The 72,089-nt window shown below is 39.9% G+C and overlaps 3 protein-coding genes across 3 annotated transcripts in view; 2 read left to right on the top strand and 1 right to left on the bottom strand.

Annotated features, from left to right (window-relative positions):
- LOC137930405 (UDP-glucosyltransferase 2-like) overlaps nt 1-2,403 on the top strand; it is a 5,574-nt gene extending 3,171 nt beyond the window's left edge. Inside the window, exons 6-8 of the mRNA XM_068773647.1 lie at nt 462-681; nt 1,204-1,423; nt 1,577-2,403. Coding sequence (XP_068629748.1) covers nt 462-681; nt 1,204-1,423; nt 1,577-1,853 — 717 coding nt within the window. The 3' untranslated portion in view covers nt 1,854-2,403. The remainder of the gene's footprint in view (nt 1-461; nt 682-1,203; nt 1,424-1,576) is intronic.
- Nucleotides 2,404-36,227: 33,824 nt separating this feature from the next.
- On the top strand, nt 36,228-44,834 carry LOC137930512 (protein rhomboid-like). Its single transcript, XM_068773788.1, has 7 exons — nt 36,228-36,339; nt 38,699-38,818; nt 40,021-40,416; nt 41,316-41,468; nt 42,222-42,397; nt 42,886-43,076; nt 43,674-44,834. Exons 2-7 carry the CDS (start codon nt 38,789-38,791, stop codon nt 43,796-43,798), a joined length of 1,071 nt encoding a protein of 356 aa, XP_068629889.1. The 5' UTR covers nt 36,228-36,339; nt 38,699-38,788; the 3' UTR covers nt 43,799-44,834.
- A 1,206-nt stretch (nt 44,835-46,040) lies between these two features.
- LOC137930404 (mucin-19) lies at nt 46,041-70,512 on the bottom strand. The gene is made up of 11 exons (XM_068773646.1): nt 70,439-70,512; nt 57,624-57,680; nt 54,534-54,740; nt 53,509-53,583; nt 52,228-52,458; nt 51,148-51,357; nt 49,537-50,647; nt 48,510-48,913; nt 48,313-48,432; nt 47,791-47,982; nt 46,041-47,713 (listed from the first exon to the last, which is right to left on the bottom strand). The coding sequence occupies exons 1-11, from the start codon at nt 70,488-70,490 to the stop codon at nt 46,737-46,739; spliced, it is 3,636 nt and encodes a 1,211-aa protein (XP_068629747.1). The 5' UTR covers nt 70,491-70,512; the 3' UTR covers nt 46,041-46,736.
- Between the last annotated feature and the right edge of the window lie 1,577 nt (nt 70,513-72,089).

Genomic DNA, 72,089 nt, shown 5'->3' with positions numbered 1-72,089 from the left:
ACAGCGTCAATGGAGCAGTTGTTGCAGATGCTGTGTGTCCGATAGCTTCCAGACGATTTAAAACGCAGAGCAGTAACTAACTAACTAAACTTATTTGCAATAACTTCGAGAGCTTTATCGAGAACATTTATTTGGGCCTTTGAATTTTTATACATCGCTTAAGGAGGCTGGTAAGATAGGCTCTTCAAAGAGAAGTTTATCACAAAACCACAAGAGACGATCTCCGCTCGCACTATCATTCGATTCGCTTTTAGCGTCTTGAAAGAAACGATTTCCGAGATCTACCTCATTATCGTAAAATCATTTTAAGTGTTATGTTTATACTACCTCGAACCTATGATAGCTAAAATAGTTTTAGTAAATCTTAATTTGTCTGCTGGCACGTTGAACCCTCTTGAAGTAATGACTAACAGATAAATCTATTGTGTATATAAATCCATCGCGGTGTCAAATTTCTACAGGAATTGCAAGAGCTACTGGACCGGTCAACGCATGGCGTGATATACTTTAGCTTGGGATCCAACCTGAAGAGCAGGGACCTACCCGAGAACATTAAACGAGGACTACTCCAGACCTTCGGGCGGTTGCAGCAAACTGTGATATGGAAGCTCGAAGAGGAGGTGCAAGACCTGCCCAGTAACGTGCACGTGTTGGAATGGGCGCCACAACAAAGTCTCCTGAGTATGAAGCTCTAAAATAATGTTTAACGCGCGCTGGACGCGGTGTGAATGGACGTGGTTACGCGAAGCAATAAACTTGTGTGCAGTACATAAATCTCTGCTGCGAAGAGTGACGTTAAGTGCTCTAGGCAGTAATAAAGTACTTCTATCTTGTCTATTTACGTAATAAACGTTAGGCACTTTTCACTGCTTAATAAAGTGCCCAGCGACATATTTGATATCCCCTGTTAAGAAAAGGAAACTTGAAATTCCTACTTCTACTCTAAACTATGACGTACGGAAAATCCATCGTTGGTAAGTGATGTTCCATACGCACGACACAGCTCCGTGCAGCACTATCTACACATTTATGAAAGCTAAGACGGTATTTCAGTATATTACGTGCTGGTGAATCGCTTGCAACTATACATTGATCAATATCTATCCATGTATATACATATATTTCTTGGCAATGGCTTATCTGACTGATGATGATATTTATGTGTATTTATTTTGAGAACTACATTGTGCCGTATCCTTACAGATCATCCGAAACTTCGCCTCTTCATCACTCAAGGCGGGCTCCTGTCGATCATGGAGGCAACACAGTACGGTGTGCCCATCGTCGGAGTTCCGATCCTCGGCGATCAGTTCTTCAACGTAGACCGCGCGGTGCAGCGGGGATGTGGAGTTAAGGTTAACTTCTCGCCTGAGCTACCCCTGAAGATTTTGGAAGCTGTTCACGATATACTGGCAAACACTAGGTTAGTTTCGGGGAATAAGAATAATGTCTATACTAATGTATTAGTGTCAGCTCCTGTTTGCACTAGATACGGTTATTCCTGAAAGAAAAAAATGTATTAAAACACTTCTGCCTTATCCCACAAGATCTAAAGTACAGATGTGATCGGTTTCAGCTACCGCACCAACGCCAAGCTTGCATCTTCTATATTCCGGCGGCGCCTGGCAGACCCGCAAACGGAACTGCTCCATTGGGTGGAGCTGGTGATGGAGACACGCGGCGCCGGCTTCCTCCGCTCGCCTGCCTTAGACGTGCCCGCCGTGCAGCGGCTAAACTTAGATGTTCTTCTCCTACTGGCACTCATTCTATGGTTTCTGTCAAAAGTGGTCAAAGTGATAAATGTGCATTTAAAAAACGACACCGAAGAGAATTCGTTAAAGAAGAATGACTAACATTATTGTATTCACTTTTTATTAGAAAATATTTCCTATGGAAAATAATAAAATAAGTTCTCGCGCCGAGTAATCCCGCCGCCTCTAATTGTGTTCCGAAAATAGATTATCTCGTATAACCGCATTATGAATGAAATGAGAGCGCGGAGTCGATTGCCATCTATTGGAGCGAATGCGCTCGGGAATTCTGTTCACACCTCCCTGCGATGACACTCACTAACGCCCGCGTCCGTGTGACGAACGTGACGCACTCGGCGTACCTGGCTCACTAGGAATGTGACGCACGCGGCGCACACGAACCCAGTGACAGATGCGATGCAATACGCCCAGCGTTGGTGTAATTAACGTAACGCACATGACGCATGAAGCTCACACTAGGAACGTTGCGCACGTGTCGCATACAAACCACGTGACGCACGTTACGCATACCAAGCACTTGGTGCACTTCGGTGCAAGTGGCGTACATGAACACCATTACAGACGGACATGGTGCACCAAGCTCACTTAGTGCATTTGACGCACACAAATGTCGTAATAGACGTGATGCATGTAAGTGTGTGACGCACATGACGCACGTGATCCTAGTGATGGACGCGACGCACGATGGCCATGCTTTAATACGTAATGCACGCGGTTCAATTAATGTGGCAGTGTGCACACAAATCCCGTGACGCACTTGCGCATGCGACGCAAGTCTTTCATAAAACTAACATTTGTTGGTCACGGATTTGACTTCTGACGGCAGGAGGACACCATGTGAATTACGTAATATTGCCAATCTTGCAATCGCTGAAGTTATGAAAGAAAATTTTTATTTTCTACATTTCGTTTGTTTGGTGCATTACATACTCTCTTGGCTTGTGTCCTTATAGTTAGAATATAACAAGCCTATCTTCTCTGTAGTATGCTTTTAACTTAACAGTAATGACCATGGAAGTCCTTGCACGGCTTTTCTCACAGTCCTTCGCCTTATCTCCTTCTCCGTGACATTTAACTTGGCCTTGCCATTGATAATTGATCATCGTGTTATATATTAAACTTGAATAACACACAAGCCTTACCGAGTCTTAAACATGTAAATAAACACTAACAAGAGCTATCTGGTTTTGGTTTAGATATCTGCGCGCATCACGCGACATGCTCGCACGTGCGTCGCGCTCGTTTCATTCAGTACAACTTGGCGCATCTAATGACAACGTGAATTAAAAACATTTTCACGTACACAGAGCAGATCCAACGAACACCGTTACACGTACTGCTAGACCGCGGTGAACGTTAACTGCACCAACAATCGTAACTTTAGTTGGTTCTGTTTTCTGCTCATTATTATAAAAATATTTTGAATATTTCCGCCTGTAGAGCATTCGCGTTAAGGAAATGGTGTCACATCGTGCTCTTCTTGACATCAAACGTCGGATACTCGTGTTTAAATTTGACTGGAGTTGCTTCCAAACATTCAGGGCTTTATTTATTCACACACTTATCTTACTAAGTATGAGCGTGAACTTAATGCCTAAGGCATTGTTTTAAAGTTAACATGTATAAAGTAGGAAAATTTACTATGGTTGCTGTATGTATGGCTATGCTAAGTGATAATAAATACATTTGAAAACTTTTAAGTTAAACGGTTTTTTATACCCATAGTATGGTGGTTGTGGAAAAATATGTACCTAGTCCGCCATATTGGAACGGCGTCCATCTTGAATTTTAAATTTTGACATAATCATCGTGTTTTACTAGTGTAGCCCTTTCATTTGATACCCATATTGAGGGGGTTAAGGAAAATTATGTAATCTGCCATTATGTATCGGCGGCCATCTTAAATTTATAATATTATTGATTTTATTGCATTTTATTGCCATCTAAATTAAATGTGTGTACCAATTTTCAGATCAATCTGACAACGAGAAGGTGCTTAAATTTCAATTTCTAATTTTGATCCAAATAAATTCCGTACGGGTCGAACTAAATAAAACCGATTAAAAATACGAGAATCGCGGCTCTCTGATAACACAAAATCCTCTAAACTTTTACATAATCTTGCACCCACTAGACAGGAATCTCATCTATCAGCACCCGGCAAACTATCCACTACTGTGCAGACATCACTTGACACACACACATAACTTCTCAGTCACTATTTTCTTAACACATATCTGCTATGGTTTCTAGATATTCGTAAGTAGTATATAAGACAGAAAGTGAATAGCTTACAAAACAATTCAAAAACAAGCCGTCGTAGGCGAAAAAAGTATAATGATCTACAAGGAAGATAATCCCTCTAATTATCCAGTCTTTCTGCAATGTACGTCTCCTCTCTCACCAGGTCGAGTTTCGGCCCTCTCGGGCAGCCTGGATTAGAAATGCTAAACGCGTATTGTGTGAAAGTTCATGCCGAGGTTTCTTCTCGGCGACCCTCTTGTCCGCTGAATCCACGAAGCGATCTAAGAGCTCGGCGGTTTTCCAATCTTGCAACAGTGCATGTCGTGTAACGAATTTTTAAATGCCAATAAGGCATAGTGTAAATCCAGACCGAAAAAAGTCCCAGATCTTGATGTTACTTGACATGCTGTTCCTCCGCCAGAACATTAAGATACTTCAATTACTGAAATAAAAACATTCGTTATTACCGGGACAGTTGCCTCTGGCGCGCGACGCAGAGCCCGGCGCGCGGTCGACGTTCACTGAAGCAATTACAAGTTCGCAGCGGCATAACAGAGGTAACGGCCTCCCCGGAGCAGCCGCTCGTGGAAACATAATGATATATTGCTGACGCAGCCACAAGATTGTTTCGATTATAAATATGTTTTTATTTATAAAACACAGTGGAATAAAAACAATGATCACGAAAAAATTCGCTCGAGTTTGTTGTGGGATGTTTTCAGTCAGATCAAGCCGGGTTTGGAACCTTCGGTGTTCGTTTTTAAATTGAAGAATATCATTATGTGGCGCTCAACTTAGCTCTTGTTTCTTTTTTATTGAGCTTCTGTAGCGATTTTCGCATAACTGAAATACATTCGACCATCACTGTCAATGATTTTAAGTGGTTGTCCTAATAATATGAACAAAGGAATAAAATCAATCTTCTCTTTCTTGAAGTGCTTATTTTTGTCTAAAAGTTGGGGGGCGTTGATGATGAAAATTGTCGTATATTTCGCGCCTTGAGCCGTCCTAATGGAGATGTTTATCGGATACAAGCCTATGTCTCCCAGCCGCATCTTTTCCTTCTTTTAGCGCTTTTTCTACCTTCTATGTAGTACTCTAATCAGCTGCGTTGGCAATGTTTGACATTCCAAATCTTTTAAGTCATTCGATGCAATAGATTATAGGTAGAGGGGATCTGCAGAAATTTGATACGATCGACTCAGGAAGAGGGACTTGAAGTTCTCTTTGAGTTTAGTACGTTAGTTTTATTTTCTTAATAGTTCTATTGCATTTGAAACAATTTGATATCTACTTGCAGGTTCTAAGGTTCCACAGGTGGTCGGCACCTGTGGAACCTTAGAGTTATGATTCACAACGAAAGTGAATGCATCATTCTACACGAGAAATTGAAAAACTAGTAATCGATTCAAACATAATTGTTCGCCAGACACAAAAATCTTTCTGGCTTCACGAGCGGTAAGATGCTTTATCTTAAAATAAGAATGTTTCATTTAAGCGACGTAACCCTCGTGTCTTGATCTATACCAGCACACCTTTCATGCATTTAAAAATGACAAAAATCACTTGTTTTTTTTATTGGCACATGAAAAATGACACTCACCATTACTTGCAAAAATTTTAAAACCGTTGACAATTCATCGTAGAGCTATTTCGACACAATTCAGCAAAATCGCCGATTTGAATGCTGAATATGCAATTTCACTAAAGTGTCAGTTACTACGTTTGCGTTTTATATGGCGAAGTATTTTATTTTAGTTAAATTCACGTTTTTATTTCTTCTATACTCCATTTGCCTAAGAATATAGAATAGTTTCTGAAAATTTGAACACGAGAAGCCTCGTAAGGAACTGTACTTTCCGGAAGCCGCATGGACGTGACGAAGTTGGTGAACAATTTAGCGCACCGTGTACACAGCCGCCTTTCAAGCCTCAAAAGGTTGCTAGTTCTACTATAAAATAGACGAAGGACTAAGAACGACGGTGCCCCGCCCACACTGGTTAATGTTCGCGAATTTGAAAGGCAAATTGTTGCGCACATCTGCGCCAGCGCCGGCACCGCCAGACTGACTCGGCATTGTGACTCATGCAATAACCCGCGCAACAGCTGTTTAAAGTTCGAATGTTTTGTTTACGTCTGAGTTGTAACATCGTTTCAACCCAATTAAGGTATTTACACAGGGCCAGTCGCTACCCATTAAGTCTTAATTAGAGTTAGTGATCTTTTAATGTTTTTATGGACAGCGCGGTTGTGTAACTCGATGTGCGGACACCCAGGCGGCGCGCGCGGCTCGTAAAGCGCCCGGCTCTCTATCGCGGGCAGTAAACTCGATCGCGCCAAAGGATTGGACGTAGTTTTACAGCTCTGGCGACGTAAAATGAAATTACAAACTTATGGCTTGCTTTACGAGCGCTGGAAATGTTCCGAACAATTACACGCGCTGCATTTTATTACGCAATACAGGATAACTTAATCGACTTTGCCCGGTCGTGAATAATAAACAAAATTTGATTCAAATCATATCAACTTTATGATTACGTAGTTATTATCGTAACAATAGATTTAAAATTATTTTATTTGTTGTCCTCTTTTAACTCTTATATGAAGAGTAATAATTTAAACTTGACTAAAGACCGACAGCGACATCTATCAATCAGTTAAATACATTAAAGTGAATATAAGTTTTAGTAACTTAAAATTCCGTGAGATGGCGCAAAACAAATCATTTAATGCCATCTTACGGATAACGTGGTAATTTATATACCGTACGATAATAAGACGATATAGGACGTTTCATCACCAATAGGTTGCGTTATTTTATATGTGCAAATATTTAAATAAATTTGGAACGCTAGTATAGCTCCTCTGCATTTGGTAATACTTTTTAGCTTCAAATTTTAAAAGCTGTTAAATTTGAAGAACAAATTTTTTAAACCGCGATCTCTGTATTATAAGCAAAATGAGTGTTTGACTTACTGTAACCTGATTTAGTAGGCAGGTCGCATCATCAGCCGGCTAAAGAATTTCTTAGATACTTCGTTAAGTCGGCTTTAAGTGCCTCTCCTTGCATCTTCGAAATTACATAAGAAAATTATTTTATTACGACAGCCCCAGCTCGAAGAACGGTAACGCGTTTGCATCACAGTTTGACGATGTGTTTAGCCCGGAAGAAACTTCAAGTGAGCGTAGACCGGCGAGATATAAGAGCCTATGGTTTTAAAATATAATAATCCTCAACTAGGAGGCGGAAGCGTGGTGGAGGAGGGGCTGAGAGGCGAGTGCTGCCGGCGTAATTAGCCGCAGGACCTCCTCACCGCGCACTCCCGGAGTAATTAGGTCCTCTTCAGTTCGACTTTTGGGAGAACATGAGTTGAAAAAAATTTTCAAAATGTTCCTCTCTTTGTCCCGACGAGCGCTGCGAAGTACGTTCTTTGAATTAAGCCTCGTGAAATGTGTACTAATTATACAAAATAAATGATAGGTGAACTACCGCAAAAGTTATTTTTATAGCACGAACACTAAACCAATGGGTCTGTCATCTTTATTTGAAGTCGAGGTATGTTAATATGGGGGAGCTCAATTTTATTCTCATTTATCTCAAATTGTGCTTTTCTGGCATTCTGTATTCGTGGACGTATATAAGTGGTCATTCGAAATGATCCAAAAATTATATGAATTAACGAATAAATAAATGTAGTGTTGGCCGAAATTAAACGGGTGGAGGTGGTCAGGCGTGTACAAGAGCGAAAAAGATATATCCAAATTCAAGACGGTGATATTTAATCAAAAAAGATTAGTGCGCTGCCGATAGAGGTGACGCGGTAAAAGAAAAAAGGCACTACCTTACTTTCCGTAAACACTTTTATTAAACAAAGTGATTTTGAAAATTTCGTTCGCGGCTTAGGTGTGGAAACAATTGAGTGCAATGGAGCGCAGCGATCAGCCCGGGGCTCGGAAACACTCGACGCAATTAATTCTAACGAGGGTGCGGTGCCGCAGCGCGTTGATGACTTGATGCGTCGCCTGATGACGCAAGTGATGCGTCGTCGATTAACTGCGAGCGGGCAAGTGACTGCTGTGTGCAGTCGGTAAAAGAAACAAGTAAATAAGCTGTTTTAGGGTCAAATATCAAGAAGAAACTAGGAGGGAAAAGGGAGAAAGGTGGTTCTGATTTCTCTGTCTATTGTCTCCGTCATCTAACAGGCAACACCAATCGGTAATCGTTCGCTCCGAAGTTTTGAAATACACCTATCCCCCGATTTACACGGTAAATACGTTCCTGAGTAAAACGTGTAAATCGAAAATTAAAAATTTTCAAGTCAAAACCGTGTAAATCGCTCGCTAAAAACTCGCAGAAAATGCATGATTTTGCTATTTAACAGTTGTGATTTTTTTCAATAATTTTAGGTGTACACAGAAATAAAAATAAAATGCATTGACAAGTTAAAATATTTAATATATTACGGAAAAAACTGTTTTTTTTTCTTTAATTACAATACATTAAACGGAAGAACAAAAAATAAATTACTCTCATTCTTTTTTTCGGAATCGAAGGATCGAATTCACTTTCATCACTCGAAGTTATTTGTGCCGATTCGATGCTTGAAGCAGAAATATTTACATTATGAGAGATGGTAATAAAATCGGTTATTAAAACAAAAAAACCTATTTGGAAAACCGTGTAAAAGCGAAAATGTGTAAAACAAGTACCGTGTAAATCGGGGGATAGGTGTACTTAGTTATGGTTACATGATGCGGGACTACGATACACGGACACTTGGTGTCCAATGGTTCAAGATCCTGAGATTGTCTTTCCAATAGACGGTTACAATACGGGTGCGAGATACGTGCGGAGTACCTCGTACTGAGAAAGGTGTGGAGAGATTGTAAGAGTGACCGTACAGCGATTCTCATAATTACGACTCTTCTTTCAAAAGCACACGTCTAATAAGTAAACAGAGTGGATGCAAGCTAGCGGACCCACGCTAGAACGCACGCAGACAGTACGGTGACAACAAACAGCGGGACGCACAGCCTGCGCTGCGACCGCCGCTTGTAATAGAATTAGGCGCGCTGACAGGGCAGCAGGGAAACTGTACGCGATTAATCACTTCACTGCGGACTGCGTTATTATTAGGTTCCCCGCGCGGCTAATTATAGTAGTGGCGGGGCCGCGGACTTATGTTTACTTCTGCAAGGCCGGCGCACCTGCTCAAGGATTTAAGCTCAGCTGGCAAAACCGGTGGCGCTCTTGAAAAAAAATGCAAATCCGTTGAGCGGCTGTCAGGCGGGGGGCGGCGCGGGAGCGCGGGCCGGGTATCGATCCCGGCGATGCATTGCGCTCTGTAGCCAGACGAGTATTGGATAAACCAGCGTAATTGCACTACATTTGCATAAATACTGAAAAAATTTAATACTTTTTATAAAACTTTCAATAATAAATCTTGTATTGAAATTGAAATCCTTGAGTATGGAATTGATTCCCTTTTTTTAATTAACCAGTAATAATACGAGCAGAAACGATATACCACGTGTCAGGAAAGCGCGTGCACCTAACGCGCGCGTTGCAGTTACATTGTAATGTAAAGTTCCATCAACTGTGTTGGCGTTATACGTTATTCAAATGTAACTAGACCTATATGTTTATAGTATATATGATATGACAATATCGGTCATTTAATACTTTTATTTAAGGACAACGTGGTGGTGCAAGGACTCTCCATCATTGATGTCCATGACCCAATTCAACCTCTTTGGAGTCCAGGCATACTAGACACGCAAAGCAAGTGCATCTGGAAACCAGCGCTTGACACACAATTTACTTTTAGTTTATAAAAATTAACGGATGCCAAGTTATTGTATTCATATACCTGCGCGTCGCTGGTCGCGGGCGGTTGCAGCGCGACTTGATCAGCGCCGCGTCCGCCCGCCCTCGACCAGCGGACGATTTTCGGTCCCTCTCCAATTTCTGCTAAAGTAAATGCTTAAGATTTTAGATAAGTTTAATTTAAATATGACTGTGACTTATGAGTGCTCTTCACGCAAGTTGTTATCGTGAGTGACGCGCGGACGATTGAACGGTTAGGATTGATCGCGATCCAATCGGATACGTTTCTTTTGATCTAAGGCGACGAGTTGAGAGGAGAATTCAATTTGCGTGTGCGAGTGTGCGCGGGCTGCAGCAACAAGCGGCGGCTGCGGCGCGGTCGCTATGGCGACGGGCGCGGTCGTCGACCCCGGCGCGCGCACGCCGCCCGCCCGCCCAGCGCCGCGTATTTGTAAACAAGCGTGTGACGGACGCGGTGTGAACGCTCCGGCGAGTGCAATCAGTGCGGAGGCGACGGAGCGCCGCTCGCGGACGCGGCGGGGCCCGCCCGTGCTGCGGCCGGCTCCTGCGACACACGGCGACACGCGGAGACACACGGCGACACACGGCGACACACGGCGACACACGGCGACACACCGCGATACACGGCGATACACCGCGACATGTGCCGCGAGTATTTACCTTCATATAAAATACTTTCTATCGTGATTGCATTGTAGTACGTGGACACTTGCGATTGTAACGCATTTAAGAGGTCGTGTGGGTTTCCATCTGGGCGGTTTCATTATATCTATGGGCTGAGCAAATGTTTATTTGTTTTAGAATTACACCCTCTGCCAAAAAAGTCCGTAATGTCCCGACATAGTTGAAATATAGCTCCCTGTACGTTGTGATAAATCGAACGCTGAAACACACGGAGCCGGCTTGTTGACTTAGAGTCAATGAACTTTACGTCAAGATAATGTAACAGACAGATAAAACAAAGTTGGTGTTAAAATTATAGCGACTTGTGTTATTTAAATATTTTATAACGATCACTGGACGCTTCTTAATAACACGAAACGAGATACGAAACTTCAGAGTGTAGTTGACTGCTCCGTGTCATAATCCTCGTCTTTTACTTGATCACAGGTTCCTTTGTGATTTAAAATATTTATTTAATCTTAAGTTCAATTATTTAAAAAAATATTTCATTTTACAAAAGACCAGGTGGTGGCCTGCCTGCTGTATGTTCCGACTACTTTTATCAGGTGGCCCGTCCACCTCTTAGGTGGACATTCTGCGCCGCGCTTTCCGGTCTGTGCCGATTTCCAATTCGGAGCGTGCCGGTCGTCTATATTGCGCGCTGTGCGGCGACAATTTTAGTATAGTCGTCGTTTCATCCTATAGATGCCCACTGCGAGACACCGGCCTCCCCCAATGATATCTAGGGAGGATGAACCACAACCGCCACGCTTGCCAAGACTTTGCGTTCGTCAGGTAATACGATACGCCGAGGACGCTTCTGCTCATCCGCTGGAAACTTTTTTGGCAATTGTGGCAATCCTATGTAATGACTGCACGGAGTGTGAATAACAATATGTAAAGTAGTTTCCCGGGAATCGACCCCGCGACTTACGACTTACATAAGTGTCAGTCGTCTACTGCGGGGATGCCGCCGCTGCAATGTAGTATGAATCACCTATTGGCTACATTTACAAATCAATAAAATCCTAGTCTTTACAACTTTTGTTTTCTTCGCACGGTGTACAGCTGTCTTATTTTATCAACCGACCATATTGTCCATACTCAGTCTTGCCATAAATATTGTTACAAAAAGAAACTATTTTATTTATTGTACGTATCATATATCACTATAATAGAGTATTTGTTTAATAAATTAAGATGAAACTATTAGATGTATATAAATCTTATTCTAGTGGTCTCCATTGTCTTCAACACAGTTCCTTAAATGTAGAGGTCAATGATCGATAGCAGCACTCTTTCTATGTGAAAATTCTTCACCGAATGGATTGTTTTAGGGATTTTCATCAGGGACCTCAGTTCTGAGCAATCTTACTCTCCAAAACTGACACAACACCCACAAAACACAATCCAATGGATTAAGATCAGGACTAGATGTCAGCCAGTCTTCAGCTCTGATGAGGTTCGAAACTTTCGCTTATAACCAATATTGAGTGGATCGAGCTTTATGACAATTTTTTTTTATTTAAAATATATATATAATAAATAAACATGGTGATATCCGTCGAGACAGCTGGACGAACAATACAATTAAAAATAAATAAAAAAAGGTGGTTACAAAACTGAACGGATTTCGTTGAGCTATGAAATGGATTTTTCCAACAATAGTTGGTTTATAAAAGTGATCACAAAATAAAACTAGTCCGAGTTTGTGATAGGTATTTCTCGGACGGGGCTCGTACGTAAAGAATTTCATTCTAGGAGAACTCAATATTTTTCCCTCGCATTGCGTTCTTCTGGCATTTTTCTCTTGACGTACATAAATTATTCTTATAAAGGATACAAAGTTGTAAATGACGTGAATAAATGAATAATTATTAGCATAAATACATTTATTATCTCGCGGGATCTCTGACGGAAGCTGTGACCGGCTGTGTGTTGGCATGCCGTCCGCGCCAGGTGCACGCGCGTACATCGAGGTTAGTTAGGTTCGATATGGATGCAAATTCGTTAGTCAGCCATTGTTCTCGGCAAGACTGCGAGTCGCCGGGCGCGGGCTGGCAGCACAGTTGTCTCGTCGGCGCGCATTGTTGTGAAACGGGGTGATCGGGTCACGCGCCGAATGGGCCTTGGCCGAGTGCGACAAGTGCGGCTAAGGTTGTCCAAAATTCCCGCGACGCGGCTGATAGACTTAAGCTCGATCAAGCCTTGTTTGAGTCATCGCCCAAAACTTACTTCTTGGGCGTCCCTGTTCTCCGACAAAGGGAGTTTACCTCCTACCAGAAATTTACGAAATGGATCGGGCAAAACTTTGCGAGTTGTCTTTTTGTCAATAAACTTTAATGAGAGTAAGGTGTTGTAACTTATATTGCTGTTGTTGCGAGAGGTTCAACCGCAGCGCGACCACAGCCGCGTTGGCTGTATCGACTTTCGTGATTCTTGTGTTAGTTCTCAAAATATATATTCGACCTCCGCCGAAAATTGTATTGCAGCGACTTAGCAGTAGCATTTACAGAGTTTAAGTCTGATTTAAAATTCGCGTCACTAATGCATATACGAGTATATGTATTTTGTTAAAAGCGTATCATTAAAGTATTTAAGTTTATTATCTGAGCTAATGCTCCACGTTTTAATAAGCAGTGTGTGAGCCGATGCTGATCTCAAGTCACAGAGGACCAGGTCTTGCGTTCGATTCCCGGGATACAATCTTATGTAGCTGACACCTTGTGCGTTCATTACATAGGATTTCCACTGCCTATAAACTAGCTTCCGAATGATGGACGGCAGCGTGCTCTGCGTCTAAAATACTACACTGTGATCGTCATCCCGTCTACCATCCATCTGCCATCTTTGGGGGAGCCATATGCCTTGCTGTGAGCATTTTACGAGCTGATACGAAAATATCACAGAGTGGTCCTCCTCGGCCTGGATTCTTTCTTGTCGTGATGGGAACCCAGAAGCCGTGGGCCGAGGCCGTGGGTGAGGCTGCAGCGGTCGCTCTGATTGGGCTGGGTACACTTCAGTGACTCTGTCTCTTCTTCTGCAGTAGGGGCGGTGCCGCGAAAGGAGAGGAATGTCGGTATTATCATGCGTTGTTCTCTTCACCCTCTTGCAACTAAAATTGGACTCACCGCTGGCTGTCTGAGATAAAAAGCTTAAAGAAAATAGTAGTTAAACAGAAGAAAATACTCTCGGTTTTGTATGAAAAAAGTTAGAAACTAAAAAAAAAATCGTTTGTTCCGGTGATTTGGCGTACTGAAGAGAGGCTAGGAAATAATGAGTATGCGAGGAAAGCAAATCTTTCTAAGTACATAACTGGGGTTTATCTGATCCGAATCATCGCGGTTTGGATGACACTGAGTTGCTAGTGTGTAGAAGATGATAGGGCTGGCCATGGCCGAACTAATACAGAAAGTATCTAAAACTCCTGCCATGTGTCGCAAAAATTCATAATGGCGCGTACTTCGCAACCAAATGCGATACAGGAACTTAAATAATGAAGTAAAAATCGCGCGCGCTGCAATGAAGTGGTTTCGTTTATGCTGTCTCAAGTACTTAGAGGGGGAACTCCTGGTGCCGGTAATGCCTGTTCACACCACCGCTGCGTGCTGTGCGGATACACGAAATTGTCGAAGTGTTTGGCTGCGTACGGTGAGGTTCGCGGGTGGTGTCTGGAGCGTCGTTTACTTTTACCATTTTGGCCCAGTAATGTGAGTTTATTTAGTAATCGACGTCATGAAATCAAAGCGTGTGAAACAGCCTTAAGCACAGGGGAGGTTTACCCGAGCGCTGGAACACCTGGCGTCCGGTGGCACGCCAGGCGGGGCTGGTCGGTGCGACATGTCTATACTCCGCCAAAGCCTGACGCACTCTGCGTGACTTGCGTGTGCTTACGTGAGTACACTCGCCGACGTAACTACAGTTTCGTTAGTTTTAGACAATTTCTTTACGACTGTACTCAGACGTGCATACATAGTTATGTTATATTAGTGTGCTTAATTGTTCATTGTTACCGTCGGCCGCAGCTGCGCTCTGTGTACTTTGAATACGTTATAATATGATAGCAAGGATAAATTCAGAAATTCTCCTGCAAAACCTACTAGCTCCAGGAGAAATACCGCAATTACACAAAATTTATTTTACATTTTTTTAAAAATATCTGATAAGAGCTTTCCGAAGATTATCTCATATCCTATCGCAAAAGTTGCTGAAATCGAGACATCATCGTGTTCATCATTGTTCTTATAAGTCGAGTCTAAGTAATATAAAACTTGTTTTGTATCTAAAGTTACTCCTTGCTTATGAAAATTTGTTTTGATGCTGAAAATAGAATTTCTAACTGCATACTGCGGCGCTCGGAGAATTGAAACTGAATCAACTTTAATTTTGTTTTATGATTATTTTGAAACTTTTTTACAATTGATTTTAACATGACACACGCTGTGTCTTGTTAAAATTAATTATTAATGAATGTTTAACTAAACTTAGGTGAGTGGACCGCCTTGTCAAACCATAAACATGATACAATTACACGGAGGATGTTGATACATTTTAATGTAATCTGTAGGTTTGGACATCAAAAATGTTTTTGTTATCATTTTCCTTAAAATATTAACGATCACGATTCGATAACAGACGCGTTGTTGAAATTTACATTGTGCATTATTTAAGTACTCCACAATTATAAAAGTAGAAATATGCATTAACAGAGCCAGTGCACAAGCACGTGCCCGCGTCACCGTAGTCTAGACTGAGGCTGCGAGGGACAATGGGACCCCTGCGGCCGCGAGGAGGCTGCGGGGAGGACCTTTGTCCCGCCGCAACCTCCGCCACCGCCGCCGCCGCCGCCATCGCCGCGCTATGGAACACCATGACATACAGCTCAGCAACAACTCAGATGTATAGCTTTCACTCTAACGATACGTTGACATATGTGTTCATTGCACGGCCTTTCAAATATTCATTTAATAAACTATTCTGTTCGATGTATATGTAAACTAGATGACAAATTTTTGTGTATGATATCGCAAAAGTTTGTGTTTTGTGTGATTTATGATGATAAAGATACTTTGTATTTACGTTGATTATACGAATTTCCTTATTTTTACCCATAGACGCCCACAAGTGGGCATAGGCCTTGTCCAAAGATATCTGTGGGAAATTTACCATAACCGCCACGCATGGCTGGCGGGCAGGCGATCGCTGTGTGGTATTTTGTTACGGCAGGGACGCTGCTGCACGTCCAGCAGCGACCATCCCGTGCATTTAATGCGAAAAGTGTGAATAATATCATACTGTATCCTAGGTTTCAAACCTTGCGATTGTAAATCTCAGTCGTTGTCGCTGGACTACCGCTGTATACACACTTCATATCGCCATAATTTATGTTAATTTTTAGGTTAAATTATTATGTATTTAAGTAAAACATATAATTATGTTAATGGAGGAGGAGGAGAACGGAGGTGTATGATTCTTTTCTTGTGTATGCGTGTATAAATAATGAACGCAGCGTGAGTCGTTAGATTCTAAATTCGAACTTGATTTTACCATTAGGAGGAAGAATTCGCCGAAGTGTTGAAAGCCCACCAGCCCGTAAAGTGCCAGAGAACATAAAATAAATTTAAAAGTAACGAAGAGGAGCTTAAATTATTAATAAAATGTCTATTTCTGCTGTTGAAACCGTTTTTCTCTAATCTTGCCATCTAATTTTCTCTCTCTTTCTATTCTGATTTTCACATTGTATAGTGTTGAGTTCCTCGTTGACAATTGGAATAACCCCTTCCACGTGTTGTCATACTATACACATTATTTATGATCCCACTGGCCGCGTCGCCGCGTCGCCGCGTGGCGCGTGTTTATCATTAAGAAATGTAAGTAAATCGGCACAGTCCGCCGGGACGACCTGAAGAAGCGTTCCGCTGGCGCGGCTGCCAGTCAGCTGTGCGTTCCCGCCCAAACGGCCGCCGGCGGCGGGCGCTTTCTTTTGCGTTCGATTTTTAAAGTTTTCCGCGTCGTCAGTTTGATTTAGTGATGTGCTACACTCTGTGCTCTGTTCAATTTTTATCTGGATGGATGGTATAATTTTCTTGTGAGTATCTTTTACAATTATCAAATACGTTTTATCAACAAAAAAATTTCATGGCAGTAATTCATTAAAATGACAATTTTGGGTTAGTATAAATGATTATGGTGTGATCTTTTAAATACTTTTGTAGTTGACAGATCAGACTTTTACAAAATTACTTATATTAAATCTTTTGTGCTTTTTTATTCGGTACAATAAGTCATCAGTTTCTTTATTTAATTAAATTTTTTTTCGTAATAGATTCTCGTCCTTGAAAAAAATCCTTTGCACAGGCATTTCAAATGCAGGAATTTTTATTTCAAAATCTTATGGCAGTATTAATTAACATCAGCCAATATTTTACTCGGACTATAAAAATGAATTTAAATCTCAAAACGTAATGAAGTTGTACGCGGACAGTTTTAATCTGTCCGCGATAAGCAAAAATAATCCGCGATAATTTATTATCTGTCCGTGACTTAATGAAGTCGGTTTATTGGATTTGTTGTCGTTTGATAAAAAAAACAGCTGCGGCTGCCTGTATATCTGGACGGTCATGAATTGCAGTAAATTCCCTTTTTACAGAATTACACAAAATTTAAGTTCGTCTTGTGCCTCTTGTGGTCATTTTAAGCTGTCTCACGTATAAATAGATCCCTCAATACTTGTACCTTTATATATGTGTGTGTGTGTGTGTGTATATATACATATTCTTTTTTATGTACGTATACAAATCTTAATCAAGTGGCATCCCAAGTTGAGGTCTCAGGAGGTCAGGACAGGAAAACATTTTTCAGCAACGTAAGACCCGAAAACGGGGTTCCTAAGACCGCATTTATTCACGATTAAAAAAGGTCTAGGCGACTTAAGTAATGTTAAAGAAAGAGGCTGTGGAGAGAGAAAGACAAATAGCATCACATCTTTTCATCGCGAGAGGTTCATTTTTATTTTTCGTTTTGCACGACTTAAAACAGTGAAATGTTCATCGCGTTACATAGTACTGTGAACTAAGATAATGCAAACGATTAACATAGAAGCTAAAAAATATTACTGTAAAGATTAATTTAAATTCTTTTTATAACGAAATAATAATTTTTATATTATGCTGTCACTTAAAAATATATTTCTATAAGCAATGTATATGTTTAATATTTGTCCACGTCCAACCGTATTGTTAAAAACTGGACATTGTAAAGTTGTCGATGAAAACAAACAAGACACCAATGATATAAAAAAATATAGTTTATCTCAATTCAGTTTTGAATAGTTTTACAATTTAAGTTCGAAAATATTATAGTTTATGAAACTTAGCAAAGACTCTAACATGTTCTGAAAAGCTAAAATATTTTTCTATTAAAATATTAAAAGTAATATTAAAAACAAACGCACAGACGTAAATGTCTGTTGAATATAGATTCAACTTATTTGTCCATGACGTGAATGTATTTAAGTTTCGTTCTGTTTTAATTATAATTTTGGTTACCTGGTTGTGTTTCTTGCACGGGGTCGTGAGCTATTGGGTGCGGATACTTAAAAACATCTTTCGTCTTTTATTACACTTTCAAGGCTGCAATACATTTTATTATTGAATCAACAAATGGTTTTTAATGGCCAACTGTTTTGGTCACGGTATTATAACCTTCATTTTCGTGCGATATCTGTGCGATCTCTATAGAGTTGATGTTACATTGCGCGCTATGTTTAAGTAGCTTTTTATACAGTTGAAAGAAAGTCGACAGTAGACTTGATTCGTAGGTTTTATGTCGTCGCGCGTGCAGTAGTATCCTATCTATATGTAGTATATATATATAGTACCTATCGATTGTTTAGGTTGTCATAAAATATTTATAGTTCATTTAGTTTAGAACTTACACCGAGCCGACGCACCGGCCGGCGCGGCGGCGCGGCGCTGCAACCGGGTCAGTAGCGATTCCCGCCAAAATTTGTATAAACAAAATGGCGATTACATCAGAAACGGCGCGCTTACCGCCGCGTGTAGCTTTATCAATTATTTAACATGCTAAATATAGCTCGATCCAACCATCAATTTCATAACATGCTATAACGATCGTTGTCGATTGTTTTGTTACTGCACAAATCATTAAAATTATTATGTGTTTATAATAAAAATGTAACCGTAAAATATTATGACACAAAATGCCCCGTGTAATTTTAGTACACCTATCCCCCGATTTACACGGTACTCATTTTACACGTTTTCGCTTTTACACGGTTTTCCAAAAAAGTTATTTTTTTTGTTTTAATAACCGATTTTGCTACCATCTCTCATAATGTAAATATTTCTGCTTCAAACATCGAATCGGCACAAATAACTTGGAGTGATGAAAGTGAATTCGAACCTTCGATTGTGAAAAAAAGAATGACATTAATTTCTTTTTTGTTCTTCTGTTCAATGTGTTGTAATTAAATAAAAAAAAAAAAGTTTTTCCTTAATATATTAAATATTTTAACTTGTCAATGCATTTTATTTTTATTTCTGTGTACACCTAAAATTATTGAAAAGAATCACAACTGTTAAATAGCAAAATCGTGTATTTTCTGCAAGTTTTACGATTTACACGGTTTAAAATTTTTAATTTTCGATTTACACGTATTTCTCAGGAACGTATCTACCTGTATTTATATGCTGTATAGTCTTTGATTAGTTATTTGATTAACCAAAATTATATTTTGAATAATAAATTTCACGTTCCGGCGACTTAAGTAATTACGTGATTTAATTTTAATTGTAATACATTGTTTGATTACGTCACAACTCACAGCTATCGCACACGGACAGGTGTTTTACTTTACTCTGTGGTTTTGAAGGGAAAAATGTGTTGTTTTTACTACTGTATTCACAAATATTATATTTTTCCCCATAAAAACATTCTCACGAACCTTAACGAAAATATAATAAATATATCAGCTGAGTCGATCGAACCGTATGCATAATAAAGCGCTTGGCGATGTTTTTTTAATGTAGATTAGAAATTACAACACTAGTTTCGTCGGCCTTTACGTAATTGTCGGTGTTGGAAGTTACGGACACAAAATGAACTTCGGGTCAGTTAAAACGCAGTTGAACTCTACATCTGGAACAGTGACCAAAGCGCGCCGCTCTCGTTTCGGTATTTAGACGAGGGCCTGCTCGTGACGCAACCGACACAGAAGTGCGATTTAATCGGACATGCGTTAGATTTAATAACACACACACCAGTGACAGTTCTATATTTCTATAATCACCATCGAATCACGTCCGCTTGTGCTCCAATAATTTGAAACGCGTTTCGAGCGCCTGCCCAAGCTAGGTTCCTTTTCGATGGTCCAGTCCAGTTGTTCCATGGATCCTCCACCTTGGCTACATGCTAATTGAAATACAGTACATATACATTAATTTAAAATTAATATCATAATGTAACAATTATATTTAAAAAAAGGACCAATATCTAGCCACCTCCGCACATGCAGCGGTAGTCGTGCAATGAAATGCACCGCCCGCCAGCCCGCTGATAAATGCGTATGCGGCAAACAATGCGAATCACACAACCGCCACCGTCAAATTACTCAACACGTGTTTGACCTCTCCACGGGGCATCGTCAGGAGTTATGTTACACCGATTAGTGCCAAACACAGAGTCTGTTTACTCTGCAACTATAAAAGCACCTATCGATCAGGAAATCATTCAATTGAATTCTCTCTTTTGAAGTTAATCTTTACCCGAAATTTGGATTAAGTTACTCTGGTGTCTTTCGGAAACTACAGACATCCCAAACGCACGCCTGATTCATGTTCAGCGAGGATTTAAGAGAGATTCTAATCCGGGAACGACTCTTTCACAAAGCTTCCTCGTGAAATGCGGATAAAGTCCATGTATTTGTAAAATCCATGTATCCACAGTTGGGAGATCAAAATGACAATTTCAATATTTATTGATTTTTTTTAATATAAAGGAGGCTTTGCATGGAACTTTTTTTTATGGCTCCCGTTATTGGGAGCCTCTCGTACCCCCTATCTGGTGTGGGACAGGGACTTTTTGTTTACATTTATTTTAATTTTTCACATACATTTTTTTTTATTTTCTTTCTCTTCTTTCATACTTCATATTATCTGTCGTTCATTTCTTTCTTTCCACAATTCCATTATCTTTCTCTTTCGCTCTGTATCGCCTTTCATTCATTCCTCATTACTTTTACATTTTCTTATATTCTATATCACATTTTTTACTTATATTCTATTATTATTCTATATCACATTACTTTAATTTGCTTATTTTATCTTTGTGTTATTTGTTTACAATTTTTTACTTTTTTAGTCTTTATGCATGGAACTTGAATTAACTAGTGTTATTGAGTTTTTTAAGACAAATTCGTGGACCAAATTGCTGGGCGGAGGGCGATGAGTTTAGGTGAGCAACTCCCGTTTGGTTTGAACTGTAGATGTAACTGACAGTCGGCTACAGCTTGCAGTTTTGATGAAATTGAGCTAAGAACCCTGCTCCTCCATCACTACGTTATTTATATTTGTTCTGTGTGAGGATGGACCAGCATCAATATCATTTCCTTATTTCGACGTCGTTTGGCGGCGGCCATATCACCATTTGCTGCCTCGGCGGGAACCATACAATGAGCCACTACAACACGCTGTCATAATTTGTCTACAGCAAGTATGTCGCACATTCCGTGTTTTTACAGAATCCGCAGAGCTTATTGTTGCATAAGTTAGAAGGTGATTGAAAAAAAGTTCGTTACACGTGAACACGTGTGTAATGGATACGGACCAGTGTCTGACCACAGGCCCGCCGGATGCGGCCGCCGCGCGCTGCCCATAAACACGCGGAGTAACTACACGTCTTATAGCAACGCTTAGGGTTTCATAATGTTTACGAAAATAACAAAATAACTTACGCAAGTGATTTAAAATTTCATTTTGACTATATTTTGAAACCGTAAGCTGGACCCGACTCTTGATATTTTCATCCTACAACTCACGCAAACAAGTAACAGAAATAATTTCGTATTTTTCTATCTTGAATATTCGATCACTGTACAGTACAGTTCAGTACGTTTTTCGTTTGCTAAACGCAATATCAATCGAATATCAGAAATAATTCGACCACAAAGCGAGCAGGCGCAGCGCGGTCGGGTAAAAGCAATTCGATGCGACCCGGGCGCATGACGAGACATTAAAGTTACCGATAACCTATTTTTAATTCATTTATTATCAATAGTTAAACTGGGTTGATACAGGCAATTGAGAATATTTTAATGATCTTTATGTAAAATGTAATTTAAGATTTTTGTTTTAACACTGTGCCCATGTGTGCCAATGTTAATTATTTTATAAAATACTAGCTGATCCCGCAATTACAAATAAAAAATAAGGGTTGATCGTAGAGGGGTGAAAATTTATGGTTGTATGTATTCTTGTATGCTGTATCATAAAAAAACAAAAAATTTCATTAAAAAAATAATTTTTTTTAAGTGTGAACAACATTTATCACTTAGGGATATAGAAAATAGATAGTAGGCGATTCTCAGACCTACTGAATACGCATATAAAATTTGGTAAAAATCAGTCAAGCCGTTTCAGAGGAGTTCAAGTTCGAACACCGTGACACGAGAATTTTATATATTGGATAAAAGTTTCTCAGCGCACGTTTCCTACCTGTTGTAGAAGCAATGTGAAATTATTCTCCGAGGCTTTGCCTGGTAATAAGTAAAATAAGTCTTATTAGCTGACGGAACTACCAAAACTTATCAAGGCTAATTATTATTTTTTCAATTTGGAGAAACATGCATGTAAAATTCACAAGCAATCAGACGCTTCACGAGTCGCAAAGAGCTACGTTTGGGCTTTCTTCATAACATATGATTGCACAGAATGATCTCGAAGAAAACTGGACGTTACTGGTGATCCTTAGCGTCATCGGTCGAAACATGCGGCAGAAAGATCTTCATGTTCATAAACATGTTACGAGTTTTGTTCGAGATTCTACTCTAATACATTTTGGCTGAATCGGTTCAGCTATTTTCTAATCCAATGAAGCAGACAGAAAAGCGATGTAATTTCACAGAATTCTATGGAATCACCGTGCGGGTGCTGGTGTATTGCATGCAGAGAGGCCCTACACAATGCTAAGGAACAAAGAGCCGCGCAGCTCGTGGAGGCTTCCTGCGATATATTAGCGCTCACCTTCCTTTCCCTAATTAACCAAATTTTAAGCGGTCTTACCGATGTTGCTTTTGAAGCCACTTCCAGAGATGAGTGAATGTTCGCTCTGAGCAGACCTTAACTTATCAGCAGGTTATACAAACTTTTCGTTATTATTCCCCCCCCCTCCTTTCTCCATCGCTTACAAATTGATTATAAATTCATTACTAGTTATTTCATTTAATAGACCGTAATACTTACTCAAGTTAAATTGTTAGGTATGTTAATTTTCGGAGAACATTAAAATTCGTCAGACCAATGACTTAAATTTCAATTTGAGTCCCATTAAGAATAATTTAAATTTGAGTTAAAAATCAATTACCGTTAAGTTCAATTAGCTTTATGAGTCTGCCAGTATGTAGAGCTGTTATCAATGCAGCAAGCAGCGGCCGGGGGGCGGGGGGCGTGGCATGGTGTCATTAAAACACTCTCAGGGGCAGCAATTCGACGCAAGAGTTGGTACTCAGTTCTCACTGTTATTGTATACAACTTGTATTGCTTTGTATCGAGAAGTCCGTTGCGATGAACTCTGAGATTGCAATACGAGCAAAAAGAAAATTTTCAAAAAAAAAAACATTTTTTTTCCTGGAGCAAACGACCCAGGCTGGTGCGCGAATGTCCAATAACACAACTTCAAAGCCATATGCTCACAGAGCACGGAGACTTTGTTATACCTGCACCGACTTCAACTGAAGGGTAGCCCGGCCTTCGCGTGCGACCCCGATGTGGTAGAGGAATCATTGCACTTATTGTTGGGCTGTCTGGAGCACGGGCGCGCCGGGGCGACTTAGACTCAGAGATGGGGAAAAGGTTAGACCTTGGCAGCTTCACAGAGCGCTACTACTCGCTTTCATAGAGCAGGTAATGAAGGATGTACTGGCCAGGAACGGTGGCAGACAGGAACCCTTCACCTAATAAAAAAAGTAAAATTAGAAGTAGTGTAAAATAGATTTGAAATTAAAATATAACATACATAGCTAATGTTAATTTTATATAAAATAGGGCTTAAATCAAAAAGAAATAAATTAATTACACATTAACAAATGAAACAAACAAACAAGCTATACCATGCCACTAAACCCCTTGCCATGTTTTTCCGTGTTGGGTAGACCCCCTACTTACCTGATATTGATTTCCTGTAAATTTCTAACTGTAGTGAAGTTTAGTGTTAAAAACTTGTTAAAAACACATGTTAATTTATATATTTATTAATTGAATTTAAATTAAAACTGCTCAAAAAAAATTTTGTATCTGTTATGTAAAATAGTATGATATAAGTAAATAGATACTATCAGTGTATGTGTTGAGATCCACTATCGTGAACCCCATTTTCATTTCATGGTCGCTGACGTAGACCCCTTGCAGGTTGTCATAGATCCCTAGGGGTCGATATAGACCACTTTGGGAATCACTGTATTAGACTAATAAATGGCGTGCCTGTATAGTTATGACATCAAAATGAAGATCCACATAAAACAATGGTAGGAGCTAAAGTCAAGTAATTTGATACAGTCAGTGAGAAATTAAGAAAGAAGGAAAAACTATAAACGTGCCAGTACAAGGCCTCAGTCGTTTCATGGCAGAGGTGTAAAGCGACTATAAATAATAATAAAAAAACATTTTATCAGCTCTGGTTGCTACTTTTGCTAACTGATAAAATGACTGATAGCACGATGAAAGATAATTAATCGCTGCTTTACGTATCATTCCTTCGGCGTCAACAAGGTGTGACCAACTCCCGGCCCGCGCCGCTCGCTGCCCGACATAAATATTCTTGCGCCCCAGTCAAATTATTCAACGCAATGTAAAAACAATAGGAATGTGTGTTAGAAACGAAACCATTATAAATAATAATACACCTTATTCGTATATTATACGGAGCATTTTCAATCATCGGCCAATAAAGTTTTTCCCCCGATAGAAAAGATATCAGAAAATATGTCAAGCATCAAAACGTTAACAATAATTTGACTTTATTATAAAGTATTAGTAAAAAAAAAAAATAGTTTCTATGGAAATTTATTTTTTTTGCGGCCTGCTCTAATTTTAGCGTTATTTGGTCAAAGTTAGCTCTTAAGTTTGACACCCCTGTCGTGCACTATATCAGTAACAGCAGTACCGGTGTTTGTATCGGCGGCGACAAGATTTGTGTAATTAAGGCCACAACAACCAATGAAATTAGGGGTCCTAATGTTTTGGGCTAAATCCAGTCTGGCCTAGCTGATCTAAACAGGCGTCATGTACAATACGAATAAGACTGACTAAACCAATGAAGTTAATGTTTGTGTATAAACACGTAAGCACTGAAGTAGATAACAGCTGCGTTCATCGCGCGCACACGGTTCATGTAAACACGACCCGGTCAAGATCGCGACCGGTGTCGCCTGAGAACACGACGTTATCACAAAGCCCTGTCGTAGTCAAGAAAAGAAGCGAGCGCTGTGTCACTGTATGCCCTCCGATATCACGACTCCCAAGCAATTAATGATTAAGTAAACAATGTACCCGCTTACAATAATTTTAGTCAATTAAATTGTGCGCGTGAGTGTTTGTGTGTGTGATGTACATTTGCCACAGTAGAGCGGCGCGTGCGCCGTTGAGCGTTCCATTCGGCACCAGCACACAGACATACATATGCTTACGCACACTAGGAGCTCTGCGCATTAATTACCCGATATATGTTATATAAATATTAATGGTAATTAATTATTGTCATTGTTGAATTGTGGTCGGACGATTTTAATTCGTTTTATTATCCGCGCGGCGCACGTGGCGGCGCACGCGGCGGCGCAACGTGCGGCATTTCATAATTAACTACACAATTTCCCTGTCACCGATCGTTTTAATTGCAATCGACGCATTAGAAGAGACTGTTTATGTTAAATATGCGCCGTTTCCTTATTTCATAGATCACACCGTAACTTGATAACGACTTTGCAGTTTTGTTTTTTTTTATTATAATCCTTATACTTTAGAGAAGAAAGTTAGGAAAAAGAATATGCGATTGCACATAAACTTGAAATATTTCAGAAAATGTTATGACAATAGAATCTTGTATTTGTTAGTTCTCTCTAAACTTCGCGCGTATGACAATTCGTTATGAAGTTCGCGCGTTGCAAAATTGATATCGCTGTTAAATGTATAGATTACAAAATGTATAATGTAATATTTATTTCACGTTAAATCAACAGATCACTCTGGAACTTGTTGCTTTGATATATTTCTTCTATTGGCACGCGACGGGTCAATAATTTCTATTTGCACACATTGTCAGGACTCGAAAAAAACTCGCTTCATTTTAACTCCGGGCAATGAATGAATGCCCTGAAAGATTACATGGGCACGTAATAGCCGCCAAAGAATTAAGGATTGTGATTTCCTATCGCAGAGATCGGGATTGATTGCTAAAAAACACAAACTTAGTGTATATTACGTAATATGGATACATTCAATTTTTTCTACCATCTTAATCTTCGGGAGCATTAAATGATAATTTCATCTAAGAGAGACGAACCTGGATGACCTTGAGAGAGAAGTCGTTTAGGTAAATACTTCAAGTGACATAAGAGGTCGTCGGCCTCCCAGTCCTATAATATTGCACGTCATATGACGGCCCGAGCCCAGGTTCCCGAAGGAGCCTACATTGTAGAGAGCAGGGTTTAAAGAACAGACGTCCATAACGCCCCGCTACCTGCTAATACAGTGAGCATCACTCATAGGACGGTAATAACTGACACTATGTGTCGCGTTAAATAACTTTGTCTTGTCACTTATGATAAAAAAAAATGCAGCCGCCTAGCACTAGGGTCAACCAGTTGCCCAAAGTTACGGAAGTACTGGCCCAATACAGAAATTGTGCACACGACCTCGTTCGCGGCTCGAGTATCCGGCACACGAGGACGTGCGGCAGCAGCAGCTCGCCCGCGGTCCCCGTGGGGCGGCCCGTTTGACCCCGCGTAACACCGATCGATAGGTCAGCGACACGACCCGCGCGGGGTCACCGGCAGCACGCACCACGAATCATTTCCACAGAGCAAAGCGGAAGAGCAGGACGTCCTGATGGTGAGTGCTCTAACAATACGCTGGATGTCACAATTAAGTCCAAAGTCCTTCGCACTGCGCCTGAGACACGTCATCATTTATTAGTACAATCATTTCATCACTGAATTTAAACCGCAAGGCCTTGTCATTTTTTAGTAATTTCCATCTTAACCCACCCAGAAGAATCTCTGCTATACAAACATGACATATCATGTTTTGGAGCTCTCATATTCTTTCGAGTTTTTTTTTAATTTTCTCACCTCTTTGTGTGGAATCCGTCACTAGTACGAAACTATGATCGCAGTCATAGTGTGCTAATCTTCAGGTTCCTGATGACATGATCCTGCATGTAGTTATTTCACAGAGACATTAAGATCATTTGTTTACATAGGTCAAGAGAAGACGGCACAAAAATGCCCAAATTAAGTTACAAGAGTTTCAAACGTACTCTGATCTGTGAAAAGCATTCAACAGCTTCAAACACCTATTTTTGTGATCATTTATACGAACATTTTTTATACAGTAGAGTAATTTTTTTTCAAACTATACTAACATTAACAAAATCTCTAATCATTTCAAATTAAGTTCATTATAAAAGTGTACAAAGTTACCCACAAAGTAGGTATAATTTTGGGGCAAAATTATGATATTGGTCGCAAGGTATAAGAGGTTCGTTTTCATTTCAATCGTCATTATTCGTGTACACGCGCGCAAGGCTTTCATATAAACTGACTGACGTCATCGTGTGCTTTGTGTTGATAGGTCGGTAGTTGTCCCAAGTTGGCCGAGTATTAACAGCTGGTTCTATATCTGCCGCGAGGATGGCTTATTGTGTTCCTCTATGGCTTAGTAGCGTACTATTGCTATATGATCGCAGCGGATGGAAGAGGTGAATGTTTACTTACATATAAATAAAATCACCAAATGTGTTGCCACGCGTAAATTTCGAGAACGCCTCTACCAATTTGCGAAGGTACGAAGTAGGTTTTATGGAGGGAAAAAATGGGAAAATTACAAGGACAACAGATAAAACAATACATTTCTTTTCCTATTACAATTCTCTATTTCTGTGCTAATAAACAAAATTAATTAAAAAATTTGTCAAATAAATAATTTCATAGTTTTTATCGTCATTATTATCACACCAGCAGATGCCCTCTGATAACCATAGACCTCCCCCAGAGATTACCACATTGACAGCTCTTGCGCTGCCTGAATCTTCCAACAGCCTTAACTACGTCGTAGGTCCAACTAGTGGGCAGCCTGCCCACGCTGCGTCTGTCGGTTCGTAGTCACTATTCAAGAACCTTCCAGTCAATATACGATTTGGCCGTCCAACAGCTTCAGATAGTACGAAGCGATCGAGCTAAGAAGTTACGGAATAATAATCAACTCTCCATGTATGACTCGCCCATAAACTACCTTGTAGAGATAACAATCCGCGAGGAGTCAGCCTCGCCGGGCGGCGCGACGACGCGACCGCCGGCCCCGGACGCTTTCGGCGCCCAGCCCCGGCGCCAAGGTGAAGGCCGGCGGCCACTCCACTCGACGGTCCATAAATACTTTTATTGCGATATTTATTGACGTAATAAAAAAAGCGTGCGAAAGATCGATTTCCTGCGTCGCCTTCAAATAACAGCGAACCTATATGAGCACGCAATGTAAACCATTTTTAATAAACACGAATTAATTATTTTTTCGTAACGGAAAATACGTTTCCGTGCTCGTATACCATTTTCCCCAACCGGCGCACTTTCCGCGCCCCGCTGCTACTATGTACACGCGCTTGGATTATAGTGACTCATGGTTGTCACCCTGTGCGGCCACGCCCCTCGACCTATAAGTGAGATATTCATTTTTAACATTGACAAGTGAAACGTTTGTTATTTCAACTGGTCAAAGTGAAAATGACATCCTAATTTATAGGCATACGCGTCACACTATCACTGCTATATACAATGATTCGGTAAAGTTTTGTAATGGTTTCATTTAGATTGATTACAGAATAATTAAGGGAAAATTTTGTATATAGTTATAGAAAATAATTTTTTTTGTAATTTAGTTAGAAAGTAGCGACTTGAGCCTCGGCACCTCTCGAGCTTTGCTACCTTGAGGCAGGTTTTAGGCGTTTTATTTTCATTTGCGTATTATTATTTGTGCCTTCGCCCTTTGTTTTTATATTTTTATCACGGACTTGGAACTTTTTGGAATTTGATTATTGTTTAACATGAAACCTTTACAACATGCAACACAAAGTTTAAGCATAAAGTGGATGCTAATCAAGTTGTGTTATTACTTATGATTTTCATCACATCAGTTATAAAACCTCCATTGCTGTAGTCCACACTGCGACTCTTCTGTAAATTTCCAGTAAGAGCAATCGTAAGCCACTTTGTGTCCAGCTTTTTCTGCAGACCTTAAAAAGCTGATCTGTCCGTTGTTCCCAGCGGGCACCTGTTCTGCGCGCTGTGGCCTGCAGCTGCTACTTCGGCTTGCTCATTCGCTGTGCTAAGCTGGTTACTTTGATTTGCCTCAGGAGCTCGTTTCTGATTCGATCTAAGGATATTCTCATCGTAGCCCGCTCCACGGCTCACTGAGCCATGTGCTCGCGAACGAGGCGTCACGTTTACGTTTTACGATTAAAGTGAATTACTACGGCCTCATTGTTCAAGAGCCTTCATTTTTTTATGCGAACACGTCATTGATAGTAAAATGCCGCGTGCATCGTTCATACATTGCATTTTTATACTACAACTAGCTGTGCCCCGCGACTTTATTCACGTGGAATTTAAGAAAAAAATATCATAGTCTTTTGTTTTAATTGTGTGAACTGAACATGAATTTCACAATTAACACAAGTTCTTATGTCACTTAAAACACGAAACGTCATCATTCGTTCGCTGTCTTCGTTTCAATTTAAATGAGCATGAACTGTCATGGCAATATATGAAAGTCACTGAAATGATAGTAACGTCATCTGTCGAAAATTAGTGACACTAACTTAGGAACCTTCCTCGGCTCATGCACAACAACTTTGTTAAAAATCATCACATGATTACACGCATAGTTTATGATTCTATAAAGGACATACAAGCAAATTTTGAAATTCATTTACACATGTACAGATACTACGAAGTTATGCTAAAATAGAACAAGTTGCGAGTTTATTTCTGTGAAGTACGCGCATCGTAATCTCCGAATCCGCGCTGGCGTAACAACAGACCGTGTTTTCCCGCAGCCTGATTAGTTTCCGCGAACACGGACAAAGTGGGTCATTTTATTGATTAATTAACATTAATTAATTTTCTTATCGAAATTGCTATTCAGGTCCAGGAATACGGTTATTGTTTGATTGGCAACTTATTTATATATTTACGTCACGAGACGCGCGCGTTCTTCTTGAAATGCGCTACGCAGCTTCGAGAGTTGGAAAGAGCTTCATTCCTCTTTTTAGTTCAAAGCCAACACGTGTATATTTAGTACTATTTATGTGTGCCCAACGTTTTACACCTTGGTAATTTTAATTTGATAATTCCTTTGTTTACTTACACAAGTGATAACTTAATATTATAAATATGGGGAATAAAGTAAATAAATATATGTGATAATAAAATTTTATTTCTGTCTGTTTAAACTTTCGTCATTTTTACATTGTATGACGAAAAGTGAAGGAATTTGTAAGATGATGCAACGTATTGCAAACTAAGCTTTTTCTTTTAATATTTTACCGTATTTTGCAGCTGGAAAATAGAATTGGGAGCCCAAATAGCTCAAAAATTATAATAAAGGACTAAACAAAATAGATACATAAAAATTGAATTGTATATAAAAATGTTAAAGGAGGATTTATAGTAAAATGTATGTAAAAATGTGATATTATTAAAAAAAACATGTCGTAGGATGGAAGATGATACATAGAAGGTATGAAAATAAACGTAATTAGAATGAAAGAAAATGTAAAACAAGGAAGACGGACGAAAGAAGAAAAATAAATAAAACTACACTGATAAACTTTGTGAAATTGAAGCACTTAACCCAAACACCACCTATCATAGGTGAACGAGGGATAAATAGGGGACGAAGGCCATAAAAAAAGGTTTTTCTTCCGGCAGACCGCATCAGAACCGCGACAAAAATTACTTTGTACATTGACAAGTTGCTTTATTTGCGATATAAGCGCGTAATTTAAAAGATACAAGAGCACGTGTGTGTCACCCGTTTGCATTCGACTTGTGGTATATACTCTTTATTAAACTGTAAAACATTAAAGTGATCAAGTTATTTACGGCATTCAACTACGCCGTAAAAGTTAGTGCACCGATCTTGCAACTTTTTAACAATAATAATCAACAGTCTTATGAAAATGATTGTTATGATTCTAATCAAAATTTTGTCCCTTTTTGACTTTTTATTGCACAGACGCCCTGAATGTTTTTTGCGAGTTTATTTTGCACGTATAATCACATATTTTGGCAGATAAAAAAAAACAGGGAAAAAACTGTTGTTAAAATAAACTGTGTTTAAATCTATATCTTCACATTATTTTCTCTGCATGTGTCCGAAGAGTCTAATTTAAACAAAACTAGAATATTATCATTCTCTTTAACTTAATTTGCGAGGAGCGCATAGCAAACTGAGTTTTAATCGGTGATTCTTAATGTTAACGATGTCATCACCAGAGACACATGAACAGTACAAATAAAGATTTTTCTGTCACAAAAAAATGTGTATACTACGTACGTACGTATAAAGGGTGTTAGGCGGAAGAAGTTTCATTAAAATTAAAATAAAAAATCAACAATTTTATCTATTCAAATCGATCATGTCTCTAAAAGCCAAGTTCGTGTTGCGACTAATTCAAATCTGATATTTTGAAATTATTTTCCATATCGAATGTTATCTCATGTTCCAAGACACCTGCTACAGGGAGGCTCCCGGGCTGGATCACCGCGATCGATTATGCGACGCGAAATAAAACCATAAGGAATGAACCGGGTGCTATAATTAGCTGTCCGTCGTGCGTCGCGTCCGCTGCGGCGACGCAGTGATTTACCCTCAGTGATATATATTTGATATCCTCTCGGCTTCACGATTCGTTTGTCCAGTTCCAAAGGTAACATCTAAATCAGTGATTCCCAAAGTGGTCTATATCCACCTAGGGGTCTATGACAACCTGCAAGGGGTCTACGTCAGAGAAAAAAAATTTGGGGGTCCATGAAATAAAAATGGGAGTCCACGATAGTGAATCTCAACACATACACTGGTAGTACCTATTTACTTACTCATACTGTCTTATAATATCAAAACATTTACATTATTTATAAAAGTGCCTATGAAGTATATATTTTATTTTATTTATAGTTTATTTTATGTTTATTTAATGTAACGAATATTTTGCATAACAGATACAAAATTTTATTTTGAGTAGTTTTAATTTAAATTAAATTAATAAATGTATAAATTAACATGTCTTTTTACTTTAAGTTTTTAACACTAAACTTCACTACAGTTAGAAATTTACAGGAAATCAATATCAGGTCAATAGGGGGTCTACCCAACACGGAAAAACAGGGCAAGGGGTCTACGACACAAAAAAGTTTGGGGAACTCTGATCTTCTCCGCAAAGAGCGGCGCCTATAAACACAGCCCGAGATAACGAGCTCTCTAATTGATCCACGTGAGATGAATCAATGATTGTAGTCAAATGTTGCCGTGCGTGCAATGAGTGCTCCGTGCAGTCACTGCTGAGGTACCATATCTACTGACCATGGAGGCAGTAGGCAAGCCAGATGTGCAGTCGTTTGCGTATAGGTGTATAAAGAAATAATTTCATCTATGTATTGATTCATCACAATATCTTTAAAACTACTAAATTTAGAATGAAAATATTTATTTTACTAAGTACTGGCTAGCTAAGAAAAGATTTTAGATTTTAGGGCTTGACGGAGCCTTCATTAAGACAAACCGCTACAACACAATTTGTAAAATGGGAAAGTAAGTGAATATAATGGATATTTTTAAATTACAACTCATTTAGGTATAAAACTTGGTCAGAATATTTTTTCGCATGGTAAGAATAACAGGAAATTGATTTTATATTACACCCGTAGAATACAAGCCGAGCAACGCGTGTCGTGCTGGAGACAGATATTTTATTTACATGGAAGAATAACAGCTGTGGTTCTATATATAGCGATGGTCTAGTTAGCGTGCAGTCAATAACGAGTCTTCGTTTATAACATTAGCTTACAAGTAATTAAATTGGGAGTCACAAACAAAATGTTTTGTTACAATTTTTGACGCCTGCAATCAGAAATTCTTAATATTCCATCGCCTATTTGTGAACTTTTCTTAAAAATTCACAGCTGTTTTTTCTTTGGAACGGCTGTTATTGCTGTCGAAATGGCATTTGCAAATTTCGCGGGTTTGAGGTGGCAGGAAGCAGAAGGCGCCTGGTCTAAGACCTCTTATAAAGTAACGAAAATGTATGGCTCCTGGGGGAGCATCAGTTATGGCTGCTAGATACTACTATTATACCGATTAAGGAGGCCGCCTAGCTCTCAGATCGCTTTGGCGGACTCTGCAGGGAGGAACTAGGTCCAGGGCCCTTCACGACAGGAATCCACAGTTCGCTGAAAAAACGTCGGTAAAAAAACTAATCAGTGTCATTCTATTTAAAGACACGAGTGAAGTTATTGTTCGTGCGCACGATACCACTGTTTTATCTATACCTGTTAATGTATTAGGTACAAATAAACGTGGATTAGATCGAATAACATTATAAATGTAAACAAATAAATATTTTACCAATCCGAGAGACATAATTTCTTTGTATTTTATATAACGTAAATAAAATAGAGAAATTATTAATCTGCATATTAGTGCGGAATTATCGTTATCGCCAATATTCTCCAGACAAAAAAAGAAGAAATTATACATTTTCAAAACCATAATCGATAAATTTGTACAGAATATAATTATTTAAGGTTAGAAATAGCAGCTGCTCATGAGGTTTTAGTTGTGAGTTGTTATCGTTTTGTTATCACAAACAACCTTTCCTTGTATTATATCCCTTACTATTGGCGCGAAACAAAAGCGACACCCCGTCCGTACCCTAACGGGACTGGACCTGCCTGCGCCGGCGACAGTTTGAAGCTCAAGTGAAGTTCAAAGCTCTTCGTTCACCAGTCATTATTGCCAGCGCCTCAACGTCGAGTCAGTACAAAAGTTTGTTTAGCCAGTGAAGTTATACCTAGCTCTTACGAGGATATAAGAAGTTATGCCTTAAAACTTTGTGAGTACTAGTGTTTTCATGGTTGGAAATTTAAAAAGTAAAGATTATTTGGTTTAATAACCAATAGATACTGTTTGCATGTAAAGCTTTACCTGGAGGTAAAAAAGGTAAACGGCTAATTGCAATTTATCGACATTTCTTTACGTGATAGACCTTAAGTTGAAAATAATAGTAATATTTAAATAAATAAATATCAAGCAGATGTCTTATACTACCAGGTTCTGGAATATTCCAATTTTTCTTTTACCGTTTGTGATGAAATGTAACTCCAAAAAATGTGTGCGTATAAAAAATCTAACTCACGAACTCAAGAAGTTCAACCCTTGCGCTGCCATTGCTCCGCTAGCAATAATGCAAACCATTAACCTATCGATATTTCGCAGAATGAAACGCAACACGCATTTAAATTCGTCGCTACGCAAATGTTATGTCATTTATAAAATGAATAATGGCCGATGACAGCGGCACAAACAAGGCGGGCGCGCACGCGCGTGCGCATCTCTGAGCAGTTGGCAGGTACAGCTCGCGCCAAACTTGTGCGCCGCACTATGAGTTGTATTGCATCGAAGTACAGTCAGAACGGCAATGTTTATATCATTACAATATTTAAGCCAAATACGAACTATTAACTTTGGTTATGCTCTGTGACCGACGAAGATGTTAGAAGTTAAAAGATGGAGCTTTTTTTTATTTGTGAAGCGCTCTTTTGGGCGTTACCTCGCGGAAGTCCATCCTAAGTAAGAAAAGGACCAATATTTAGCCAGTTCCGCACATGCAGTGGTAGTCGTGCAATGAAATGCACCGCCCGCCAGCCCGCTGATAGATGCGTATGCGGCAAACAATGCAGCAAAGAATGCAAAAAACACAGACTCTGTGTTTGACACTAATCGGTGTAACATAACTCCTGAAGATGCCCCGCGGAGGGGTGAAACATGTGTTGAGTAATTTGGCGGTGGCGCCTGTGTGATTCGCATTGTTAGGTGCGCTGTATGTTCGGCGCGAACTGTACCGTCGCGAAAGCTAGCGGTGCAGCTTATCTACGCGTCACGCGGTGCCGGCGCGCGGACGGGCCGCGCTGCATTTGGAGGCGGGAGCTCCGTGCGACTGGTGCATACTAAGCGCGCACACTCTGAGCTTTATTCTCTGTCACATATACCTTCTTAAACACGAAATTTATATATAAATATATTTATATAAAGATCGATTCAGTAGTTTTAAGTAGCATTATCCTAACAGCCACTGAATTTCAAATTTTGTTCAGCGAAGTCTTCATCAAAATAAGTTTCATGAAGGTTTATCTAAAAGCGTCCACAAGTCTAGTAACTGTTTCGTGGACAATGCTTGTAACTTTTAACTGAAAACACACCACAAGAGCCTATTTTTGAAGGATTTCAAACAAAATATAACATACTTACATTTTCTAGTGAAGAGAAGCATTTAATTGAATTTTCTTAACCAGTTGTATATGTCCTATTCGCCATATATATTTTTTCTTAAAAATATGTCTATAAAATGCTGCGTGGTTGAATGCTAACAGTAAGCAGTGATTTGTATATTAAATCTTTTTCAAATGTTGCTTCGATCTGTTCAGAACTATTTGTCGATTGTCAGTAAATAGCTTTATAGCCTGGGTTTATAGCTGTCAACAAAATATTAAAAAAATGAGCCGCGACGAAAGATTTTTATCCTTTAAAATCAATTTCATGTTATGAGAGTATTGCGTAATAACAGAAATGATTAATTCTAAGTTATGCAATACAATAATAATTATAACTAATATGTCGCAGTGTGATCAGATAATATTCACAGAGAATTTAAATAACCTCCTTCGCAGGCCACGCGATATATCAAACAAATTGACAGGTGTCAGGTCGCGCCGCGGCCATCGGCAAGAGCACTAAATGACTTGGCATCGCTGCCCGAGCTGCGGCGCGACGATGGCGAGCGACCGGCTCCACTTAGATCTTTGCCTTTAACTTAGAACACTTAAAGAAAGTCAAATTAAATCACTACAGCGGTATAAAGTTATTTTCGATATACTTAATTACGTGACTTAAGTTATTTGATGTTTCCTTCGACAGATATCTTCGATGACAATCCTCACAGATGCACCTTCGAAGAGCTGAACTAATGCATCACCAGTAACAGGTTCCACACCCGCGCTTGCCAGAGGTAGCAGCTTGCGGCCGGTTTGTGCAGGTATGTCCGAAGTCTACTATTTCCATATAATTAAGATAAAAACTATCAGCCACGAGTGACCCCTCGTAGAGTTCGTTGCAAGTAGTCACTACAAAGCACGTCCGCAGAAGTGATTTAACACGTTCACTGCGGCTTGAGGCCGATTCAGCCTCATCTCTCGTGTTATCTCTCTAGTGCGGCGGCTGTTTACACTCAACCGTATGAGGTTAAACAAATATAGCTTTTTTTATGTCTGCGAATAATTGACTCAATATTGTAAAAAAATGATTGAAACATGAGGCAGAAAAGGCCTCAACCGCACTACTAGGAAGTTTAGCTTGAGGCTGATTCGAGCTCAGCCGCACCAGCTGAAAGTTCTTCAAAATTGGGCCCGCAGTGAACGTGTTAAGAGGTCGCTGGCCCCTTATACCAGTGTAATATGTAGTAGTGTGTGGCGACCCGAGCCTCGGCACCTCCGACTGCTTGCGAACTTCGTAACCATAAAAAACCCGTGCGATACCATAGTGGTAGTGCTACGCAGGACTGTGAAGAATCTTTTTTGTGTTATATATATTGTATATATATTACATTATAAAGTGTATATATACTTAATAGTAATTCTACTAATTTGTAAATTAAAAATGACTACTTGTTTTTTATGGTTAAAGTGACCACAAGAAAACTTGTCTGTTTTTGTGTAGACTCTACTTCTATAAGATGCTTATGGAACGGTAGTTTTATTTTAAGCTTAAAAAATGCCACTGAAGGAAGCCAATCTATTTCTTGTTTTGTTGAATTGGGTTCTTCAGAAATTATTTACGTGACATCAGCAGTTAATATAAACTACCCAAACAATTTAACATACATTTAAACAGAGGGATTCATCTAGGATGACACTTCCCAGGTGTGTGCGAGAATAGAGAAAGAGATACTCTACTAAATGACCGTTAAATAGAAAAGAATAAGGATCGCGGTTATTTGTCCGAAGGGATAAAACATTGTTCTCTAAGGTCTGTTCCTGTGTACTGAACTATTGTGGTTTTAAATAACGCGACTTAAAATTGTCAAGTTTACGCACTATACAGGGTGTTATAATAGGAATTTTAGTTTCGGCATTTGCTAGAAAATTCAGCGTGTAATGCGTACGGTAGACTTGAAGTAGGGCATAATATCAAAAGCTAGTGTGCTTGTAGAAGTTTATAAGGAAAGTCAGACCAAAGAAGTCTGGTCATACTTACTTGAACACTTTGGGATCGTTATTTTGCTTTTATCGTGCCATCGCAGGTCTTGTTTATAAACTCCGGGGACATTGATTGGTTGCGCAGTTCTGTCCCTGTCTGTCACTCTCGATGATCCAGGCGTCGCGACAACAATTATATAGGTAGCTTACAAAGCTACTCGCGGCCTATCAACGACAAGGTCAAGTCGCCGAGGACGGTTAAGAACGAGTAGATGGAGACAATCCCTGATCGTCCCGTACACAAGCGTTGCTGGAGTTGATTCCCATATTTATTCTTCAAGTGCCAATGTTATCTGAAGTGGTATCAATCTTAGCCAGGTAGAAGCTACCGAACGAGCCGAAGTTCATTCCTCGCGGGCGTCTTGGAATTGAAATGTGAACGCGTACAGAGCGACAGCCCGATCTGAAGTTCCCGAGCGTGGACCACGGCTTGAACTTGAGCTATGTTGTTGTATTGCATGTTTTGGGCAGACTTTCTTAAATAAACAATTGGAGATATCAACCGTTTGTGATTTGTAGCTTTTGTGATTGATTTTGAAGTAAAAAATCTTCCGCATTACCTCCCATGTGTTTGTATAATATTAAGATGTAAGTCTTGTTATTAGATGCGGTGAAGAAATCTGGAATAACGTTATTGGCACACATAACAACACAAGGGTTCGACATCACATCGAACCATCAATCGCCTCAGGTTTTTGAAAGCTCACTTCAGCTGGTCAATGAGAAAACGTTTTTTTAATTTAATTGGCTAACATAAGCTTATAACGCTCATTTACGGCAATAAATTACTATTTTTTAACCTGTATATAATCCAGGTCACGCTGTAGGTCGTTTTAAAAAATCTGGGTGATGAGAATTCCGAAAAGCAAAAGTGATTTCCTAAATAACATCGAGTTTTGTCTAAGTGATACCGAGGCATTTATTTTTAGAATAATCTGTATAGGCGTATTCTGTGAGGAAGCAATCTGTGTTTCCGGGCAAAACCGCAATAATTTTATAAACATATACACATTATTGATATACCTTACCCGCTAAACAAATTCAAGGGAATCCCTTGTTTACTCTGCCGGACGCACCGTTTTCCTTCTAAGTGTTATATATTAGCAACAAAACAACTGAAATTGTCAATCGTCCCCGCAGCGGACGCGATGCAGCACTAGCGCCGCGCCAGCTCCCCGCCAGCTCCCGCCAGCTCCGGGAGCGGACCATGTGCTGGGAGGCGGACACGCCATGGCTCCTCACGCGGAGGACTGTGAAGAGGTACCGGCAGGTTTATTCGATATCGTTTAGACTAGCTCTTTACCGTTTAAGGCAATTACTTAACCTGCAAGACGGAGCCGCCGTGCCAAGTGGCTGCTCTTGATTCGCAGGAATCATCATCAAGTCAGCCGGTAGACGCCCACTGGGCACACATAGGCCTCCCTCTTGACCCCTCGGTGGCCCTGCCCAGCGCTGCCCACGTCCAGCGAGCTTGGCCACGTCGCCGGTCCACTTACCGGAGGGTCTTCCTGCGCTGCATCTACTGGCACGGGGTTGCCAGTCGAGAACTTTCGACCTCAACGGCCGTCTGTTATACGAGTGTTGTGCACAGCACCTCATCACTCTAGTAATTCTTCGAACTTTTCCGGCGACCTTTGTTCTTCTGCCAATTTCCATATTCTAATTCTATACTCGCAGCTTGTATTTGCGTTTCCCTCTCAGTTAAAGAAAGAAAAGTGTCCTCCTTGTAAGGCCCATCGTAAACGACTACGTCTTAGATTCATGTCATTGCAGTTTATAGAAATGGTAATCACTCGTGGATCAGCACATTTCATATCGAAAACAGTGTCTCATTTCATAAAAAAGTGTATTTACGTTAATAACCAAAATTAAGTGCTAAAACAAAAGTTAAAACAATGAGTACAAAGCTGAATAAAGTCTAATAAAAATAGTAAAAAAATACTACCGAGTAAAGGCGTTATTATGTGATTGTACATCTCGAAAATGAGTTGTTCTAACAACTGCACTGTTATCGTTTTGTGAAAATGATCACAAAATAACAATATTTGTTGTGGACTTTCCTCTGATTCCATTCCGCATTTGGAACATTCGTAGCTTTATTTTGCGTCCGGTTTGTCATTACAAAGGTAAATTTTTTTTACGACTTTTACGTTCCTCTTTTTTGAGTTATCAAGCATTGTTCCCTTGATGTGTTCAAATGATCGCTGTCAACTATGCCACGTGGAAATTTATTCAATAAGATTTTCCATAATATTTTGTTCTTATCTTTCAAGTCTCACTCTGCTCTCGATATTACAAAATTAAGCCATATTGTGGATGGACTTTTCACATTTGTGTCATCCTGCGGTCCTCTCCCAACGCTTTTCGTCATCATCGTCCATCTTTTGTCAATTGGATGACGTTTAATCACTTTTTGTTTTTTATTCAGCCCTCGTACTCACTAATTGATAAATTTTTCCTAGGTGGAGCGGCTGAATGGAGAAGAATTTGAAGAGGTGCCCGTCCATCAGGGCCGACGGATCCAACCGGAAGAGCCGCCGCCCGCGCAGGCCTGGACAGAGAATGAGGAACAGGAGCGATGTGGCGTCGATCCGGACAGCCGGACCAACAGCCCCGGGGAGAACCGAAGGCTGCTCGGCCGCTCTAAGATCCCACCTGTGAAGCCCAAGTCGCGCTTGCAGGCTGGCCTCACGCTCGGCGTTTGGGGAGTTCAGAGGGACAACAGCAAGAGGAAAACGTTCAAATGCCAACTCCCCAGCGCCGCGCTCCGAAAGAAGACGAAGTTTCAAAAGAGGAAAGAGAAGCTGTTTGCAGTGTTGAAGCCGCCTTATTTCATCCTCTCCATGATTCTAATTATAGTAAGTTCAGGTATCTACCGTCTGTTTTCTTATTCTCAAAGAAATTGATCTGAATTGAAATCTGCTTCAGAAAAAAATTCTACTACCGAAATGAAACCGGCCGCATGTTTTCTTGTCGTGAAATTTATTATTGTCTACTTTTCATTTTGAGATCGTGTATGACTTTTGAGTTAATCTTACTCCAGTCAATTACCTTAGATTTAAGCAAACATAAATCATACAACGAAACAAATTCTTAAAGGATTATAGAATTTAAAAATTATTAAATATATTTGAAAAATCAAGGCTTGAACATAAAAGCAATATTGATCAATAAAGCATATTATTGCTTTAAATATTATAAAGGAGATAAACATGCCCGGCATCAGTATCATTCTGTTTCTGCTTTTCACGTGACAATTAATGTAAAATGAAATTAATGTAAAATTGGAGTCAAAAGAGGAACCATCGAGTTCTCGCCAAACGCATAGTAGTGTATGGAGAAAATTGGGATCGATAATACATTGAATAAAAATATGCCGAAATGTATCAATGTCTTGACTTTTCCAAAGCGCTTAACAAAGCCCATTGGAAACAATACATTCAATCGTTTGAGTTTATATGTATATCTGTTGCTGTTTCATAGGTAACTGTATTCTAAATTATTGTAAATTCAAGAAATGTCGCACTGCACGGTCTGGTCTGGCCTCCGCTAAAGATTCCCATGAAGAGCTGTCTCCCATTGCCCGCATCCACCGCCACGCCTTGGAACCTAACTATGTCGACAGTCTACATAATGGGAGGCCTCCACGCGCCGCGTCCACCGGCTCGCGGTGGCTCGTGGTGGCTAGTCGAGAACCTTTCGTTCCCTCTCCCTGTTTTGTATGAATATTTAGTGTAATGATAAACTCCGGTATCAGATCTGCGTGCACGCGTGGAGCTCGGAGGCGGTGCGCGCTCAGCTGGAGTGGGCGCCGGGCGAGTGGTGGCGCACGCCCTGGCGGCTGCTGTCGTACGGCTGCGTGCACGCCGGCAGCGCTCACCTGGCGCTCAACGCGATCGTTGCGCTCGCGGTAAGCACTTTCTATATACCTCAAAGAATCGAAACACAGTTTACTTGACCATGGATTAGTCGATGCTTATGTCCGTACACCGACGTGCGTATGCACATGCTAATATTCGTGACATTTGCGGTCACGAATGTATATGTTAAAAGAACATGGGACCGTATATGTGAGCTTTTAAATTCTTAAGAGAAACAATTATCATTGGCGGTGTTGTCTATATCGAAGAGGGTGTAGAATCTAGGTGCAGAATATCACGCGAAATTCACAAGACTAACTATAGTGATTCTTAGTCTTACTATCATTCATATATAGTATGTATGTGTACTGGTGGGCCAAACAGTTCACTTTGTTCATTTAATTCGAATTTCATTTATTATGGATTTATTAGCATTGTCCGTAGCAGCTGTGAGGTTATATTTTTTACCAGTTTTCATAATCTAAGTTAACTGGCAGGAATTCAGAATTGAATTACAAAAATTTCGACATCCACTGTGTGAAAATCTGTCTATCCCGACAGAATGGCAAAAACCCCTTTGTGAAATGACGCGTTACTCGAGAAATAAACATCTGTGAAGCGGCCATTACTATTTCAATGCTATTATTGTCTGTAAGAAATTGCCTTGAGTGATAAGAACGCGTTTTATTAGTTATTTTGCATTAATGTATTTCTTTTCATTTAAGTATTTCAAGGAAAAAATAGCATAAATAAAAATAAAAAAGTTAGGAATGACCGTATCTAACTTCTGACGGTATCGGCAGGTGGGCTGGCGGCTGGAGCTGGAGCAGGGCTGGCGGCGCGTGGCGGCCGTGTGGGTGGGCGGCGTGGCGGCGGGCGCGCTGGGCGCGGGCGCGCTGCAGCCTCGCGTGCGCGTGGTGGGCGCCTCCGCCGCCGTCTACGCGCTGCTCACCGCACATCTACCTAACGTCTGCCTCAGGTAACCACCATTACAGCCTTTACTCTGAGTTTCTTATTATTTGGTTTAGATATCCCCCTCCATATAAGAATAGTACCGCGAGGTCCCTCACACAGCGCAACAGTGGGCAGAATCCCACATATACCCGTCCTCCTCCCAAAGTTATCATTTCTTGAATATTAGGACGATTTCTACCGAAACCAAAAAAGGTAATCTCCATTGTAGTTTTTCTTTTTTGGAACATATTATGTAGCCGTGCACAATAGGAAGGCATCCCTAGTCAGGAATTTCATCGCTAACTGAAAGCGAAATTGGGGAAACAAACAACACGATGCGGTCTCGTGTTGCTATGACACAGCGAAGGTACCGAGGTCTAGCTTGAGAAGCAACGGCACGTCCCGTAGGAGATCTTCAAGTTAAGAAAACAGAAAACCTTGTCTTCCTCTCTCTTTTCATGTATTTAATCGGAAAAAGTTAGAGGCGCAAAGTAACAAAAGCGGTCGTTTCAGGTTCGGCCATATCCCGTTGTGGTGGTTCCGGCCACTGAGTGTGGTGGTGTTGGCCGCTTCAGAGGCGAGCTGGGCGCTACTACGTGAGCCGCCCACGCCGGCCACGCGCCAGCACTACGGACACGTGGCGTGGGCGGCACACGTGATGGGCGCGGCTGTCGGCGTCCCGCTGGGTTTGCTCGTGTTCGAAGGTACGCTCATTAATTAATTCTCAAACTATGTGTGATATAATGAAGCTAAAATTATTGTGTACTTAAATGAAAAGTGCGCCAAATCGTGTACTGAAAGTAAATTTTAATAGAATTTTAAAACTTGTATTAAAGTCTCTTTGGTCGTACAATTTGCATTTGACTGGTTTTTTGATGAGAGTAAAAAAGTTGAATTTTAAAAAAGGAACGAGTTGGTAAAACTTTGTTTAAGCTATTTTACATTTCTTCTCCTTTCTGTCAAAACGATCGAGTTTTATGAAGAAATTAGATGTATTTAAATTTTTACTTTCGCTTTGCTTAGTATTTCTTGACACTACCTGTCAGGTGAATGTCAACGAAGTACTATCAAAACTACTTGTCCTAAATTTTTAACAACAACGGCGTCATGTCCGTACATACAAGATGTCAAAAAGTAATTAAACAAAATAACACCTATGTACTGTAGTTAAATTTAAATAAACTTAAAATTAATAAAGTGATTGGTTTGTAATGTAACTAAGTCAGTGAATATCATCTTATTTATGAGAGCTCCTTAAGATGCCGATTGATGTATGTAACAGTTGTTTGGTTTTATTGCAGGTGAGAACTCTAAGAAGCGCTGCATAGTGGTGGCGCGGGTGGTGTCGGCGCTGGCGCTGGTGGCGGGCGCGGCCGCCTCCGCCGCGCACCACGCGCTGCTGCACTACAACGACTACTTCACTTGAACCGCCTGCGGGAGTCAATCAGCTGGAAAAACGAAATAATTGAAGCACCGAAATCACAAAGTTATCGAAAGGCTTCGAGTACAATAAGACTGAATTGGTGCAAAGTCTAATTGGCTTTCTCCGTCCGAAGTTGAATAAGAATTAGTACAGACGATGGTCTGAACTCGAGATTTTGGTGCGAGTCGTCGTAGCGCTGGTATTCATAAAGAAAATTTTAATGCCAGGATAACCAATGCTTTGTGAAATATCAAAGAAATGCCCTGACATTATTGAACTTGGCACAGTTTTGGCTTTACAGACTGAAGGCAAAGTTAAACCTATGAGCTTGAAGGTACCTTAACTTATATAAGTAACTAATTAGCCTATTAGGGCTACAATTGAGATCCAACATAAGGCTGGACTCCCCTACCTCAAGACATTATGACCTCGAGGGATGTCTAATCACCTAAAATCTAGAACTGCCTTCTTTACTCTGTCGTATTATCAGAAATATCCCCGGGTTCCTTGTTGACTTGTAATTTTTCGTTGAAATTGTAACAGCCCCGCAAGGCTGTCGGGGTCGACTCAAGAAACAAGAGGCTGTAGAGGGAAAGACAGAGACGAAGGTGACTCATCAAAATTGCATAGTACAAAAGAACGAGAGAATAACTTTGTATATAATTGTATTGTTTGTCTTCCTTAATTTAAAATTAATTTAAAGTACATTAAAATTAAAGTCTAGTCGATGTCGATCAAATAGGACACGAGAAAAGCTGACCGAGGTACGCTACTGTAACTTTGATATAAGTAAAATTGTTGATGGAAATTTGTGAACCATTTGTTACGTATTTAATAATTTGTTACTGTTCATGTTTTGTACATAGTAGGATGCATTGAACTTCATAAGAGAGAACAAACAACGACTTTTTTCATAAGAAATGCATGTGCCCGGAAAACTAGTCACCGCCTGAGGTGTGAGGCGGGGATGCGATATACATGACGCACACGATATACTCAAGAACAGACGGCTTTACTTTTTGGCTTTGCTTTACGGCCTCAGGAGGTGACTAGCACCTGCGCGTTCAAGATATATATTGTCGTTTTGTATCGAAACGTTTACTAGACTTACATGTACATATAACTTAGCTAAGCATTACTTATTGTTAATTGTTAAGTTAATTTTTAAAACTTAATGTTTATTAGTTTGTTTTATAATACTAGTCGCAGCGATATTCCGCTAGCTGTTGGTAATATTTGATGAACGGGGTTGAATATTCGGACGTATGTTTATTTAATGTTTATATATTGGCTAGTTACAAAAAGTAATTTTGTATCAAAAATCGCTACGGTGCAAAGACGACAAACTACACTTGCTTGTTTGCATGAGGCTCCGTAAATAATTGCTTTTAATTCTTGTATAAATTACTCATTAACACAATTGTCTGCAGTGTCGGTGAGGTAGGGCCACCGACTTTACCTCAGGTTACGGATTGATTTGATCACATTAATGCTTTAAAAGGAATGTCTCAAATAAGATGCGGCTTCATAAAAACCCCCAAGTGCGACAGCGAGGCCCTCGTAATTGCTCCTGTATCATGAGTAGATAATCTGTGACGGAGTCTATTTACTAACAAAGTACTGTTTTGTTAGATTTTGGGAACGTTTAGTTATAAAGGTATTAGCCAAATAATCTTGTAACAAAAATGGACATCTGAATATATCTGACCTCGGTCGATGAGAGAGACTTTTGTCGGCGGCGTCGTGTGCAACGGTGCACTGGCGTATAAAGAATAGTTGTTTTTAGTAAAAATATATATTAAGAACACGCCAAAGAGGTTTAAATCTAGTCGATTTTAGTAATTTTGGTAAAAATTCGTGTAATTGTATAAAAACATATCGGGCAAAGAATGTTTAGTTTGTAACTAACCGCATGTGTTCTTCGGCTGCCTTATATATCTCCTTACGACAGCTTTCACGTGTACATATTAAGTAAAGCGAAAATGTACAAATTCATTTCTGTACTTTTATTTATTGTAACTGAAATTGTAATTATCTGTAAAAATAGGTTCATAGCATATTCTTTCTCTGCATAAAATCGTGTTATGCGCTGGTTCAGTATGAATATATACTTTAATATGTTGCTGTCAGGTATGGAAATTTACTTGTAATACTTACCTGTAAACAGAGATGTTGCTATAAACACTTGATTTCATTTAATTAGGATTCCAATAACATCTATTTATTTCGATGTACTGTTGTAACATTAAGGTGGTGGCTCTTTTTGAACGAATCGTTCTAACGGAGTCTGTTGAGATTTTTTAAAGTAAACATTCATTTGTAAAAAGTAATCAAAATTGTTGAGTAGGTAAATTATGATTAGATGTGAAATATTTGTACAGGGTTGTGAATAATGATAAATATATTTTAACGCCATTTATAGCAATTATACATAACTATATCGGTGTAACAATTTTTTTGACAGATGTCAAAATAAAATCTTAATAAATATTCAGCGTTTTATTGCAACTATCTAAACATGAAGAAACGAATTATTAATTAAAGCAGACAATTTGTTTCTTCGTTTACTGCAAGCGACTGGACATAATAAAATGTTTGATTGGCAAGACAGTTAACAAATATTTGGTGCTGAACTCTGAAAACCTTCCACCCATGACATATTTGGGAATATAATTCGAGTGCCATATTAAATACGGTACGCACTATGGAGCACGTAAAATGTCTGCGGTACAACTACGTATGAGATCAAGACTAGCGGCTATTGGTGACGTTTGGGATATTTGTTTTTAACATTATCTGAGGCATTTACGAAGCTTCCACGATACATCGAAAACATTACTAAAATCTATTTGTACATTATCCTTAACTAATCCATTAAATATAGGTGGACAGCCGGTCCAACGCCGCGCGGGCCATGTCTCCGCACTGCGACCAGTCTTGTTCAGCAGCGCAGCTGGCGGCACTGCACGCCCAGCTCGGTGCAGCGGCACTCCTGGCACGGCGTGGAGAGCTCCGCGATGATCCGGCCCACGCGGTACATCTGCCCGTAGATGTTGCAGCCGGCCAGCTTGAGCAGGCCCGGCGCCAGCGCGGACGCGCCCCCGGGTGCGGGCCGCACGTTTTCTTGCGGAACTGATGTGTACTGCCCGAGATCACTTTTCTTAGTCACCTCAACCGATTTAGCGGGAGCTGCGGCCGCTGACGGTTTCTGGGTGGAAGTCAGTTCAATCGGCACTGGTTTTCTCGTAGGCATGGGCTTAAACGGTGCTGTCGTCGGACGGGGGGACATCGGTTTGATGGCCGTCGCTTCGCCCAGAAGCAGGTGGTCGATGCGATTTATTGCACTTTGGGGCCGGCGGGTCTCGTGCGGTGGGTGGTAGGTCGACGGGGATATGATAGAGGGCGGTTGCGGTGGTTGTCTCTTGGTTGTCGGAGCTCGTGTGGTGCTAGGCACTGGAGTTGGTAACTTCGTTACCGGTAACGGCGCGTGTTTGTGCGGTGCGGCGGTGGTCGTGTCGTACCCCTCGCTCAGCAAAAGTTTCAAAACGCTTCCAAAGGAAAACCCTTCGTCGTCATCCTCGTCGTCGTACTCCTGCGAACTATTACTGTAAGTCTCCATTTCTTCCTCGGGCGTAGTCTCTCTGCCGGGGAGGCTCACCTCGGTGGAACTCTGTTCTAGCTTCATGTTTATCGGTTGCACTTCTCGCATGTGGTCACCGATAGCGGTTGAGTAGTCGCTGGTTGTTTTTGTCCTAGAGGTTGTCGTAGTCGTTATGTAAGTCTTTGTCGAAGTGCTCTGGGATGACGCCTCTCTCGTAATTAACTCCGTGCTCATACTTGACGGCTTAACAGTTTTACTTGAGTAATCTTGTGCGCTTCTGGTCGATAGCAGTAGTGGGGATGGAGTTGTCTTGTTACCTGAAAGTAATCATAAGTTCATCATATATTTCTTTTAAAAATTTCGCAAAAGGTCCTAGAGAAGAGTCATTGTGTACCGTGGTCACAGACGATGTCCCCGCAGCAGGGATCCGGCGAGCCGCTGGCGGCGGGCTGCCGCCTGCAGGCCGGCGGTGTGGCGCACGTGCGCGGACTGCAGTGCAGGTCTCCCCAAACGCAAGTGCACGCGGAGCAAGCTATATTGATCGACTCCCCTTCAAGGACTCGGTGTCCGTCTCCGGATACACAATCTAAAAACAGATAAACTTTGGAAACATCCGCCTGTTTAGTTACAATTTAATACTGGGTGTGTTGGTAATCTGTAGTTATTTTTTTGGGTTGGATAGATTGTTGCATGGGCAGACAAACAAGATAACGGGCTCATTCTTTTACTTTACTCAGGATGAAAGTTAAAAAGAAAGGAAGGAATGAAGCTGGAAAGAAATGTCACTGTCTTAAAGTGAATATAATAACACCCGTGATCGAAATTACAATGAACTACGGCGCTGCAGAGGTTTCTCCATATCGAGTGGACGCTATGTTCCAAACCTTTAGCAATGTTATTAAAGCAATCGCGCTACCTTTGGTAGTATCTAGTTGCATGGAAGTAGTCAGATGCGGCACGACGGAGCCGGCCGGCGTGCTGGGGTACGCCGCGTAGTAGTCATCCACAATTCCCGGGTCCTTCGGTATGAAACCTCCTGCAATTATGAATCCATTTCGTAAATTTTTCTAATTATCATCGGACATGCATTACTTATATGCTGTAATTAATAACCTTCTGTCTCCAGGGGTGGTGAGAAAAGATTCACAGCTGGAGCGTCGAGTTCAAACTTGTCCGAGGTCTGTTGTTTTCCGGGGGCCTTGTTGCCAATGGACGAGGTCACAGTGAACTCGTGCAGGGACGTGATGATGTCTCCGGCACCAGGGTATTCATTTGTAAGGTCCACCTCGTGCCCGGAAGGCGGGTATTGCGGCGATTCCACTTTTTTTGATAAAAATATCGGGATTTGTGTTGGATTGTACAGATCTTCTCTCCTAGTCGCGAACGGGGCGTCCTTCGCTTCGAAGCTGGGATAGTACACAGGGTACTTGTCCTGCCGTTCCATCGCGGGGTACGCATTCTCCTTCGAGGTCACCTCGTCGTCGACGACGGCGTCCGCGGCCACGAAAGGGATGATCCTAGAAGTTAAATTTTTTCTCTATTACCAACGCATTCAGGTCTACATTACCACCAAAAGTTGACTGGAAACGTATGCTTTTAGTTGTTAAAGACCACTTCTTATACTTATTTTCTCTACACAAAACTGGAGACACACATTTCGTCAATTTGGCATTATTTTTCCTTCATATTTTCGTAAGGGTCCGAGGAAGGCTTCCTCAGAGCGAATATTTGGAAAAATTATGAGAAAATTAATGGAAATCCAAAATTTTTCTCATAATCATTCATCATCATTTCAATTTTTGGACGTTTATGCAAAATAAAAAAGCTGTCCTACAGCTGCCAAGCTTCTGACAACAATTAAACTAAAAAAAGTCACTGTTAGGTGAGAAAAAATTAAAAAAAGTTGTTATACCATAAAGCGTTACAATAAATAAAATATGACCACATTATCATTACTTACGCTGTGTATAAAATAAAAAAATATTTTTCACAAGTAATCTTTATTTGTTAATGAAATATAGAATCAACATATAAAGTGAACGCTCTGAAATTAGTTACTAGACTGGCACAGGTCAGTTACGTTTAGCGGTTCGGAGACTGCCGACTCAGTTAAGTATAATAATTACCGGCTGCCACGTACTTTAAGTTCGGCAGCGACGGCGGCAGCGTGGGCTTGGTGTCGTTGTACTCGTAGTCCTGGTTGTTCTTCTGCGCGTCGCCGTGGGCTGCCGTTGTGGCGTGGGTCACAACCGTCGCCGCCGCCGCCGGCTGCGGCGCGACGGCAGCCGACGCGTTCGATCGTAAGGAACTGATCAACGAGCTGGTCACGTTGATGGTGTAGGACTCGTTCTCGTCGAAGTCCTCGCTGTAGTTCCTGTCCGTGATGATGTCGTTGGGGTTGTAGGTGTGCGCTTCGAAGGCCGGCGCGATGTTGGGTATGCGCGGCTGGATGTCCGAAACGATCGCGTACTTAGCCAAGTCTGGTAGCTCCATGGAGTTCGCGGTTAAGGTGGTGGAGGAGAGCTCCGCCGTGCAGTTTATTGTTCCGTTAATGATAATCTTCACGGAGCTTTCTCGCGACTCTGCCGCATTATTTTCTGTATACGCGTTTTTTGTGGCGGTATTGGCGGCCGTGGCGGCGGTGGCAGCCGTAGCCGCCGTGGCGGCAGTGGCGGCCGTGGCGGCGGTGGCGGCTGTGGCAGCGGTAGCGGCTGTGGCGGCTGTGGCAGCTGTGGCGGCTGTGGCGGCGGTGGCGGCGGTGGCGGCGGTGGCGGCGGTGGCGGCTGTGGCAGCTGTGGCGGCGGTGGCGGCGGTGGCGGCTGTGGCGGCGGTGGCGGCGGTGGCGGCTGTGGCGGCGGTAGCGGCGGTGGCGGCGGTGGCGGCTGTGGCGGCTGTGGCAGCCGTGGCGGCTGTGGCAGCCGTGGCGGCTGTGGCAGCCGTGGCGGCTGTGGCGGCTGTGGCGGCGGTTATTTCTCTTGCCTGTGCGTTACGGTACCATCTGTCATGGTAACGTGTCGATATGCGGGCGTTGTACGCGTTTTTTGTGGCGGTATTGGCGGCGGTGGCAGCCGTGGCCGCCGTGGCGGCGGTGGCGGCCGTGGCGGCGGTGGCGGCAGTGGCAGCCGTGGCGGCGGTAGCGGCTGTGGCGGCGGTTATTTCTCTTGCCTCTGCGTTACGGTACGATCTGTCATGGTAACGTGTCGATATGAGGGCGTTGTCAAGTATTGGCTGCAGATGGAACCCGGGTAGTCCTGTAACGAAAAGTGTATTTAAAATTTGAGTGCATTCGTGTGTGTAACGTGTCTTTAACGGAAAAAGTAAAGAAAATTAAGACTTTTACTTTTGCTTCTTAATAAGTGGATGGAACTGGAATTGGATTGAACTCACTCTGTAACGGCAGCTGCAACTTAAAACTACCAAGATCTCAAAAGTACCTTGATCTAAGAATCCACAACAGACTCAGGCGGTTTTTTTTTGTGTTCACTTTGACAGTATTCTTAATAGAGAAGTAGAACATTAATTACTGAACTTTATTATCACTTAGAAATCCTTCACACTGCTATAGGATTTCTTTATAGTGTTTGATAATAAATTTCTCAAATTTGTTACACTATCATTCAGAGATGTTACACGGGAGTGTATTGCAGTGCGGTACACTTGCCAATAAAAGGTTTACTTGTTTTGTAAGGATATTACTCTTGGAATTTCTCTAAAACTTATTTTGAAATTTGTTATTATTATATTAAAGTACCGCGTCGCTGCTGGTGGATGCACTGGTACTGGTGGGGGCAGCACTGGCCGGGCTCCAGTAGCGGCTTGCAGCCCATCAGCGGCGGCGCGCACGCCGGCGACTGACAGCGCACGGCGCCGCGCAGGCAGAAGCACTGCGTGCAGCTGTCGCCCTCCTCGGGGGCAGGCACGCGCTCCCCCTCTTTCACCCACTTTCCTTCCACATTGCAATCTGGAATTGTAAATAATAGGTATTTACTTATTGATGTATTTATTATTATATAAATAAATGTAAGTATATATGTTTTATATGTATGTATGTATGTATGTATGTGCACGTTTACTACCAGTTATTAATCCCTCCACTGTCTCCATACCATGTCTGGAAGAAATTGCCTCGTGTAATTAGACCGCCCATTGTACTAGCTATTATGACACTACGCATAACTTTTCTATCGTGTACAATAATGAGAGTATTGAATTCAAATGTTTTGGTCAGGGCGGGAAGCTAAGCCGCGTAACGTCTTTACGTATACGTTTTTGAGAATCTCTCGCTTACCCTTACATGTGGAATAGGGATTTTGTTCACAAAAGAAAATTATTTTTTCATTTTTGATTTTTACTTCATTTCCTTCTCTCGTAATTTCTTCTGTTCATTATCTTTCGTTCTTCACAATGTCTATCACTATTCTTTACATTTTATTCAGACTTCCTCTTACATCTATCTCTTCCATTCCCAGGATCACATAAATTCGTTTCGTTTTGATCACAGACTCAGTTACTGATGTACGACTTGCGTCCGTATCTTGTTTTTGTTTTGTTCTTTTTAATAACCAAATATATTAATTGCAAATTTAATTTCGGTTTGTATTTAAGATTCGCAGTGTTGAGTACCTTACACATAGTTAACGTTAGGAATATGGAGCGATGTTCTTCCTCGTCTAAAGCCATTATTGGAAGCCATAGGTCACGACTGACTTGAGCGTGACTTTAGAGAGAACAAGTTTATTTTCCAAAAATCGTACCTTTCAAAAGGAACCTTCGTTCAATAGAGCTTACTAGCCTGAAATAAATAAATAAATAAAAAATATCGTCCTGTTACCGTGCTGGTGGAGCTCGTCCATGTCCGCGTCGCCGTGGTCGCAGTAATAGCGCTGCGGGCAGCACAGGCCGGGCGCGGGGTGCGGGCGGCAGGCACGCGGCGCCGGTAGGCAGCGCGGCCGCACGCAGCGCCGCGCGCCGCCCAGGCAGAAGCATTGCTCGCACGCGGCGCCGCCGCCCATCGCCGAACCAGCCGCGTACGCCGTGCCGCCCTCCACGCACACTGGAAACACTGTTTGCACAGACCGTAGAAATACCTCTCCAACTACATCTACTTCAAACATATCTATATATGTAAAACATAGACGAGTTTGTTTCAACACTTATATAACTCGAGATCTGCTGAACCAATTTTCATGGTTATTGATTCGTTGGATTTGTCTCCGCCCCGAATAGCAGAATACATCTTAAAAACAATGAAAACTCGATATGTGTAATGAATACTTAATCATTTCAAAATATGCTCATTTAATCATTACATGTCAAATATTTGTTGTCCAATCCTGTCAAATACTGAAACAACTGGTACTGTTATATTTGTTTGTTTTAGACATTAATTTGTGTAAATTATTAATAATATAATTTTAAATTTCCGAAAATACTAAGATTTATTCTACAGGTTAACGAAAAGTGTAAATGTCTTTTTATAGGTTGTCTATGATTTTTCTTGATAAGCTATTGTCTATGTCTCGATAGTTCAGGCACTGTTATTATATTTGGTTGTTTTATATAGTTTTGTGCGAGTGCATATTCAGTGTTACTATTAATAACAATGCCGCGTCCTAGAAGATCTAATCTTTCCGAGCGGAGCCGTAATGCAATTAGGCAACGGAATGTCGCGAGTCAATTATCTGACGAAGAACGAGAAATTGCAGAAGAGCGCCGCGTTAGTATGGTCCGACAGATCTATTCATTACATTCATATGCAATCCAAAACTAATGGAAATTATTCAATTGCTGCTACCCTGACAAACATCAAGTGATCGACACGACATCACCGCACGTGTTTTCAAGCAAAAAATTCGGTCACTAATAAATTACATTGTAAAACAACACGTCTTTGGGATTAATGAATTTATTATCGACTGATGATGATAAATTCATTTAGTTTCAGGCTAAGCGCACACTGCGTTCAGCTGCTTTAAAGGAATGTACAAATGGCAAAGCCTGGGGAGTCTTTTTTTAAATAAGGATGGTCCAGTTGTTCTATGCTTTCAAACTTTTTATAGCTCTGTAAGCGGTGTTTTATTGCTTAGTATACTAAGGTTTAGTGATCGCATACCGTGCGCAGGGGACGTCACCTCTGGAAACACGTCGTCACTGATGAAGCCTCCGCGGTCCAAGTCTTCCGTACCACCTGGAAATAACGGTTAAAGTCAAAACGAGCAAATCTAAAGATTGGAATGGTATAATTCATTTGTTAATTTAGAAAAGAACTAATGATAAGATAAAATTAATACGTTTAAAAAACTTTTAAGATAAACGGTTTTTTGATACCCATATTGTGGTAGTTGTGGAAAAATATGTACCTAGTCCGCCATATTGGAACGGCGTCCATTTTAATTTTGACATAATCATCGTGTTTTACTAGTGTAGCCCTTTCATTTGATACCCATATTGAGGGGGTTAAGGAAAAATATGTAATCCGCCATTTTGTATCGGCGGCTATCTTAGATTTATAATGTTATTGATTTTATTATATTGTATTGTCATCTAAATTAAATGTGTGTACCAAATTTCAGATCAATCTGACAACGGGAAGGTGCTTAAATTTCAATTTCTAATTTTGACCTAAATAAATAAACAAATTCCGTACGGATCGAACTAAATAAAACCGTTTAAAAATAACAAACATTGTCTGTTAGATGGTCTACTGTGACCGGGGTATACATATACAATGGAGACATACATGGCATGATAATTCAATATATCTCCAATTGGCATTCACACGCACTTTTCAACTGACGATTATTTATAACAATATAAAAAGGTCAGTGTAGTCAGTCTGTGAGTAAGCTGCCGCCGGCTCGGAAAAACAAATGACTCAACAAACGACAAACACGGAAAAACAAAAAGACTCTTATTTTGTTTAACAATGTATAATGTTTACATTATAATATTAATCTACGCATTTCAACTTTAAACACTTGATTATTATATAAGATATATTTTATAATATATTTTTAGATTAAAAACTAAGAAAAAGAAGGACAGAAATCTTTTGTGGGACTTTATAATTTACGTGTACACTTAATGTTCGATGTGTACATAATATGAGGCCTACGCAGACCGTTCGACTGAGCACACCTTGGCACTGCAGCTCGGGGCAGCAGGCGTCCTGGCGGTGCAGCACGCGGCAGCGCGGCGGCGGCGGCGGCAGCGGGGCGCACGCGCGGCGCCGGCACGACACCGCGCCGCGCCCGCAGTGGCAGCGCAGGCACGAGCCGCGCGCACTCACCACCGCGCCCTCAGCCACCAGCTGCCCCTCGAACTGGCAGCCGCCCGGGGCGCCCGCTGCCGAAACAACCGCCCATCGTATAGTACAGTGTAACACGCAAAACAAAAAGGGAAGAATGATAGACGAACAGAGCAAAAGGGTAAGAAAGAAGAAATGAGGTATAAAAGAATGGAATGAAAGATCATGTAAAGAATGGAAGCAGAGAACGGAAATAAAAAAAAAACTAAGTGAAAAAAAAATGCCCAAAAAAGACCCTGTCCCACCACAAGATAGGGGTACGAGAGGCCCCCAATAGCAGGGGTCATTAAGAAAAAAAAACACGCAAAACAACTTGGACAGTAAATCGAAAAGGAACCGAAGTAATTAACAATAAGAAAAGCAATGAAATTTGTTTTTAAAATCCGATAATTTGTTAAAAAAATATTCACGTTATTATTAATTAAAAAGATGGAGCGTTGACAATTATTATAAAAAAACTCAAATAGACGTGTAATACGAGCACTCGGAGACCTTTTAACGAAATTTTCAACGAAATTTTGGTTAACTTACAAGCACTCCTCGGTTTACTCGTCACGTACTATGTTTTAACACAACAACCGATTCGAAAAATAATTCTGTCAAAGATCTTTTAGTCTTCAATTGTGCGATCAGGTCGGTTAAATAACAGCGACACTTTATGAAATAATGCGATAATTTGATTTGTTATGAAAACATTGTTGCAGCGGGTGTACAACAGACGGTGCCTTAAAACTAATTTCTGATCTTAAATCAGTGGCGTACCTAGAACTTTTGCCGCCCGGGGCGATCTCCAGTTTGCCGCCCTTTCTATTATAAGTCAATCAAATAGTGGTTTTTATAAATTAATAAACAAATAAATAATTAACACATAAATAAATGATTAAGTTATTTAATCAATATTAATTAATACACAGAGTAAATTTTTTAGACATATTTGTATGCACTCGTAAATATATTTATATAATATCTACTCTTCTAGCTTTCATAATAGAAAAATCGTGTATAATGCTCTCAAAATTTATATTATTTGTAATTTCTTGTTCTATTGACAATATTGCAAGATTTTTTAGTCTTAATTGACTCATTGTAAAACAAAGATAATTTTTTATCAACTTCAATTTTGAGAAGCTTCTTTCGCAACTAGCGACACTGATTTAATTTGTTAAAAAAATTCTTAACAAAATTACAATGTTGGGAACAGAATTTTCCAACCTATACTGCTGAATAAATTTTAGCAGATCAAGAGGGCCTTTCTCCCCGTTTTTCTAATATTTTGCCTTTTTTTTTAGTGAAGGTACGGCCATTAAAACCTGGATCCTTTTTCTTTCAATATGGAACTGTTCTTTATCAATGTAAATCAAGTCATTTATTTGACATTCAAATTCTTCATTTAGTAGGTTACACGGTTTTACATGCAACTGATCGAAGCGTTCTTTTATTTTTATCCTTTAAAGTTCTGTTCATAGATGAAAACTTTTCTCTTCGTACTTCTTCTTCTAAGGATAGCCCCACGTCTCGCGAATTTCCCCACTCATATTTTTTCTCCTTCTAACTCGACGCTCAGTCGATATCTACAACTCTTCACAAATTATTTTGGCTGCTATCACAGCGTTTTGTACCAGCGTATCTCTTTATTCTATGAAATGTGTTTGCAAAGCATTTAGTTTTATATGGCATTGGTGGACATTTAACCCTTTTACTTGCAGGTATTTTTGAGCGTCCTTAATTTCCAAAAGGACGGGTTCCCATAAATTAAGGTAACATAGAAAAGAAAAAGATTGCATAGAATTGAGTAACATTCCAGCATCTGATCTCGTTTTACTATTTTCTTCTTCTAATAATCATAATAATCATTTATTATTCAACAAAGAAAATAAATATGAAATGAATAAGTTGCTTTTTACAACTATAAGTAAATATAAAAAATGCCGCCCCTAGGTAAGTGCCGCCCGGTGCGGACCGCACCCACCGCCCCCCCCCCCTAGGTACGCCACTGTCTTAAATTGTTGCACTTTTTTAAGTACAAAAGTCGGTCGAGTCGTTGCGCTATTAACCTTCCAAGCTTTATTAACATCATAACTCAGAGTCAAGTACACCTATCCTCCGATTTACGCGGTAGATACGTTCTTGAGAGAAACGTGTAAATCGAAAATTAAAAAATTTCAAGTCAAAACCGTGTAAATCGAAAAGCTTGCAGAAAATGCATAATTTTGCTATTTAACCATTGTGATTTTTTTTTTCAATATTTTAAGGTGTACACAGAACAGAAGAACAAAAAATAAAACTAAAGGTGTTTTATTATCCTTTATCACTGTCAGAAATTACTCTCATTCTTTTTTCGGAATCGAAGGTTCGAATTCACTTTCATCACTCGAAGTTATTTGTGCCGATTCGATGTTTGAGGCAGAAATATTTACATTAGGAGAAGTGGTAATAAAATCGATTATAAACAATTGCTTCGAATTTTTTGTAAGATACTTTCTTTCTTCTTCATATTGAGCCAAGTCAGCAAATAAGCTCGGGATTCTCCGTGAAATGTGTACACAGTATGTTCAATCACAGTAGCATTTAGTAGAGTGCCATAAAAAAAAACTTATTTGGATAACCGTGTAAAAGCGAAAACGTGTAAAACAAGTGCCGTGTAAATCGGGGGATAAGTGTATTTGTAAGTTGTAATGAAAACTGGTAGACAGTGTTTTGGTGATGAACTAAACATTTTCGATTATTGAAGTGTGTTACTTGAAAATAAGTTATCACTGGCTAATAGTAAATTATTAGCTAATAAAAATAACACACAGTGTGCAACAACTTTTAATTAGTCAACGCGCTGGACCTGAATGTGTTGATTGGAGCAACGAATGCACTTACAGCTTCACGTTCACTTGATGATCAGTAGAAGTGATAAGCAAAGTGTGACTCACCTGATCGACTGGCAGCCCTCCGCGTCGGCAAACTTTCTGATTCAGTATTCTGGACTCCTGAAACATTACATTGATCTATTACCGTTACATGATGCTTATAAATATTTACAAGCGTAATTATTTAAAAAATAATTGAAAAAGTTTTTAATTCACCTAACCGCCAGTTTTTGACCGAAATAACGCTTAGCTTAATTATTATTATTATTTCTTTTGTATTATATATACATCTTTTAACGTTTGATATTTTTAATTAGTAGTTGTTTTGAAATGAAGACTTTCGTATTTATTTTTTATTATTATTTCTCGTGAACTGAAATCCGATTAAAATGAGTTGTGTTTATTAATGATTTCAAAATACATTTTTTATAAAATTATTGATTATTTCTCATAAGGACATAATAAATGTATTCTATGAAAGCCTCTAGCTAGCTGGAAAGTAAAGATGTTTTGGACGAAATGAATATAGTTGTGTAAATAGACAGTACTGTGAACTATTTGAAATTGCCAGGAAGAGATTTTATACAAAAACCCTTTCCATAGTTTTGTTGAAATTGTAGTAAACGCTTTTAGTGATGCATCAGTAGCGTAGACATGATAAAAAATGTAAATAAATTGTTGACATTTTCTCCTTTTGGCAGTTCGCGCCGGTGTACAAATATCATTACGAAGATGAATGTGAATATTTTGAGTTAATACGCGGTAAGACGAAAAACGTATTCGGTGACCGCAATAAAAAAAACAACGCGAAACAATCCCTACGCAAAAACTGCGTGTTTTGCCTCTGACTATGACATGAAAAAAAGTTCGTACAATTTCTCTGCAATTTTATTAATGAATACATTCCGAGAGTTATAATTCGCTTCTCTATCTCTTGTGCCCTCGTACATACCCTGGAAGCGGCAAATGAAACATTTGTTAAAGAAAATATATCCAGACTAACAATTGACATATCCAGTAGCTTTGATGTCTACGACCAATCTATTATTGTACTTTATTGATTGTTGTTCTAACAATAAGGCGTTAGGAATGACAGATCTGCCGCCGTACAATGCACAAGAGCCTTTATGAGAAAGAGAATAATGAATAATGTGTACGTGAGTACCAGAGCACTGTTTACGCGATCATATATAATATCTAAACATATATATAATATCTAAACATAATAACAACGATATAATATCTAAACATTTCCTTGTAATATATGTAAGAAAAGGACCAATATTTAGCCACTTCCGCACATGCAGCGGAAGTCGTGCAATAAAATGCACCGCCCGCCAGCCCGCTGATAAATGCGTATGCGGCAAACAATGCGAATCACACAACCGCCACCACCAACTCAATTACTCAACACGTGTTTCACCCCTCCACGGGGCATCTTCAGGAGTTATGTTACACCGATTAGTGCCAAACAAAGAGTCCAATATTTTCTTGTAATATATGAATGGATCTTTCTTTCTTTTGGTCACGCCGTAACTTGAGAAAGACTGATCTCATTCATATTTTCATAAGTTTCTTAATAAATAGTAACAGCATTTTTTTCTAAGAAAAATAAAAAGATAACGAAAATATGATATCTGTCTATACTATACTTAGTCAGGCCATAAGCACCGTTACAAATAAAAGTATCCGTTAATTTCTAAAAAAATATTTCATTGTGTGATTGTGTAGAGTGAAAAAGATATGTCAACGTACTAAACTAGTTATTCAAAGAGTCCACGCTTAGCTTTAACGCGCACTTTTAAACGGCCGGGCCTCGCGTCGATGGATCCCATTGGAAACTTTGTCACTGCTGCCTTCAAAGATTTCTTGAGCGACTCAATATTTGGGTGACGCTTAGAGCAGGCCATGTCCTCTAGCACAGACCACAATTTATAGGTCAAAGGTTTTAAGTTCGGACTAGCCGAAAGCCAATCATCAGCCTCAAGTCTGAACGTTTTGCTCAAGCCAAATTTGGGCAGTGTGCGCCTTATGACCCGGGACTGAATCCTGTTGGAATGTCCACACTTCGTTTTTGAATGAGGTGTTGTTGAGAATTTAAACTACCGCTTCTAACACGATCTCTTGATACCCTTTGACTGAAGTTTTCACTTCTTTTTTGCAATAATGTAGTTTTGTAACCCCTGGGTAAGAGACACCCCACCAAACCATGACGTATGCTGAATGATGGCCTCGCTGAACTTTGGCCACTACCTCGGAAGTTTCTTTAGAACTGTGTGCATTCACATTTGATTATTTTGCTTCTTGTAGTGCTACTCGATTGTAAAAAAAATTATCGGTAAAGATAATTTTTCTGTGTTTTTCGCCCGCGTATCGAAGTAACAGCTGTTTTGATCTTTCGACTCTCTTTTGTTTTAGTGCCTGATTTAAGGTATGTCCTGTGTATCTCCGGTAAGTCCCTAGACCTTAGTCTTGTTTGATGGTCCTAGAAAATGACCTCGGTAGGATTCTCATTTCTCTGGAAAGGATTTTCTGCTTCCTTATAGGATTTCAACGAATTCTGGCCTTGACTGCATTAACGGCCTGATTTGTTTGAATAGACTGCGGTCGGCTGGACCTTTAATGTTCATCAACAGACATTGTTTCAGTGTACCTTTGGATGGTACGGTACATAAACATTCGGCTAATTCCTAGCTTTTTCGATGTATTAAAAACTTCGGCTGGCTCCTTACCTACTCTGTACAGCGCATTTACTGCAATTCTTTATCTTAATCTTTAATGCCCCGCTCCGTTTTCAAAACAAGGTAATATCTGCATATGTATCAGTTTGCAATGAACTTCGCGCATTTGACTGTTAATGCTTTGCATATTAATATTGTCATTTTACAGCGACATCGGCCAGTATTTACCGATAACAAAATAAATTTACTTATTTCATATTTATTTAATGAATCTAAAATAAGTAAATTGGTTCATTTTATCTACCGGTGTGCGACAGGCCCGTAACTTCTGTCAGTGCATGGTCTGTGAGGACAGCTAGTAATTAATGGATTGTTCCTTACGCCGTCGAACGATCGATGATTACGCCATCGTGAGATATACAGTACAATTGCACTAACGTAAAACACACAGAAATGATCATAACACTGCTTTTACAAAATCACGTGGGAGATCAAAAAGAACCGCTTGTTAGCTATAGCACCCGTTTATCTTTCTAAATCAGATAAAATAGGCTAATTTACATCCATCGCCGAGGCCTTTGAAGGTGCCCTCGCACAACAAAAAGGTCTATGTTTAGTAATAACGATAGGAATTTAAAATTTTGAATCAAACTGTAACACCAACGAATATGGCAAAGCAAGAGAGACGTGTGAAAGGATTGTTGACGAAACGAGAAGAATAAAATATAATGCAGGTAATGAAAAAAGAAGTAGGAAAAGAATTTGTGAAGGACAAGTTAATAAAAAATTATTGCACTAAAGGGGTAACAATGGGCGCCGAAAATGGTGGTCATTAAAAAAACAGGTATATGTTAAACGCCACCTGCACTCGGTCTCCTTCAGCGAAGCTATAAATACCAGAGAACAAACAGCATTTATTCACGACCAAAGAAGATAATTTAAAAATACGTTAAATTGATATCGACTAAAAAAATTCCTTTTGAATATAGAGATCAAGTGTACATTAAAAGGCACAGTAATAATATATGAATCCCATCAAAATTTACCCAGGATTCGTGCTAGCTGCTAGGGTTTTGGCTACCTTTTGAAAAAGCTATATCTCGCCTACGGGTACATTGACATGTATGGGTCTATGTTTTCTATTAGTCTTCCTTGCTAATATGGAACGTATTTGCAACTTCCTACACCTTCATGAAATGTCGAAACGAATTTCCAGATAGAGAAAATCTGTCCAATCCACAGGAAATCTGCTCCAAATGCCTGCCTGCCCTCTCAATCTGTTTACGAAATACATCCTCCTAATTTATTAAAGTTTATCATTTCAACATCCTTCGGGTCATACGTTGAGTAATTTAAATTGCTACATACGTGTAGTCAAAGTGTACTGACTTCATCTCGACTTATCTTTCATGGTAATCATTTAAAACTTATAACAGGCAAATAGAGAATAGGCACCAGCAGTATTCCGACCGTTCGTTCAATAACTCTACTATTTTTTTCACGCTTTCATACCTCTCCCGTGAAGTTGTAGATGTAGACATTTAATAGAATCAGGCGTTACCTCGCGAAAGTCCATCCTAAGTAAGAAAAGGACCAATATTAAGCCACATCCGCACATGCAGTGGTAGTCGGGGGGATCTTCAGGAGTTATGTTACACCGATTAGTGCCAAACACAGAGTCTTCGCTAATCGGTGTAACATAACTCCTGAAGATGCCCCGTGGAGGGGTGAAACACGTGTTGAGTAATTTGGTGGTGGCGGTTGTGTGATTCGCATTGTTTGCCGCATACGCATTTGTCAGCGGGCTGGCGGGCGGTGCATTTCGTTGCGCGACTACCACTGCATGTGCGGAAGTGGCTAAATATTGGTCCTTTCCTTACGTAGATGTAGACTTTTTACAAGTAAGGTATACAATAAAATTTTCTGTTTGCTTTTAATTTACATTTGTATTTCTTCCATCTTCTATTTTCCTGGACAATTCGGCTCTAAGTTCACATTATTTATTTTCTTCTTCTTGCCCGCTTTTCATTATTTTGTGGAAAACCATACGATTTTATAACTGTTTCATCATATATACTGACTTAATCTATCTTTATACGGTACAATTCACTTATTTTATTACTGTTTTTATTTCCATAATGTATGCGTGCCATCTATTCTCAAAACAGCACACTATTATATATTTTTTAGTTGACTATGTTTTCCTTGTTCCTATTTTTATTATATTTCGTTCCGTCACATATCGAGTCCGGTCGCAGCCGCCAGGTGGATAATAATCCTATTTCCGGCTCTCGGGTCTGTGTTTGTAAATGAGGATAAACATATCTACTGATAACACTGATACCATTAGTACAAATGCGTAAATGTATATATTTTTTACTTCTACGAATTACGCTCAACTGTACCTGTGTTAGTGTTTATTTAATTTTTATTTAATCAATTATCGTATTAGTATTATTAGCGTTTTATTGTAGTTCCCCTGTATAGTTATGTATACTAGAAAATAAATTTAAATTACAAATCTCCTTCTACCCCTTTGCCGGTGGAATTTCATAAAATCCGTTCTCATTTGATCTTTTCTTGGTCATATTAATATTTCTTAGAATCGACATCATGACATAGACAGAAATCTCTTAAATGCATAAAGATTTTAATTTAATTTATTAAAAACCTTTAGTTCATTAATAATTTTATGTAAAATTTATAAGCAACAGGAATTCTGCGTAGCAATAATTTTTATTCCAACTTATATTCACTGCAGGCAGTGGTTATTATCAAATACCATTTCAGGACACGCTGCGGGGCAGGTGTGGGTCATCGGATCCCACCGCCGCCGCGAGCGACCGCGCCTTTAATTATGCACGGAAATACCCGGACCGTGTACTGTGGCTGTGTGGGTGGACGAGCTCGTGGGTGGTCCGGACGCGAGACCGCAGACCGCAGACCGTAGACCGCGTGCCGCGCCGCCTCGTCTCACTCCACGCCGCGCGAAATTACCACAGACTATGGATAATCTTTGTTCCCCTTTTTACGCTGGATAGAAGCTATTCCAATCGATTCTTTACTGCGCCGGCGCTCGCAATAAATTATTTCATTGTCTTACTTTAGTAAGGTATGGAAAGCGCTTTGAAAGATAAGTGCTTTGTACAAATATGAAAGGTCAAGTCCGTTCTATGAACTTGACGTCGTGAAGAGACACACAACGCCATCTGTTGGACAGTTTCTGAACTACTACCTAAAACTTATGTTTTCTAGTTGTTAAGACGAATAATTATCGATATATTAAATGTTCACATAATGCTCTAGAAACGCCGAGCAATTCGTCTATTATTTATATTTTCAATAATCCGCCGAAATACTTATGAAAATATTACCTGTTACATTTTGTTACTAGTGTTTCATTGTACGAAATAAAAATCTAATCTTTTAAAAATTGTCGGTTTTAATTCAGGCATTAAATAAATAAATAAAGAGAATTATCTGTAATACAATTAACATTTTCTATTACGCAACAACAAACAACAATGCTTCCTACGAGTTTCACTGGAAGTTTAAGCACAGCAGAGAATCGAACTTTATGCTACTGCAGATAGGCCCCCCCCACCCCTGGTGTAACGCACGCAATTCGTCACATTAATAACTGAGCTGTTGTCGCTTTAATAATAACCAATTGTTCAAAATTCGTTCACACGGCCAACAAAAGGGAAGAATACATCAAGTACAAAATCCTTGCTATAAAAACCGAAAAGTAAAAAAAAAACTGCGAAGGTCAACTCCGCAAGCCGCTGGCCCATAACTCAGTGACGTGTTTTTATAACGACGAACTCCGGGTCGGGATGTAATTTTCCTTTGTTTAGACTTTTTGTTTAATTAAAGTTTCTAATTTTAATAATTATATTTTATTAAATCTAATTATTGAAATGTGTTATTACACAGCTCCTTATAAATATTATAATCTTGAGTGACGTAGGTTTTTGTAACGACAGATTTAAGCTGGATCTTAAGCCAGATGTGGCACGTTCTTGTAAGAGCCAGCAGGAGACCCCAACGTAATTAATTCCTCAGCTAAGGGGACCTTAAGTTGAGGCACAAGGCGTCTTTGATACTACTACAATATACAAGCCAAAGCCTTATCGTAATTCAGACCACATATGACCATAGATCAATAGCATACTTCTTTTTTCTTTATCTTCTTAATGACTACTACACAGTGTTTTTAACATTCACCCGGCCTTCCCAGCCCTGTGCCGAAGTTAACGAACAACGCGAAAGACAAAGCGAAAGTGTCCTAGCTTTATGGACAATGAAAGAACAAGAAAGGTCGCTATTAAAATGATTTCGAGTGCATGCTCTCGTTTCAATTCAACTGTATGTTCTCGTACAAACAATGGAAGTTAATTAGCCGGTCCAAATATTCGCAGCAATTTCCCAAACCGTACGCTGGTTATTCATAAGACAAATTCACGTGCTGGGAAATAGGTGAGCAGGCAATTGAGACGAAGAAACCGAGAAAATTGATGAGACGTGCGGGACAGACGAAGCGTCGTTTAGTATGTAATGTACAGGTGCCCATGAAGTTTTGATCGTGATTTGGCAATATCGAGTCGTGGTCATCGCTGTTTCAGGCCACAGACGCCCACTGAAAGCCATGGCGCTCTCCAAAAGATATACACCTTACTCGTCATTCTTGCCAGCCGGGTTGGCGATCTCGGTCTGATATTATTTAACGCAGAGAACGCTGAGGTCTATCATTTGGAAACTTATATCCGAGCACAGACAATTCAATATAATTAATGCAAAAAAGTGAAGCCAAATCTCAGTCCTTGTCCTTGTTGTCGCACTGAACATTGAACGTTTTAATGTAAAAAAAAATGAAATAGACACACAAATTTGTTCCTGAAATGAGGAAAATTATAATAGCTGCTATACTGACTGGCCACTGGAAAATTGATACGGCTTAGCACATTATTACATGGGCTATATGCTCTATGATTTAACACGCCAGCCAGAAATGCCGTATGTTACAAGTTACAGTAGAGCATCTGTACTGCCATACCATTTGATGCAGATATACAGGAGTAAAAGGTTTTTAATGTTAGTTTCAATAATCTGTACTACGAAAGCTAGAGATTCTTTGAGAAATGTTTAGCGAAGAAAAAATTATGGAAATACATAGTCTATATATATATATATATATATATATATAAGAAAAAAAATAAGCTTGTTACACCTTTCTCCAGGCTTCATAAAATCAGTAACACTTTTGTGGGCAGCCCCGTGTAAATTCTCTGAATTTAAATGATTATTTGTTATGTGTTATATTCTCTAATATAAATAGACCTTGCTATAGAGTACAATGAGAAACCATTGCTAATGTGTGTTAGAGTAATATAAATAATTATTAAAACGAAGTCGAAACTATTGGTGTGAAAGTCGCGGAATAGGCCATTGTACGCGCTACGCAGAGCGCGGGGTGGCGTTCTCTAACTGTACCCCGGGACAATGGCATTCTCACGGGGCGCGCGGGTGCCGGCGGATGCGCCCGCTTCCGGCACCCGGATGTCGTGGAACCGCTCCACGACAATAGTGTTACGATTTGAGGAGAGGGCTGCTCGTGCAAACTGTTATATTAGATATAAAACCTTTCTTGGAAAAAGTTTCATAAAATACATAAACATTTATAAAAACACTCGTAATACACCTATCCCCCGATTTACACGGTACTCGTTTTACACGTTTTCGCTTTTACACGGTTTTCCAAAAAAGTTATTTTTTTTGTTTTAATAACCGATTTTATTACCATCTCTCATAATGTAAATATTTCTGCTTTAAACATCGAATCGGCGCAAATATAATAACTTCGAGTGATGAAAGTGAATTCGAACCTTCGATTCCGAAAAAAGGAATGAGAGTAATTTACTATTTTTTCTTCTGTTTAATGTATATTGCAATTAAATTTAAAAAAAAAAAACAGTTTTTCCGTAAAATTATTAAAAAAAATTACAACTGTTAAATAGCAAAATTATGCGATTTCTGCGAGTTTTTCGATTTACACGGTTTTGACTTGAAAATTTTTGATTTTCGATTTACACGTTTTTCTCAGGAACGTATCTCCCGTGTTAATCGGGGGATAGGTGTATATATTAAAAAAAAAACAGCGACATAAAATGGATAGCAAAATTAACGAACAAAAATTAGTTAGTAATTTCTTTAGGCTCCATAAACTTAGTAATTTCTTAAGGCTTTTGTGGAGGCTTTTACAGTAAACTCTAATAATTATCGATTCATAAATTTTATGAACGTACCAAACAGAAACTAATGAAAAATCATGCTACAGTGCGCACAAATTTAAATTAATAACACTACTGTATTGGATGTTTATGAAAGTAATCATAAAAACACTAAAATGATTTCCCTGTGGAGCCTTTGCAAATCGGGAGATATTTTTAAGTTGAACAATCAAAAGAGAGCGAAATTTGATTCCAGCTTCTATTAAGGCTCTTCTGGCGTAAGTAATCACTACAAATTATTGAAAGAAGACGATATTATAAATGAATGTTTACTATTACAGCTATGTTTGTAAAGTACAATCAATAAAAGATTGCTGAAGTGATAGAGCTGACATGCGACGACGTATATCTTTAAGTGTTTACATAAAGACTGACCACAGGCGTACCTATGCAACTACTGTGTACTACAACTACTGTGTTCCTGTAGAATACACTGTAAAATCGTCAGACATATAGCATCGCTGCGCCGAATTCTGTTTGAGAGAAATTTTGGTTGAACTTTTCCATTCGAAGTGGCTTACACTGTTACCCCAGAGGCGGTTGCATCTGCAGCGTGCGGTGGATGTGGCTTGTGTTGTCGTCACATCGTCCGGACACTTGAGCAGGTACCTCGGTCTCAGGGCGGGTCGGTATTTAAATGTATCGGGTGAGTATCACCGTATGTAGTTAGGCGTAGAAAGGTTGCGCTAAACGCTCATAACTGAGACATCTTCACTCCAACTGAGCGACATGCATAGCCAGAGAGCCTCAACAGCGGACCGCGGAGTGGATTCTTACACGAACCACATTTAGTATTGGTTTCCGATTGCTCTTCAAGTATCAGCTGGAAACGAGCACGTCTAAATGATAATCGTGACAACCGTAGGGCCTGAATAGCGACGCCGCGCAATTAGTCAAACGCTCATTTGTTACGGCGGCTGACAACGATTGTCGTCGCATTGCCGACCCAGTTTCGAGTACTAGAACGACTACAGACAGAGCTAGAATTGGGTCCCAGCACTAAAAGTGCAACAGGATGCAATAATCATTATTTCAGCTCAAACTTCTACTGCTACACTGAGGCTTCCCCTATATCGTCGTATATATGAACCATAAAATCCCAGCGATTATTGTAATCGCTATTGGAATTGTCAACTGCCAATTTAACTTACAAATCTTTTCGCGTGTTGAAAAAATAGAAATAAAGTTCTCTTCTTCTCTATTAAAATAGTGAAATAATTCGAATAAGAAAAAAAAAAGGAAATTATGCTCTTTAAGCACCAACTAAATTTAACATTTTCAATGCGCAGACAAAAGTCTGATCAGTAACAATGCTTCGGTGAGCGCTGAGCTTCAAAGATTAAAGCATCGGAGAAAAGTTTCCAGACTCCCGGTACTCTACTGAATTTTGGAGAGTGTATGTCGAAATACACCTAATAATTATCCTATTTCATTTCTTCAATCAGACAACAAGACGTAAGGATTCACAACATCCGTACACGACAGATATCCCTTCCACTCGGACTAAGCATTATGAACCACGAGCATTATGAGTCGCTCGACGAATGGAATAGGAGGTATATACTATATATAATTATATATTTTTTCTTTATAATTATATATTATACTATATATAATTATAAAGAAAATATGTGTTAAATATATGAACTATAAATGTAATGTTGCAAAAAAATGTGATATAAATAAAATTGTAAGGAAACCTAGAATGTAGTGGTTGAGGATGAATGTATTGCTATTATGGAATGAAAGAGAAAGATTGGGAAAATTGTAGAACGAAAGAAACAGTACGACAGATAATATAATACATGAAAGAGGAGAATGATAATAATAAAAAATTATATGTATAAATTATTAGAAATATAAAGTCCCTGTACCACACGAGATAGGGAAACGAGAGGTCCCTAATAGCGGGGACCATAAAAAAATAAAAGCATTATGATATTGCTTTTATAGTGCGAACAGCCAAGGAGTGGAACAAGCTACCGGCGTCTTTGTTTCCAGGCAATTATAACTTAATCTTCAAGACAAGAGTGAATAGGTTTCTTCTAGGCAAGCATGTACTATCGTAGACCTCGTCATTGCTTAACATCAGGCGAAAGATTCGCTTATAAAGGACAAAAAGATAAAGGGTGTGGGTGAAGTGTATCCATATATTTTGTTATCAATATTTGTGTTCACCTTGTACAAATTCGTATTGTGTACAAGGTAATTCAAAGGATCGGTGTTATTGTTGTTTATTAGTCACTTACTGCACATATTGCACAATAATTCTTTGTTAAAAAATAGTTACATGTCTGCGTAAACAAGTTGGGTCGACAAGAAGAGTCAAATCTCTTTGGATCTCTTAAAAGCTTTCATAGCCCTCCTTATTGTCTTGTATATATAGTCATGCTTTCGTATCTTATTATTAGTGATAAATAAGACACTGCTATGTTGGAAATATATCACGGTAATAATGAAACTTTATAGTTTTATTGAATCGCCATGACGCGCCAAGTCCTTTTTGACATTCTTGTGGCGTGCGTTCGGAAACATGCGAATGTTACTTATGTGTTTTTCGTCTACTGGTATAGCTCTGACTTGTATTGTCTGATGTTATGTGATGCGACACGCTGAGTGGAAATCTATTTACTTGTGACTCGATGAGATCCTAGGTATAGTTAGTTGGAGAAAATGTCGCCGGTGGATTGTTTAATATCTCGGCTGTTTGCATTAAAAGTTATAACCAAAACAATTAGCACGCGTTGAAAGGTATTTCAGCTGTCCGATGTAAGAAAGTGGATAGGAGAATCAATTGATGAAACTCCGACTCTCGCTCTCCAAAATGCAGTCGAAAGAACAACGATAAACTGGCGACTTTTCTATGATGATTTTGGATTGTTTTTCATGAAAGTATTTTGTCATAAAATAAAACATATCTTATCAGTAAATTCTACTTCAGTATCTTCGTTCTTTATAATTTACATCATTATTTTTTTTGTATCAGTCGACATTCTTTTATAAAGCTTATTCAATCTATCCAACGGTACAACCGAAGAAATCACTGAATGTGATAAGATCGCCTATAAGTTTAAACGTTCAAAAGTCAAGTAAATATTAGATAAATCTTTAATATTATCGTTTAAATAATGTGCGAAAATCAATATAAATACAAAAAAACACTATTGTGTGTTACGGTGAATGAATCCATTAAGTGAAATTAAAAAGCAGGCATTCTCACCGTGTTTGTATAGAGTGGCAGTATAAATATTTATGTTTTAAATAATGAATATCATAAGCGAGCTAATAGCTTCGGAAACAAAAATAACTTGACGTGTGGCTCGAGTCACGAGCGCGCGTTGAACCTTTTTGTAGGCAGCGCGGCCGCTACACCGCCGCAGCTTCAATCAAATGTTCGACAGGTTAGCTTTTAAATGCAGTACCGGCTGTAGCAGATGTACATCACAAGAGTTTTAGTAGTACAGATGGTGTGACGTAGGTACGGTTTTAGATTCTTAATAAACATGTTCAGTGCTATATAAAAAGTAATCATCGGTTGAGAAAATATTGTTAAATGACTTACCGTCAATATCATTTGTGTAGAAGAAAAATGTAAATCATAGAATTAAACAAATCGACGTAACAGTACTCCCTGACGTCGCGGACGAACCGAAATTATTGCCGATTGACAGGCCGGTCGGTCAAAGCTCGTGCGGCAGGAAAGCCTGCGTCGCGGCAAAAACGGACTTTAATGCGGCGGCGACATAAACAACCCGCGACCAAAACAAAAAGATTACCGCGCTTCCAAATAATCGGGATGACGTTCGCCGTACGAAAAAGGCGATGGGTTCAAAAACTGGCGGCGTGAGGCGCGCTCTTAACATATATCACTGGGGTCGTTGACCGTATATTTGCATGGACAAAGGACCTGCGCAGGCGCACGCCAGCAGCAGGGCGAGTGGCAGAACCGGAGCCAACATGGCAACGTACGTCGCCGACCGCGTTGCGCGCTCGACTGGCTGCCGCCTGCGCCTACGGCTGCCGGCGCGCTGCCGCTCCGCCGCGCATGCCCGTCGAGCCGCTCGGCGCGCGCGCACGATTCCCGTCATTTTCGCAATCCTCCCGTCGCCTGTAATTACTGTAATTGCAATCTCGTTTTACTCCATCACGTATTGAAATCCTTTTCGATGCCTCACATGCCGCTGCACATTTTTATTAAAAAACCTTCGCATCGCACGTGACGGTCTCAACAATTTTTTATTGTAAGACACGTAATCTACATGACCGAAGGTGGCCGAAGCGGCAAGAAAAAATATGTTTTAAAGGAACAGCTCTTAGCGATAAATAAATAAATATTCGCTTCCGTCGCGCCCGCCGGCCCGTATTAACTTTTTGCCGCGCCGGGCTGCTGCGTTCTCGGAAGAAACGGTTTATCTTCTGCGCAGATGAGATAAGGATCAGACCAAGAGAAGTCTATTCAAGTGCTTCGGATGTCGTTGACCCCGGCCAGATCGCTTAGCTAATGTCATCGCGCGTCTGACCGAGAACTGAGGTTTTAAATATTTTTATGTTTTAATTGTTTAATTTAATACTTTATAATGTACGCGCTAAAGTATCGGTTGTCTGCGCCGCAGTTCACGTACAAATTTCTTTGTTATTTTTTGTAATTACTTAGATTTCATCAAAGACAAAACGCAAAGACAAACTTTTCCTCTCAATAAAACAGCTTTGTCATGTAAGCGGGAAAGATGTTCAGATGCCTTTTACCATCATCCTCTCCGAAGAGCTTTATCGTAAAATCTATCCCAGAAACCTCCTAACCCTTAAACCTCCTAAACTTATTTAACTTGACCGGAATTACCCCGGGACACTTCGAGTCTCGACGATTGTGAAAGGATTTCCCCGAGAGGTATTTTCCGCAAGCTCCACTGGCAACAGCTAATATTAATTGCGTGTTTACATTTAGTACGGAGCGGTACAACCCTTCTTGAAAATAGGCCTTAACATTAGCGACCTGCAGCAGAACAAACCTCGCCTGCCCTGCTGCAGGGTTTACGACTGACGCGTCATCTACAGGTCTGCCTGCATACAACTTCCTTCTCCACCTGCTCATCACAGGCGCTCTTATCTGTTACAACAACCACGAAGAGCTTCATCGGATCGTATATCTTATTTCCTATTGTCTAAAGTTGTATGCTGGCAATACAAGAAATTAAAATATAAAACCTGTTTTATTGTGATCTCTTTATCAGCTAAATTAATGTCGAAATAATGAACTACATATTTTAGCAAAAAAAATTCTTATTCATAGGGCACCAGTTTACAATAACAATCGGATTACATTCCAAATATAGTGTATAAGGTGAACTACATTTATTTATTAAATCCTGATAAACCTGTTTTTGGTTTTAATTGAAGATAAATATTGACAAGTACAGGTGTTTTAATTTACCATATGGATTGAAAGACAAAACGATGTGTGATATTTTCACTATTTACCTTGAAATATTTCATATAAACCTTACAGAGCTTCTTATCGAAAATTAAATGGAAATGAAATGGACTGAATTGATCATGCC

This window comes from Battus philenor, unplaced genomic scaffold (assembly GCF_028537555.1).
Source record: "Battus philenor isolate CCGP_79_NKW_IND1 unplaced genomic scaffold, ilBatPhil1.0.hap1 SCAF_6, whole genome shotgun sequence".
Classification (NCBI taxonomy): Eukaryota; Metazoa; Arthropoda; class Insecta; order Lepidoptera; family Papilionidae; genus Battus; species Battus philenor.
Note: the sequence above shows the minus strand (reverse complement) of the source record. Positions and strands in the feature narration are given on the sequence as shown.

Coding starts and splice junctions, on each gene's coding strand:
- LOC137930512 (XM_068773788.1), top strand. CDS start 38,789: ATGGCTCCTCACGCGGAGGACTGTGAAGAG. Junction 41,469..42,221: donor ACGCGATCGTTGCGCTCGCG/GTAAGCACTTTC, acceptor CGGTATCGGCAG/GTGGGCTGGCGGCTGGAGCT. Junction 43,077..43,673: donor GGGTTTGCTCGTGTTCGAAG/GTACGCTCATTA, acceptor GTTTTATTGCAG/GTGAGAACTCTAAGAAGCGC.
- LOC137930404 (XM_068773646.1), bottom strand. CDS start 70,490: ATGTTGGCTCCGGTTCTGCCACTCGCCCTGCTGCTGGCGTGCGCCTGC. Junction 57,681..70,438: donor GCTGGCGTGCGCCTGCGCAG/GTCCTTTGTCCA, acceptor GTAATGTTTCAG/GAGTCCAGAATACTGAATCA. Junction 53,584..54,533: donor CCCCGAGCTGCAGTGCCAAG/GTGTGCTCAGTC, acceptor CGTTATTTCCAG/GTGGTACGGAAGACTTGGAC.